Source organism: Panicum hallii, chromosome 9 (assembly GCF_002211085.1).
Source record: "Panicum hallii strain FIL2 chromosome 9, PHallii_v3.1, whole genome shotgun sequence".
In the NCBI taxonomy this organism is placed as follows: domain Eukaryota; kingdom Viridiplantae; phylum Streptophyta; class Magnoliopsida; order Poales; family Poaceae; genus Panicum; species Panicum hallii.
The window spans coordinates 61915954-61986325 of NC_038050.1; the positions used below are offsets into that span (position 1 = coordinate 61915954).

A 70372-nucleotide genomic window follows, 5' to 3' on the forward strand; every position below is an offset into this window, starting at 1 on the left:
CTGCTCGGAGCGGACCACTACAACCTTCCGGTCGTTGAGCAGCTCCTTGGCAATGATTGAGGAAAGGCGGCCGAGCATATGGTGGCGCGTGTCCACCACGATGCGCTTGGCGCACACGTCGGAGCAGGACACCATCGCAGGAGGTATCCCTGTCCGTATGTACCGACAGTCATGTTGTTGTCGAAGTTAGATGAGATAGATGCATCCCGTCCAGTTTCCATTGTGGCTGCTGCTGACGAATCCTTTTTCTCTCCCACTAGTTTTAACGTCACAATTTCATTTCAAAAGCTTCGTACGTATAACCATTACATCTGGGGAAAAGCTCTCGCGGCTCTATTTCTTCCGGGGAACGTGTTTCATGCATTTTCACTAACGAAGTTCTCCTTTTCCTTTTTTTGAAAAATGAAATGCCACTGGCCTCTGCGCAACCGTACACAACCCAAATAATATGTGGTTTGTAATCAAGCTCACGTAACATTATGTAAGATTGATAACAAACCACATGTCCATACATCGCATACAAACCACAAATCCATACATCGCATTTGCCATGTGAGCTTGATTACAAACCACATATCCATACATCGCATACAAACCACAAGTCAAGGCACCTCACCTGCATAGTTATCTGAATTGTAAGAACTTCTCGTCTATGATTCTTGTCCTGGTTGCACATTGGACAGTAGGGGGGCTTTCTTCTCATTGCAATAATCTCATTCAATGAGCAATTTGATGATGAATGGCTGCAAAAATAGTGAGTAGAAGTGGTGGCCTCGGGTAAAAGGAGCAGAGGAGGAGGGATATATACTTTACCATTTTCACCGCCGGACCGTGCCTAGCACCAGGCGGCGATAGTCTATTTTCACCACCGGTTTTTGAACCGGTGGTGACAGTATCCATTTTCACTGCCGGCGTCTGAACCGGCGGTGAAAATAGGTTTAGGGCTGGCGGTGAATTCAATCTATAGTGGTGCTTAGAAACATATATGGATACAATGCATCTACGTACTTTGTACTTACATCATTTTTGTCATCATTTATCAGAGAGCACAGACTTTCCTATTTGCCTTCTCTTCCTTAACGAATGATACAGATAAGAGAAGGCACATATTATAGCAGAAGGTCTCATCCGTTGCTATGGAATAGAAACGGGGCTGAACCTGGTTTAAAGGAAAAAAATATTTTGTGGTGGAAAGGGCTAATAAATGAACTTGAACTATCAATATCATTTTATATGTCGAAATTAAACCGTTAAGAATGACGGGAGTATAGTAGTAAAAAAACGTTAATCAACGTGAACCGAGCATATAGCTCGGTTAGGAACCAACCAATCCAGTTCAAAGTCCTAAACTTAGTACGAATGGTCATGTTTTTCCAAATTTATTTTACAAATTAATGGTGCACTCATGTCATGGCGACTTCGTTCTTTTTGTGATAGCCGGGGAGCATATACATATATATGTGTGTATATATATATATGTGTGTGTGTATACATATATATGTATATATACATACATACATACATACATACATATATATATATATATATATATATATATATATATATATATATATATATATATATATATATATATATATATATATATGCTCGCACCAGACCGGGAAGATCAGGAGAGCAAGGGAGCCAAATCAGAGCTCCATTCGGCTGCAGCTGCGAAAGAAAGAGGCAGGCAACCATGGCGGGCACGGCATCACCGGCCGCGGGTTACGGCTCCGACGGCGTGTATCGTTCACCGCGCCCGGCGGCACACGACGCCTCCGACCCAGCGCTTTCCCTCTCCGACCTCGTCCTCCACCGCGCCGCCGCGTGCCCCTCCGCGCTCGCGCTCGTGGACGCCGCGACGGGCCGCGCGCTCACCTTCGAGGCCCTCCGCTCCGCGGTGCTCGCCACGGCCGCTGCGCTGTCCTCCCGCGCGCGCGTCCGCCGCGGCGACGTCGTGCTCCTCCTCGCGCCCAACTGCGTGCTCTACCCGGTCTGCTTCCTCGCCGTCACCGCGCTCGGCGCCGTCGCCACAACGGCCAACCCGCTCTATACCCTGCGGGAGATCGCCAAGCAGGTGGCCGACGCCCGCGCCAAGCTCGTCGTCACCGTCTCCGACCTCCTGCCCAAGATCGCCGACCTCCGCCTCCCCGCCATCCTCCTGGACGGCGATGGCGCCTCCGCGCCTTCGAACTACGCCAGCAACGTCATCTTCTACTCGGACCTCGTCGCCGGGGTGCAGGAGATGGAGTACCGCCGGCCGCCGACCAGGCAGAGCGACACGGCGGCGCTGTTCTACTCGTCGGGCACGACGGGGGTGAGCAAGGGCGTCGTGCTTAGCCACGGCAACTTCATCGCGGCGGTGACGGCGGCGACGTCGGACCAGGACGAGCTCGGGGAGGAGCGCAACGTATTCCTCTGCTTCCTGCCCATGTTCCGCATCTACGGCATGTCCATTGTCACGCTCGGGCAGCTGCAGCGCGGCAACACCGTGGTCGTGATGGCTCGGTTTGACCTGGACGCCGTGCTGGCCGCCGTGGAGCGCCACCGCGTCACCTACCTCTTCTGCGCGCCGCCGGTGATGATCGCGCTCGCCAGGCACGGGAGGGGGGGCAGGTACGACCTCAGCTCGCTCAGGTGCATCAGCTCCGGCGGCGCGCCGCTCGGCAAGGACGTGATGGAGGCCGTGGCCAACAAATTCTCCGGCGCCGAGATTATCCAGGTGAGTGAGCATTTTCGAGATTCCGCAGTTCCATCATAGCTGCTCTTCCCTTTTTTTTTACCAAGAACACTTTTATATATACAATATACGCTATATATGGCATCTAATGTTAGAAAATACGTCCGTCTAGAAATCCGATAGTATGGCTTATCAGGATAACGGAGTGAATTAAAACAATTTAAATCATTAGCTTATGACTTGCACTTGAACATACTCAAGATAAATCTAAACATACTTCGTGCGACTAAGATTTATTTCGTGTCTACACCCACAAAAAAAAGGTTAGCAAGAACTACTCTATGAAATTATAGATATACATGCTGCAAGTAATAAATATGAAAACATAAAGAGATAAGTAACAAGGTGCAAACTCAGTACGAGGATTTATTCTAGGGTATCGACGATAAATGTCACCTCTAGCCTATCCTAAGCTTCACTAAAGATATACTCCTGATGACCAAGTCTCTCTGTAAAGATCTTCGATTCGCCGCAAAGACTCCATGTAAGTTCGATAAGTTGATAGCCATAAAAGTAAGTTTCACTATAATCTCTCTTCGATCATCTCAATGACATCTCCAATACGGAGCTTCTCTGTTAATGGAAGGCGTTCCCTGCAAATGGCCACCGCCACTGTTGCTTGATACTTACCGGAGGATCGAGAAGCTTGCCGGCAAGCTACAAAGATTTCAAAGTGCTAGTGCACCAAGTTTGTAAGGGCAGTTCACACTTTAGACCAGCCACAAAGCAGCAACATATTACAATCACTTATCGTTGGTTTAGTTTAGCACTAATCACTTTAACTATATGCTAATTGTCTTAAATAATCAATTTAGTTTGAATTTATTCTTAACACGGCGCGGTCTGTACTATACGCTTCAAGTTTAATGGCCTGGGGTGCTCCTCTTGCAGGGTTATGGTATGACTGAAATCTGTGGGATGATATCGCTGGAGTACCCACAAAAGGGATGTGCCCGTGAGTTTGGTTCAACTGGAGCACTTGTCAGTGGAGTGGATGCAAAGATTGTCGATGCAAAGATAATGAAGCATCTGCCTCCTAATCAGCTAGGAGAAATCTGTGTTCGTGGACCAAGCGTAATGCGAGGTAAATTCAGATTGCGGTGGGTGTTGCTTTAAATTGTTCTATATGCATTTTATGATCTGGAGGGGAGCTTTATTCGCTAAATAAAGATGCCAATTTCTTGATCAACTACACACTACCAAGCTCACTCAAATGATATTGCAACGGAACTGCAGAAATATTAAAAAAATGTTTCTGGCATTGCAGCTGTTCATTGATAAAGAACGATTTATCCATGGCTAGTGATTGGCATAATTAAGAAGGAAAAGACAGCTAGCATTTATATCAAGAAACTATGCCTACAAATTTCCCTGTCATAATTCTATATTGCTGTTCACAGACTATGGGACAAAAAAACTGGTAAGAATTTCTCCTTACTTATTTGGGCCAATGTATAGGATATTTCAACAATGTGCAAGCTACTGAGTTGATAATCAAGCAAGGGTGGTTGCATACTGGTGACCTTGGATACTTTGATGAAAGAGGCCAGCTTTATGTTGTCGATAGACTTAAAGAGCTGATTAAGTACAAAGGTTTCCAGGTAAAGAATTTCAGTTTTTTTTTAAAAAAATATAGTTTTTAATTTAAGCAGGCCTTCTCATATAACTATGTGAGGGAAAATTAGACCTTTTTCATAATGGGAAAATTAGACTTTTCCCTTGTACCAAATTGGGGCCCATTTCTGTTTATGTCTGTTCTACTAATAGCGTGTGTTTGTTGTAACCTGTAAGCATTGTTGAAATATCATACACAGTAATACATTCACTCAAGATCTATACCGTAGCTCGATATCAAGATCTATCAATATTTTGTTATTCTAGTGGTCAAAGTATCAAGAGTTTGATTACACATTAACATATGTATGACATCCTTCTGCAAATAAAGAGGCTAGTACTTTAGGTATATTTGTAACTAAATGGAAATTTCAAGTGAAAGAGAATGTCTGTAGGTGCAATCTTTCAGTAGAACCATGAATGAAAGAGAAGCTTTTTACCAAAATGAGCATTGAGTAACCTCATGCGCGGTAAGCTGGAGACAATTCAAATAAGATTACAGAAAGGTCACAATAATCCACAAACGACTTGAGAAGCTCTCACTATTAATTGTAAGAATTTTAAATGTATGAGGTACACTTGGTCAAAGTACCTCATACATTCAGACTTCTTATTATCTTTTGTATCATACTTTATTATTATTTAAGGAAGTTTTGAATATTTCTTTATTTAGCAGATTGCTCCTGCTGAGCTTGAAGGATTGCTTCTGTCTCATCCAGAAATTCTCGATGCTGTTGTCATCCCGTAAGCTGAGTAATTTAGATTATACTTCCTCCATCCCAAATTACAATTTGTTTTGGCTTTTTTAGATACATAATTTTTGCTATGAATCTAGACATAATGTTCATCTAGGTGCATAGCAAAATATATGTATCCAGAAAAAACAAAACGAATTGTAATTTGGGATTGAGGGAGTAGTGTTTAGAGCTTCTTGTAATTGCAATATATATATATATATATAGAAACTTCAATTCTGTTGTTTTCTTGTCTCTTATTTTGGAAGTCTATCTACTTTTTGCAAGGTATCCTGATCCTGAGGCAGGTGAAGTTCCCATTGCCTATGTTGTACGATCACCTAACAGTTCACTGTCTGAAGTTGATGTCCAGAAATTTATTGAAAAGCAGGTGAGGTTGGCTACAAGCCTTGGCTTAATTATGACCAACAACTAGTTTAGCTCAAATAAATAAAATATAGTATCTCTCACCAGAATGAAACATATTTGATTCCTGAATGGACGATGTCCTGTACCCTCCTCCATTAACAGAATGTTCTGTACTCCCATGTCAACTGAAATATGACCCTTCTAACATCGTAATGACTTTTTTGTGAACATTTCAGGTCACGTACTACAAGAGATTGAGGAAAGTTACGTTTGTGGACAGTGTACCGAAATCTGCTTCAGGAAAAATTTTGAGAAGAGTGCTCATCGCCCAAGTCAGATCATCCAAGCTGTAGCAAATTAATCTTCTGAATTTCAGAAGAGCGCTTGTCTCTAGGTTCTGCTAGATGCATGATTGAATAATGGTTTGCCTGTTCCAATCCCCAAAATCCATCAAAACAACTATGATCTGGACACGATTTTATTTAGTTTATATTTTGGAATCTTGATTTTACTAAGTACCATTGCTGTAAATGGGATTATTGAGAGCGAATAAAGAAAAGAAGAGAATGGGTCTTAGACTGAGAGTGTTTGAAGTCCTGAATGAAGCAAAGAACGTCTATTTATAAATATTAGGTGACTAACATTTTTCATACCAACCAAATCTTACCTCCTAAAGAAATATTCCTTCTATCTCAAAATATAGCTACGTTTAGGTCTGTCTTAAGTTAAAAAAATTTAACTTTAACTATAAATAGAAAAAATGTTATAAAAACTGTTAACATAAGAATTATATTAGTATATTTATTATGAAACCAACAATCATAACATATATTTTTTCTATTTGAAGTAAATTGAAAATCAAATAATGACACTTGCGAGTAGAAACAAAAATAAAAACAAATTTTATGAGATCATGCCATACTCTACACCACTATAGCTTTTGGAAATTTTACATGACCATTTGCACAATGTTTGAATCCTTCAGGCACCGCAGTGTGACCGCAACCTTAATTCCATTCTGGTCACTCTTGGAGTGTACTGGTAAGCTCCCCAGTTGGAGGACACCAACAAGAATTCAAATTCTGGTGGCACCCCAAAAAAAATCCCCTTGTTTGCAACCTAAAAATAGTGACAAGACGCCAGCCTGAGGTATTTGTGGTTGGTTTGGACCTATACCTACTTGGGGTAGTTGCAACAGCTTTCAACCCAGTTGGTCGTGATTGGCTTATAGTGCAGCCCTACAGGGTGAAGTCGGGGTTTGTAGATTTTCTCAACCGAGCCGCGTAACGTCTCACTTGGATACTTGTAATACCACGGGGACAGGGAGTTTTCTTTTCCACTCCGGTAAGTATGTCGCATGCCCTTACTGAAATATCAATTTCAGTCCATTACAACATCACAGTATACAGAAATGTTTCTTGCTACAAACATCATATTACACAACAAAAGTACTCCGCAACAATCGCCCTTGATCAACAGTCTACAATATACAGCACAACGCTTTAGTTTTTCTTTTCAGTGTTAGTTTATCAAGTCGTGCAGATATATACAATACATGGCAGGATCTTTTAGACTGAGCTACAGCGGATCGCGAGGTGCAGCAGTTGTTCTCAAGGAGACATTAGAATCTTCCTCAACTCATGGCTGCCTTCCTGGATGCACCCTGAACCAGCCAGCGAGTTTATCCACACATCATCCGTTCTCACTGGTTCTTCGTCATCGTTCCTGTGCCAGGTCCAGTGGGCATGGGTGGAGTTCATGATCTTTAGCTCACCATGACCAAAGCTCGCTTCCCTGAAGACTGACCAAGCTGGCTTTGGATTACGATACCTGAACACACCAAGAAGCAATTAACGATGCCTCTATTGATGCTGAAATGGCTAAAATTCATAGGCATATATACAGTGATAGTCAGGTGGTACCTGTGGGCCAAGCCTTCGCGGTTTCCGCCGTCCCCAATAGTTATGTGAACAGCACCACAAGGATCAAGTCTACCATTGTAGACTCGCTCCTGCACAAAATAACATCATATGGATTTTCCATTCAGCTCATCTAAATGGTCACAGTGGCTCAAATTTGAACAGTCACGCAGACTGCAGTTCAGGGATTTATGGGGAGTCATACCGCACGTTCGTAAGCATGCACATGACCTGCTATTACCATATCCACATGAGCAGCATAAAGCAAAGGCTCCATCGCGGCCATCATACTGTCACCTTCACCCTGATGAGCCCAATTGCTATTATACCATGGGGCATGCAACAATACAATGAGCCATGGCGTTTTCTTCCTATCGACCTTGGCAAGATCAGCCTGAAAAGCAGAGAAGTTGACACAAAAAATCTTATGTATTGTCAACAAGAATGACTGAGTAGGGATTTCGAAGTTCAAGACATCCTCTTCAATACACAAACAAAATATCTATGGACCATAAATAACCACCAACTAATACTCTGTCTCAACATATAGCTACTTTTAGGGCTGTCCTAAGTTAAACTATCTCAGGTTTCACCAAGTTTAAAGAAAAAATTATTCACATCTATGGAACCAAATAAGTATACCATGAAAATATGTCATGATTGATTGCATGGTACTAATTGGTGCTATAGATGTTGATATATTTTCATATAAATTCGGTCAAATCCAAGATATTTGACTTAGGATAACTAAAAGTAGCTATATTTTGGGATGGAAAGAGTAATTAAAATAAAAGATGACTGGTACACTGTGTAATCCTAGTAAACATAACATTAGTGAAACCTTCATTCCTTTAATTGGAGAAGGGATTTTCATAATGAAGTTTCATACCTTGAGCCAAGCATACTGATCTGAGCTCTCATCATAATCTGTGTAGGAACCTAGCATTATAATGTGTGCCCCTGCAATCTCAAAAGAGTAGTACAAATTTGATGTAGATCCACTCTCTTCATAAGGCATTTTCCATCGTGCATTATATGACTGAAATCCTGACTCAAGAAACAGAATGTGCTCCTTCTCATGGTTTCCTTCTGTCACCATCCAAGGCCGTGTGCTAGCAAGTGGCTCAACCAATGTACCAAAGGAATCCCACAAATGTTGCATAAAATCAGCGTAAGAGAGATCACCAGGGAGTAAAAGCATATCATGCTCACACTGCTTAATGTGATCTAGAGTTGATTTTGTCCAACTAGTCTGCCCAAGATCACCAACAACAGCCAATGACAACGGAAATTGGGATGGAGGGGTCTTAAATTGGAATTCCGGACCTTGCCCTCCACATCGGTAGTAATAAATAGTATTGTCCTCAAGAGGTCCGATAACTACGTGATGAATTTTTCCTGAGCTATACAATAAGTAGCTGTAGGATGTGCTTTCTCCTTGAGATGTCATTGTGTATGTTCCTTCTTTGGTTCCATAGTCCACCACAGAGGGGGCAGAGTTATCATTGGTAATCCATGTTATTCTCATGAGCTTTTCTCCCGCTAGCGATATGTGCACCTGTAGAACATGTGATTCCATACATTTGAGCTGTTCATGACCATTTTTACGAGCACATTGTATTGAGAATAAAACGAAGAGCACAAACAGGATTACAGACTAAATGCTCATGAAATGCACAAGGGCCTTCTGCAACGAATTTCAGCTTTAGGGATCAGATACATTAATGCAGTTAAATACTTCCTGAAATCTCAAATTATGATACTCTTGCTTAACATGGAGAATATTCTGGTAAGTTTCTAAGAAACGACAACGAAGATAGGGTAACCATCAAGAAAATGGGAAAAATCCAAAAAAGAAGGCCTAAGCCATCAGTATGGCACATTAACAGATTACCCATGAATAATAATAATCCAAGTCTATAACATGAGAGTTATCACCTAATTGTTTTTATGTGTCAAATAAGTAAATTTGTTATCAACAGGCCTCGTGAAATTTACACTCACTCAACTTCATACTATAAGGTCAAACTACACTTGTATCACAGTTTAAGAAATGGTGATATTTAAGTGACAAGTCTACTCGTATCATATGTGCAGCTAGAAACCCAATATACTCCTATAATTAGGAAAATATTGATGAAATGAACCTTGAATATAGGAGAGGTCTCATGAAATGAACAGAGGAGCCAATGAAATTCAAGTATTCAACTGATGATGCCAAGTTACAAATCTTATAGAAGATACACAAATCCAAGTTATTTTTCAAACTAAAGAATAATGCTGAGAGATCTGTGGTGGGTATTATATTCAACATAAAGACATCATTGTGCATGGAGTAAAAATAATATTTGGGCGCAAAGCCATCAAAACTAGCAGAGAGGCCTTATCAGGGAGTATGGCCATACAAAAGAAAGGTAACGATACAGAATCAGTATATATTACAAAAAGGACGATCATAACTGTGTGCCAAGTTGGAAAATGTTACTAAGGTCTATTGAGTCATAAATAGGGAATTGTTGTTGCATTCAATGATATAGAATTTCTTGGCCATTCCCACAATTCTGGGCCCCACCCAGCAGAGCTCAATTCTTTGGCCTAATATGGGATGCTGTCCTGTCCGGCTAATCAGTTCTTGGCCATATACTAGAACTGACAAGTAATCATATAATCTAGAAACGCACAGTGCTACATCTGTACCGGTGGGATGACCTCACTCACCAGAGACCTAGAATGGGGGGAGTGAATATTCAAAGGATTAGATGAGCGGGGAGCTTAGGAGCTATTTCTGAATAGGCAAAATAGGTATTTTGGTCCCTCAACTTTATCCCTAGTGTCAAGTTCGTCCCTCAACTTTCAAATTGGCCAATATAGTCCCTCAAAACTTTTGTTTTGAGGGTAAACTCATCCTGTACTGATATTACACTCCATAATAATATGCGATAAATGCAAAAAGTCTTTTTTACCCTTAGTTTTTCCCCTCCTCAATTTCCACCGTTTTGTGTCACTATTTCGCTCAACTTCCCGCAACATTTTATACGGCGGTATGTAGTTATGCAATAAGTAGCTTTAATTTTACTCTCCATGCGTCTGCAGTATAATACGATGCATGGATAAATAAAATTCTATATTCTCTTAAATGAATTTAGAAGGGAATGAGCTAAGGGTAAAGAGGATTTTTTGCATAAATTTTATATTATTATGGAGTATAATATCAGCATAAGCATGAGTTTGACCCAAAACAAAAGTTGAGGGACTATATTGGCCAATCTGAAAAATTGAGGGATGAACTTAACCTCTGCTCAAAATTGAAGGACTAAAACGTAAAACGTCTATTTGCTTCTGAATATGGGAAACCGAGACAGAACAACTCAACATACAGTAAATCAGTTATACCCTTTTTTGAATTTGACTTAATTGCAGCCAACAGGGGAAATGTCGATAGATGGCCACAAACAGCACCAAATCGATAACCCCGATCCAAACGGAGCTATCCAGATCAAGAACCAACCAAGAAACTCCCTGATGGCTCTCGGTTGCCGCCTAATCAAGAAAGGCCCTTTCTTGGACCGATCCCATCCCCCAAACACACCCCCGAATCGATCGCAACCCATCAATTCGACAACAACCGGACCCCAGGCGACGGAACCAGCGGCGAACGAATCCGGCTGGAGGGAGCAACCTCACCTGCTGCGGGTCGGAGGCGGAGGCCTTCTTCTTGCTCCAGGGGAAGATGCTCAGGAGCGCCTTGCGGTGGGGCCGCGCCGGCGGCGGCCGGACGTAGTCCTCCCCCACCACGCGAGCCCCGGCCGCGGTGGCGGCGGCGGCGCAGGAGAAGGATACGGCGAGCAGGAGCAGTAGGAGGAGGGCGGCGCGGCCATGGGGGCAGGAAGGGGAGGGCTCGTGCTGGCTCTGGCAGCTCGGGTCCCCATCGTCCTCTGCTCTTCCGCCTCTGTGGCGCGGGCGCAGCGCGGTATGCTTGTACGGCGGTCGGCGGGCTACCTCGTTCAGTTTGAGGTCAGGCCATTTCTGGTAGAGCGAGAGGCCGAGAGCACGGTGGAGGCAAACGCTGTAACCGTCTCTGCCCTCCGCCGGGTCAATGCACTGATTTTTCGGGAAGGTCTCGTTGCATCCTGTGGCAACGGATTATTTTCAGGGTGCATTGAGTCGTGCGACTAAATTTCAAAGCGTGTTTGGGAGAGATCCGCTTTACAAACTTTACGAAATATTCTACTGAGCTTCACCAACTTTACGAAACATTCTATTAAATACGTGTAGATCCAGAAATTTTAGATTTAGAAAAAACGTGAATCTAAGGTTAGATCCAGGTTTTTCCTAAAGTACCTAAAACGATGCTCCAAAAATACCGATTTCATACCTCCTCATAGAGTTAGGAGTTATTTACCCACTATTACCACTGGTTACACAACTTACCGAAGAATGCATTGCCAGAGAGATCCGAGACGCATGAGCGACGGTAGCACGGCGAAAGGAAGGGCGGTAGGGGCCCGGCCAAGGAGTTATAGGAGAGGTCGAGGTGGACGAGGGAGCGCAGGGAGCAGAGCAGGTGCCGGAACGCGCCGGTTAGGGAGAGGTTGGAGAGGAGCGAGGCAACGGCCGGGGCATCGGAGGCGGAGCGGTGGGAGGAGTAGAGGAGGTGCGGCCAGCGGCACCGGAATAGGGAGAGGTGCGCGTCCCAGCCGGTGAGCGCTGAGGCGGGGTCCGAGAGGTTGGACTTGGCAGCGAGGAGCGCGGCGAAATCGGCCGGAAGCGCGGCGGGGAAGCATAGGAGGCTAAAATAGACTATTCACAACAAGTTATCATCTTTTTGGAGTTGGAGCCCTGCAATCAGCCAAACATGTACAACAACTCCATACTTTCGTGGAGTTGGTGGAGTGGAGCCGAAAAAAAATGGAATTGGTGGAGTAGAGCTATTTTTTTGAGTTGGAGTGCTCCAAACAGTCACATCAGCTATTTAGATACCAATTATGGAACTAAATATGACTTAACTGTAAAACTAATTGAATAAATGAAGATTAATTCACGAGACAAATCTATTAAGCCTAATTAATCCATATACTGTACCACAATATTATCAAATCATGGATAATATTATCAAATCATGGACTAGTTAGTTAGGTTCAATGCATTAGTCTTGCGAATTAGCCTCCATTTACGTAATGGATTTTATAATTAGACTATTTAATATTTCTAATTGGTTTCCAAACATTCGATGTGACGGGAGTAAAGTTTACTTCCGATGAGCAAACAAACCCTCAGAAAAGCCTTTTTTTTTTGCGATGCAGAAAAGCCTAGATCTTGGTTAAACGACGGAATAGATCTCTCTCTATATATCTTCTAAATAAATATTGATCGGTTTTTTGGAACATTGTTGCAACCGGGTCGCCTAATTATTTTTTGAAACGCAATTATGGTAGAACATAGTAGAGATCTCGCACTCAAAAGAGTTAACCACGAGGACAGCGCGCCGCCAATGAAAACTACAGAGTAAATCTCAGACGACCAGGCAGAACAATTACGGAAGATAATGGGAAAGTAATTAGGAAAAAAAGAGAAGGTGCCATCTAGAAGTTGCCAGACAGTCTCCACGCCCACGAAACATGCGTTGCAAGCAACATTGCTCAAAAAAGCATCACGCACCACCAGAGAGAGCGCCCATGGATATTAAGTGAAACGCACACCATCACATGTCGCGGCCACACCACACCACACCACACCAGTTCACCTTTTTGGCTTTGCACCATTTCACAACCAGAGTGACCGACCTTCATGATTGCAGAGGAAATGGGATGCATCACCAGCGGAAAGCCGACAAATAAGTATATAATAATAATACACATTCATAAACATTTGCTTAACTTATACATGGTCCATAGCCGCCGCAATGATGATGTGTTAAGATTCAACAGGTGCCCAGTTGTGAGAGTAGACAGAGTTCCAAGATGGCTCATCACGAGGAGAGAAGGTAACACGTTTGAAGTTCTCATAACTTAATTGTTTTTCCCTTCCATTGACCATGGTCGCTTCGCAGCGGCGTCGCAAGCTTCACACCCTCCTGAACGCATGGAGCGACCTGTAGAAACAAAACAATTCATCACCGGCATGTAAACAACTTGACTCCCTGAGAATACGGAGAATGGTATCAGCAGATGGGGCCAGGAAAATACTTGCATTGCGTTTCGCTGGACCGCTCAGACACCACCAGGGACAACTCTTAAGAACTTCTCTTCCCACGTACATATTCAGGTACCCCTGCAAGACGAGCAATATATGTTACATTAAATGGTGTTACGTTAAATAGTTCGCAGCGGTAGAACGTTGCATAAATGGTGAACAGGACGAGGATTGATGGTCCACCTGAACAAGCCTCTCTATATTTTTAGCTTCGTCGGACAGGATCCTTGAGATTGCCGGTTCTGTCGAGGGAGCATTCGAGGCCCAAGCGCCAGCCACTTTTTCCACAGCCTTCTTCACTACGATCTTGTGGACTTCCCGGGAAACAAGCCCGTTTTCCCACAGAGGCTTTAAGAAATTTTTGACAAACTCATACAGGGCACACATGAATGCATCTGTTGGCACGCTGCTCTCTTCGACTGCGCTTCGCTGTGGACGCCCGTTATTAGATTCAGAGATCTCCAACTGAGCGACCACTTCAGAGGTGCCCTCCTTTTTGCAGACATCACTGATGATTTGAGTTGCCTCAGGTTGCCTACACTGCTGTTCCTTTGCTTGCTCATACTGTTGTTCCTTTACAATTGGTCCAGTCAACAAAGCTGAAGGACTCTTGGTAACATCCTGAGGTTCGAAACCGCCTGCAGTTACCTGGCAAACCGGTTCCTCAGGTGCCACAAAATCTTCATCGCTGAGCATACTAGGCGAGTAATTTAAGTCTGGTATACAAGAACGTGGGATCCAATCACCCTGTTTAGCAGCACCAGAATGTGTTGTGTTAGAAGTACAATCCTCAGTGGTTATCTGTCGATTTGATGTATTCTCAACACCAAGAGCTTGAGGTTCACAGTCCTTTGTATCATTCTCGTTCAACTCATTTTCAGGGCCTGCCAGCACTGAACATACTTGCTTCTTTCTCAAAAGATTACGATCCATGGCTTCCTGTTGGTTATCTATATGATCATTTCCATCTAACCAATTTTTGAAATATCTACAGTAACTTCCACTGGACCTATTGACTTGCTTCTTTTGGCATATGTTTGCAGTTCTTCCATCCAGTATATGACCATGCAATGGAGTACTTCCACTCTCATGATTTGGAGTCTCTAGTGCATTTACCTTCAAATTTCCATGCATTGAGCAACGAGCAATAGTCTCTTGGTCCAGCAATGTAGGCTCAGTATACAAACTAGTAGATTGTTGAGCCCATTTGACACCATGGCCTTCTGCTCTCTTTTCACATTTTACACCTAGTTTCTCTTTCCTTCTGTCACCATTATTTGTCTCCTGATGAGAAATATTCTGATGTGCACGATTGTCACAATGAGAAACAGCAGCTTCATCCACCATACTAGTGTCAGAACAACCATTCAAACCACCATGCACAATGGCATCTGGATGATCAGTCGATAATTGCCTCCTGTTAAGAATTTTTTCCTTTTCTTTCTGCTGCGCAAGTTCAAGAGGATTTGCTTCTGGCGGAAGCTTGAGACTACACTCCAGTCCTTTCTCAGCAGTTGCGTTTTGAGGGATTTTGTTGCATTTACTGTTACTAGGGAATTTGAGGGGCCTCTCTAACTTTTTGTTAGCTCTTCCATCACCACACTTTTGTAGCCCATCAGATGATGTTGCACTACTAAATTGATCAGAACACCCCAATGCACTGTCATCTTCATTATCACTTTCTGAGGTAGCAAAAGCAGCAGGTCTTCCATTGCTCACTCTTCTGCCAGTTGACACCTTTCTTCTTTGTCCAGCTTGTCGTTGATCTGCTTTTACAATTTTGTCAGCCTTAGCAGCATTAGCCTTTCTTAATTGTCTTGCTCTCCAAAGGATCAAACAATCTTGGTGTAGTGACTCAGACTGAGAAAGATTATCTGATTCTTTCAGTTCCACATTCCTCTCTGTATGGGTGACTGGAAGATGCTGTAGTATACCTCTTTCAGTGCAACCATCGACATCAGACTGCTTGTCAGATTCTAGATCCATGTCACTACTTCCTTCACTCAGTTTCGGTGTGTTCAGTGAAGCGACAGTTTTGCTGCACTTGGGACTTAACATGTTTGCGTTCTCATCACACTTTGTTGAGCCAATCGCAGCAGCAGCTGTAGCATCCTGCTTTGGATTGCAATTCCCTTTTCCTCCGTCTCGACCCACAAACTTGGTTATTACAGCGTTTCCCTCCAGACTACCATTTCTCCTCTTGTCAGTCTCAACCTGTTGTTTCTGGTCCTTTTCACTGGGCCAGCGAAGTCTTTTAGATTTATCCTCATAAGCCACATTATTCCTAGCTTTCTTTCCACCCAAATGACCTGCCTTCCTTTTCTGGCTACTGTTTCTCTCATATTTACTAGCACCAGCACCGTTGTAAGTGCTTTCATGGAAACCCTGTTTTATAAATTTCCTTTTTACCATCTTGCCATTATAAGCATTTCTGAAATACCGATGGCTATCCAAGCATTCATGAAATTTTTCATTGGGAGCGAGCTCAAGTTGCTCATGGTGAAGGGAACGAAATTCATTAACTTGTCTCTTCGGGTGAGATCTTTCTTCTTCATCTCTTTGACACGATCGACCATGTGAGGTGTGAACAGGAATATTTAATGTAGCATCCTTCCAAGAGTGTCCCTTATGATTACTAGGAGAGTGAAATCTGTGCATATAAGAGCGATGCATTTCTGCATCTATCTCAGAAAAATGACCATCCAGGAAGTCATGTTTACTTGGAAGATATCTATCATCACGATAGTGTCTATTCTGACTGCTACTTCCCTGGTTAGCAGAAAAATTCTTCCTACAACTTCTTGCTTGACATATTTGTCTGTGAGCTCCTTTTGCACCATGATGACCATGACCAAAGGAAGGGCTTCTGTTGGTCCTAGATTAGAAACAAACCATTTAACTAGCCAGAAATAAATAGTATGAAAAGTTGTCATAAATGCATAACAACAAATATTTAGGGCCTTTTTGGTAGGGCTTCAACCGGCTCTAGCTCCGGCTCATCCGGAGGAGCCCTACCAAACGTTTTGTATGAGGAGCCATTTTTTAGTGGAAAACAGATAAGCCGGAGCCGTTTGGGAGGAGCCACAAATTGTGGCTCCTCCAAAATGGCTGCGGCTCCTCCAGAGGAGCCCTCAGGAGGAGTCCTGCCAAACACCCTCTTAATATCAGAACGAGAGATTACCGGTAAGATCTGATGGGATCAAGTGCAGTTGCAATGCTGCACCTAGCCTGTTTCGATGTATTGCTGACACAAGCATGATCTTTACCATGGCATCCACCATAAGAACAAGAAGATAGGTGGCATTGTCCACTTACTCCATTTCCTGGGCCATGAATCTCAGAACGTCCATGACCATGTGATGTAGTATATTCCCCCAACCTGCATGCCAAAACATCTTAGTTCCATAAAACTGAAATATTTGGTGCAAGTAATAATGAGCATCACAAGCTTGGCAGTGGATGCACACCTCGTTACACCACATGTATCACAGTTACAATATCTATAGTTCACAATTTCTCCCCGAGTTCTATGCAAATCATAAGAACCTCTAGGCGGATGTGAAATTTCATTAGCAGTCACAGAATCTTCTACCCTGTTTTGTACATCACAAAATTCCATCAAGATAAGATAAATCTGAACCTATAAAATTAAAAGCATGATTATATAGCATGGAATTTGAAACTTAATTTCATGCACTGATGAAGAGAATAACCGGCTAGGCATATCCAGAGGGCAGTGCAGGGTTGCATCATGATCAAGTTGCTCCCTTGCTGCTTGATCACTTTGATGAAGGGATAAGTTTTGCCAATCGTACTTCTCAGCGCATGAATAACCTCCTGATGCTTGTCCCACAGTTTGTCCATGTATTGATGACAATAATAAGCTTTTTGAACCCATCTGTTATCTGGCAGTACTTAATGAAGAGGACAGTGACAATGCCAGCTCCAATATCACAGATAAGACAGGGAAGCTGGCTTGAATCCTTTACTCCTTGGGTGAAGCTTTCACAGGCTAAAAAACAGATGGAGGTAAATCTAACTTGTCAGAACTTCCATGAAAATGTAAAACTTTAGTTTACAATAAGAAATAGGAATGTCAAGACTCTGCACACAAGGAGGCACCTACCAATCGAATATGAATGTCATCATCAGGTATTGCATCAGTTAAGATTCTGTTGCCTTCTCCCTTGTTTCGTAGCAACTATAGAGAATCATTGGATAATTCTTGCAACATGTCCCTCGATAAGAAATTTAGCAGATAAATTACCAAGTTATACCAAGGATTTCCTTTTAGTTCGTACTCCCTAAAACATCCTTCAAATACCAGCACTTGGTCGATCCACCCCTATACTTTCAGCATAGGAGAACAGTAATCGGTAGCTTGAATGGTCGAGTCTCCATAATAAACAGAACTGTATAATATGGCATCTATCTGCTAGAGAGTCCCTACATATCTTATATAAGGCATACTATTATTGGCCGTGTTAAGGAGCATGTGGAACCAAGAAAATGGTAGAGGAAAATAACTGAAGTGCTTGTGATGCTAATGTCTTAGCAAGAAGGGGGAGAATAGTTGTGTTGGTGTTTACCCAAAATGTTGAACAACATAGAGATCAATGATAGAAAATGACAACAGATATTTCAAATGGCATGGAAACCTTACATTTTGAAGCAAAATGGAAAAAACAGAAATTATACCTTATATCTTGGAACAGCTTGAATTTTATGTAAGAAACAAATAAATACAAAATTATGTAAAATCTCTTTTGTTACTGAGTACTCATTATGCATCGACAAAAACAACATGTTCATAAATCCTGCAATCATGCTTACTCCTTTAGTAATTAAAGGCATATGAACCTTACGATGGTAGATATTAAGTCCATATTTACTGCAAGCCTGCAACAGCTAACAAGCTTACCCCTTTGGCTATGAAATTAAATCAATATAAAAAGAATGTAAAACTGTAAACAGAGTCATCAAAGTCATTATGAATATATGCCAAAAATTTTAGGTCAACATTCAACGAACCTTCGTTATTTTGATTAACAAAAAGAATCACAGACAAACCATATTGAAAGATTTTTTTTTTCAATAAAAAGAACTTCTGTGGCGCATGATGAGATTGAATGTGAAAAATTATTGAGCAACAGGTGAATCAAAGGACTTCCGTAACATTGCTTAGAGATTATTTTTCTTATTTGTTACCTTAACCAAAGAGATATATGAGAGGACCCAGGAATAATTGGCCACAGATACCACAGTACATATCATATACAAAGTAATCTGCATGCCAATAAAAAAAGCAAACAGTTCAGCTACATCTATAACTCTTCTTCCATTCTACAGAAGATGACGAATATAACCGGACTAATAGAAAACACCGTTTTCCAATATTAGAAATTTACCATTAACCATCTTCACTATTCTAACTAGCCTGCATGTAACACATTTAAGTTTTAACAATTAATTTTCACCCACGAGGCAATCTCTCCATGTTTGTGTATACAATTCTCAGTTGTCAATCCAATCCCAGATTTGTAAAAGGTTGCAATCGAATACTACCATCATTTCTGGATAATAAATTAACAGCTAGGCTGGTACGGCATTGCCTGTTGCATAAAAGCACAGCGTGATTTTGGATTAAAAATTCTATAATATTTAATTCCACGTGTTTCAATTGGTTATTATCTTATAAATGTTAATCTCGTGGTGAAAAGCATGTTACTTTCACATTTAAAGTTAGAAAATCTATCTGTGTGTTTGCTGATAATAATAGCACAAAAAAAGCCAAAAGCATGTCCTTCGAAATATATAACTATTGAAAAATGTGACACTACAAAATCAAGCCTCTGTGCTACTGAATTCTCGAACTCTAAACTTGCCTTACACATTGGACAACAAAAGAAAGCCTAGCATAGCATCAGTCAGGCCTGGCCCATGCCTTTGTTCTCCCCCAGGTAGAAACAAAGGGGGGCCCAAACTGGTTAGTTGAGCAACAGAAAAGTGCACTCTTGGCAACCGAACAGCACCGCAGCCCGCACAACGCCCAATCCTTCAATCTTTATAAAACAAGAACGAAATTTATGATTGGTCCCAAACAGGAAAAATGCCCAATTTATGATAGAGGTACTGAGACCGGTAGGTAGAGAGCGACGTAGATGCCAGTGGAGTGGATCAATGCCGAAGCGGAACAGAACTAGGAATAGTCAATACATGATTCGTGCTTCATGCATGAGGCCACGGAGAGAAGAGTGATACCTTGTCCCCGCAGCCGATTTCTGTTTGAAATTCGCCTTGGCCTCAAGTCGTCAGCGTCACAACTCACAAGTTAACCTGAGATCCATAGAACATCACACAACGATTATAATAGGGGATGCGATTCGCGTGACACCAAATCAAACCCCCGCAAAGGACTCATACATGAGGAGCACAACTCGAAGTATACCGATGATGCAAAATAAACTAATAAACATCAACAGAGGGAAAGTAAATAAAATGCAAGGGCGGCGATTTTACAAGGAAGGAAAAGGAAGCCGGCAAAAAAGGAACTCGATTTCGACATGGAGAAGCATAATCAATGCAAAGAACTCTCGCATCTTCCCTAAAGAAGTGCTAGTGTTCTCGAGAGTTTTAAAGAAGATGCAAACAAAAAAAACAAAGATTCAAAAAACTGGAGCGAGGGAAGAATAGGATGCTAAGCCACAAGATCCCTCCTTGGAGGTTATCGGCACTTGGAAGTTAAACCCTAGCACACCCAAGAACCACCTGCGGTTGCACCGGCGGGAGAAGGGAGCGAGGAGAACGCAGCGGTCCACGACGACGAACGAACAGGACGATCGCAAGGGGGAGGGCGTTACCGGCGGCAATGCGGTATGGAAGGGAAGCCTCGGCGGCGGGCGGCGCGCCCGAGGAGTCCCGACGTCGCGAGAGCGGCGGAGGGGTGGGAGCGCAGTGAGAGGAGGGGGGAAAAGTGGAGCACGGGCGGGCGCGGAGTGGAGGCGGCGAGAGTCGTGGTCTTTTTCCCAAGTTCCCCGCTTGTGTTGTGTCCCCTCTCTCTCCCTCTCTCCACGCGATCTCTTCTTTCTTGCCTGCGCATTTACCACTTCATTGAACCGGTTTAGGGCACCTCTATTTGAGTTTAAAAAAATAGTCAGCTATTTACTCTTCCTAATTTACACTACTCAAGCAATAATTGTGCGATATAAAATGCCTTGTGACTGGATCAGTGGTGTTCCCATTAAATTGTGGTTATAGGTATACCATTAAAAATAGAGATCAGATATACTTTGAGTATAATTAGTAAATATAAAAAAGTTCCCCTTGTTAAAGTCGAAACTACATCTCATTCCTCTCTTCTCTACCAACAAGCTCTTGCACGTGCTGTATAAAATTAGCTCATATTATCTGGCGAAATTAATTGATTGTAATAATCGTCTACTTTTATATGGCGTCGTCGCCTTAATGAGCTAACGGTGACAGTGTCAAAGGCTCAAAGCTAAGATTAAGCAAAGCAAAGCTAAAGCTTGATATTGGTGTGAGAGGACATCGAGATGTGGCGTAGGATCAGAGGTTTTATGAGAATATATATATATATATATATATACAATAATAATTTTATAGGTAGCATTTTAGAAATCGCAGAAACTGTTGCGATTTCTACATCGGCCTTGAAGATACTCTAACGCAACGTTCAAAAGCGCTGGGTATATTTTTGGTCAGCACTTATATTGTACTAGAGTTGCTAATAAATAGATAAAAAGAATGAGTTGTGCATGACTCGATCTGTAATTCAAAACACGTACTACTCCCGAGTCCTGAGACTTGACGGATCGTACAGCCGTAGCTGAACCCTACCGCTACCGGATTCGCCGACGACGTAACGGGACGAACAGAAAAACGGCTAGCCTGAATTGCCCCGTTAACACCGACGAGGGCCGGAGACTTGATGAACAGGGCAGGTGCGGTCGCCTGGTCGGAGGCCGGGGGCTTCACTACATCTTCATCTTCATCCATCGATGGAGACGGCCAGAGCCAGGCGTGTTGGAAAGCAGGTTGAATCGAGTTGAATGGATACGATACGAGGACGGTGCTGCGCGGCGCGGCTGGCGGAGTCCCGTCGTGCGGCATCGTGGCTTGCATGGCGCATGGGCATGGGCGTGCTCAGCGTGGAGGCGCGCGGTGCTGTGCGGTCATGTCACGGCCGCTGCAGCGCTGCAGGCGGATCGGGTGAGATCTTTTGCTTGCTCGCGTGGTTCTCTCCTGGTTCTGCTGCCCCCCCCGCTAGCTCGGCCTGTAGCTGCAGCCTACCCTCAGGGCGAGTTGCCGTGCGTGGGAGAGCGTGCTTCTGCTCTAGTCTAGCCTCTAGGAGCCAAGGACTGGAGCACGAGGAGGAGGCGAGGGAACTTGGTGGAGGTCAGCCGCGGGCGCCGGCGGCCAAGGATGCTCCGGGCGCTGCTGCGCCTAGGAGTACTATAGGTATCTCTTTGGGAGCGCTGGCATGGCAGGGGATGGCATGCCTTGGGTACGTCGTTCCTTTAGGGCCCGTCCGTTTAGTTAGGAACGGGTGCTTCCAGCTGGAATGGCAGGAATGGCAGATTTATTGTAGTAGCAAATGATCAGCTGAATTAATTCCACGCCAGGAACGGTCTGGCCCGAAATGGAGGTAACCGAACGGGGCCTTACTGCTGCTGCACGGTGCACCGCCGCTAGCCCGCTAGTGTCATCTCTCTCGGTAGACTCGGACAAGGCCGTCGCGCGCCGTGGCCGACGGTACCAGCCGTGTCGCGCACACGTCCAGTCCAGCACGCGCTGTGGGCATGTTCGATCGGTTGCCATTGCTACCGTAGAAACAACGCCCGTGCCCCGGTGCCCGTGAGCCGTGACTTTCCTATGCCTCTAGACTGACCGGCCGGGGATCATGTGGCACAGCCTCCTGGATCCAAAAAAAGAGGATACCAGTATTCAGAAGCTGAATCCTGGCCGTTTTGCATGAAACAAACCCAAGATATAGACCACCTCATCAAACTTCAATAGAGGGATGGGACAATTATGCATCTGCATCAAGGTACTATCTGAACCGTATTGGTGCTGTTGGTATAAATAAATGTCCCAAAAAAAAATCAACTGCACTATACTTCATTCAGGAGAAGACCTTCCCATGCTGCAGCGGGGCATCTAATTCATTCCGCCAGTGGAGAACCTTCCCAAACTCGCTAGCGTACATCTGTAATGGAAATGCATTGCAAATTTCAATCAAACAGGAGTCGCTGCATGATGATCACTGCAGACTATAGAAAAATTGCCATATCTTATTTGTGAAACTTAATATTACCTTAACAGTTGTTTCTGGAATCTGGATACACATGTATAAAATCATGGACAAGCGAATCACAGTTCATCATAAATGGGAGGGGCGGGAGCTGGGACATTAGCTGCAGCAGGTCCAGGCTGGGCTTTTGCTACGATGTCCTCAGCTGATAATGAACCTGATCTGATGGCATCAGCCAGTTTCCTTTGCAACGTCAACAGACCAATACGTCTTGAAACAACATAGAGAACCGCCAAGGAGAAAAAGGTAAAGCCCACAGTCAGGATGACCCTGGGAAACAGATCTAATTAGCAATTGCCCATGACACACAGAATTGTTATTAGATAGGAAGAAAATTGTCCTGCAGGAATAAAATAGTCATGTCTGGAATGTTACTGCACTAATCCACCTCCAGACAACGATATCATGCATCCTTATTTCATGGTACAGATTCTTGGAGATGCAAAGCAGAGGTAATAAGACTTTGGATTGGAGATTTTTGATCCATTCGCGACACTTTGTGTTCCATAAGAACTTAAGAAGGCACCTCATGACCCTACTTGAAGCAGTCCACAATATATGTGCCTTTCAACCTTTAACAGGCAGGACTGCACCATTGACCAAGGATTAAGGAACATTCTCAACAAGGCCCCAGTGCTCATAGAGGAGGTAGCAATGTTTATTCAATGACAATCTGATGATTATGGTGTGCTTTGGCGTTAAACATACTTCTTGAGTTTATAAAGGCTTTTCAAGTATAAATTCACACGACTTTTGTACAGTGTCAAACTTTTGATAATATGCAAATCAAATGGTAGCATGTGTCCTGCAAGTCTCCTCTTTTTTTGCCTCATGAGCTATAATAAATCATGTATTTCCTACTTTCCTACGAAGATAGCCTAGAAAGTTGTACTGTGTTTAATATGAAAAGTGTTCTGGCTTGAATGATCCTGACAAGATAGTTAAGTACTTTCATTATAGAATTCACCACCATTTCTACAGAAGAAGCCATGGATGTGGTTCAATTTGTAGATACTAATCGTGCAAAACATGAATTGAGCTGCTAGTAGGTGTACACATTATATAAAGACATGTCTTTCAGTTAAATGGCTTGACTGTAAAACAAGAATGCGAGCTATACAACCACATTATACATTGATTTGCAGTTACGACAGTTTAGAACTGTACAAAATAGTGAGAGTACCTACCTATCAAGAACATCTTGCCGTTGCATCGTGGAGAGCAAACCACGGGTACGCATCAGCAAAGAGCGGTGTCCTTGATATTCACCTTCAGCCTTCCGGAGAACACTTGTTGATTCATCTGCATTAGTTTATAAATTAGTTTGCTTGTTGCAATTTGACTATGATGATCCTAAAAATGCAGGCAGATAAGAAAATGTTTTAACACAACCATGAAGTACATGAATGTGCTATAATAGTTCAACCATAATAGAAGCATCCTATAGTAAAATAAGAACAAAGAAAATAGGACAAAACCACAAATATAAATATACTGCATGTCAACAACCAAACAGTTTTATTTCCTCCATTGTGACCCATCACATTGTCAAGCCATTGTACAGGAGATTGTTGAAAACCGGCCAACAAAATTCAATCACTTTAGAAAGATAAAAATTATGAATAAGATATTCTGTACAGACTAAAGGCTTAATTATGAATGCATACCAAATGTTGCCAAGGTACTTGCACTTCTTTCCACTTCCTGCAAGCATTTATATCAATTGGCTTCCAATTAACAAGCAATAAGCCATTAGCATACTAGCTAATAATTGAATAAGTGGAAATGCTAACCTGAACCATCATCTGGCGAGACCGTCGGAGGCTCTCGGTGATACTTTCAGCAGCAGATGTCATCCCAGCCTTTGTCCTGCACCAAATCACATTATACAACAAAACTGGAAGTCGCTTGGACTACAAATGTAGAAGGGTGGGTCATTCATTACTGTGATGCAAGATAACTGATCCGAACATGAATAGAAAAGGACAGCCCTTTCATTAGTGCAATACATTAACACAGACACAGTAACTCTTAACTGTCATTCCACAATTCTTAGTTTAAAATATAGAACAAACTAGAGTCATAGCCCTTATCTTGTTCTTCAAATCTTAAAAACTCCTTAAATATCCCATATATTGACTTAAAGGAAAGGGGGCTTCAAGTAAATCTACTTACTGGAGATTACGCCTGCGGATGGTAGACTCTTCTCCACCCCCAAGAAGAAGCTCCCTCTAGAGAAAAGACAATTAGAACCTGATAGCATTAAGTTGTAAGGGCACCTACAATGCTCTAAAAAGGCAGCAGGGTTTCTTGCCAATTTTGCCAGAGAAGATGCAAAAGCTAAAGCAATAATAGCTTTAACGGTGCTTCTGAAATGTGGGTACATAAAAACCTAAAAGACAGATGCTTGCATACAAAGAATAGGTTCTAAAAATAGGTTATTTATTATGCGGCATCATCTTTCACTTTTAAAAATCCCTGGTATTGGTAACGATCTAAATAAGTATGTAATTCTCAGACAGCAAATCAATCGGATTTATATGATGAGATTGAGGCAAAATCACGCACCTCCTCTTGAGCAGCTTTTCTAATGTTCTCTTTCGCTTGTAAGTTAGCATTCCTCAGACTAGCACGCAGCCTGCAAACAGAATCAAAATTGTTACGAAAAGAAGCATGCTAAGTAGGACAGAAGGGAAAAATTCCAAGACTATCTTACTTCTTGTATTGTTCATCCCATGACTCTAAGGTTGCTTGGCCGGACTGCACTTCTTCAAAAGTGGGTAGCTGCTGTGCTAGAAGATCAAGCCGAAACTGCAGTGACTTGAGCAATTGCAGAGCATCCTGCGCAGAACCATTCAGCCTTGGAAGAGAATTTGCTTCCTCTGTCCCTTTCCCTGATTTTCCACATGATTTGATTGCAGCAATGCTCTCCTCAAGCTGTGAAACCGCTTGGCTCCATTCTTTCTTCAGGTTTTCAACAGCTTGTGTAACTTCATCCATCCTAATATCTAAAGGGATAAAAGTTCAGAAAACTTGCCATGCTGCCATGCGAAGAAAGACAACAGACAACTCGTAACATAAACAGAATCTAGCTTTGATACATAAATAAAGGAGCAACTCCTCAAAAACTAAGTTCCTGAGAGAAAATATCCTCACAAAAGAGGAGGCCTGATCCTTAAGCCGTGCATTAATGAATAGGCATGACATGCGGAGTACATTTCAGAGAGTGCAAAATCTGTGTATATTCTTTCCAAATAAATAAGTTGTTATAATCCAACTACACAGCATGTAGCACCACCCCAAGCCCCGATCATCAACTAATGAGCCAACACATCATAGACCGCAAAACATCAGTGTCTTACGCCTATTCCGCGATCTCTTGTGTGCACAGTTCCTTCTTAGCACCAAAACAAAAACGAACTCCCACCAAACACTGAGAAACCATGATGGTCTTTAACATTCAGCTAGCAAACATTACATTACGGAAAAGTTCCCAGCATGCACATATGTAACTACCAGCTTAAAATTTCACCACTGCACAGAAGTCAGAATAAGTTCCCTCTGAAATTATAGGTAATACTAATCAGGGGCGGACCCAGCATAGGACATGGCTGCACACATTTACACCCGATAATTTTGGCAAACAAAATCGACGCTTGTAGGTGCTAATATACTGTAACTGGGTCAGATCCAAATATGAATAGCTTATATGAGGGTTCGGGGTGCTCCGTTTCGCGTAGCAGGAAGGGAAGAGAAGGGGAGGGCATACATGCAGCGGCGGAGCTGGCAGAAATTCATGCCTAGGGCCACTAATCAAAGCACTAAAAACACTTAAACTAGTGCACATACCGATGACTACAGTAGCTATAGTCAAAAAGTGCTTAAATTGCATGATCTGGAGTATATCCCCAATTCCAAGTCTAATTGTACTACAAACTCAATAAAAATGATTTCAATGTCCTGGGCCTCATCATTGAGTAATTCTAATCTACAAAATGGGGCATAAATAATCTAATAAGCCAATTTGTTCGATTCGAGCAAAAAAACGGGGATTGCCTCGCCGGATTGGGAATCCAAACTGAGTAACTGACCTTGTGCTCCTGCTCTTGTGCTTGCAGCCTCGCAGGCGGTCCAGGACAAGCCTCCGGGGCCCCGTGCTCTGACCGCGTCGGCCTCCAGGCACGGAGGTGCCGCCGCCTGCCGGTCCGGTCTAGGGACTAGGGAGCCGAGAGATTGAGGGTGTGTTTGGTTGGGGAGCCAACTTGAATGGAATGGCTCCATTCCAATTTCTGAGAATGGAGCCGCTCCGTTCTACGTTTGTTAAGGAGAACGGAGCCGCTCCATTTTTTGTTTGGTTGGAGAGTGCACTAGAGTAGAACCGTTTCATTCTGCCTCTGGTTGGAGAGCCAAGTGAGTGTGGTTACCTCCTCCTTTGTTGGGGTGAGCTTACCACCATATTTCAGTTAAAATGCACCATAATTAACTGAGTTTCAACATGACATAATATGCAATATAATTAACTGAGTTTCAACATGACATAATATGTAGAATTAATTCTAAGTGCATTGTCCTGCCAAATTTCTCCTGCGAACTGCCAAAATTAAAAATAAAGAATCACTGAAACTGAACAGATCAAGTTCAACAAACAGATCAAGGAGCCATGCGCCGGGCTCCAGGCCGCCCCGGGAGGGGGGGGGGGGCTCCAGGCGCCGGCGGCGCCCGCGGGGGTGGGGGGGCGCGGCGGCAGATCCGGCGCCGCCCGGGGGGGGGGGTGGGGGGCGGGGCGGGGCGGCAGATTCGGCGCCCGGGGGTGGGGGGGCGGTTTCCGCCGCCGCCGGCGGGGGGGGGGGGGGGGGTGGCCGCCGCGCGGGGAGGGGGGCTGGCGCGCTCGCCGGTCGCCGGCGCGGGGGGGGGGGGGGGCACGGGTAGGAGAGCTTACTTGATGCCAAATTGCCAAGCCTGATGGTGTGCGTCTGTCAGCCATCAGAGGCCAAGCCTGTGGATGGAAGAATGGAGATTGGAGATGGGGATGCCAAAGGGGGGCCTTGAGACCTTCCAAGTTCCAATGCCAGAGGGTGGGTGGGTGGTGGGGGGGGGGGGCGGCCGGACGGGGACGGCAGAGGGGAGGGGAGAGGGGCGGTTAGTCAGCTGCGGAGAGGAGAGGGGTGGGCGGTGACGGGCACCGGTGCTTGCGCGCGCATGGGAGCCGAGCGCTCGCTTCCGCTCCTTTTTACCGACTCTTAGGGTCCGTTTGGTTGGGGAGCCAATTTGAATGGAATGGTTCCGTTCCAATTTCTGATAATAGAGCCGCTCCGTTCTACGTTTGGTAAGAAGAACGGAGCCGCTCCATTTTTTGTCTGGTTGGAGAGTACATTAGAGTAGAACCGTTCCATTCTGTGTTTGGTTGGAGAGCCAGGTGAGTGTGGTTACTCTCAATTTGTTAGGGTGAGCTTACCACCTATTTCATCATCAACGAAAACAGAGGAGCGGCTCTGCCGGGGGGCCGCCGGCGGGGAGTGTGGCGGGCCGTGGCGGCGGGACATTGAAATCATTTTTATTGAGTTTGTAGTACAATTAGACTTGGAATTGGGGATATACTCCAGATCATGCAATTTAAGCACTTTTAGACTATAGCTACTGTAGTTATCGGTATGTGCACGAGTTTAAGTGTTTTTAGTGCTTTGATTAGTGGCCTTAGGCGTGAAATTCTGCCAGCTCCGCCACTGCATGTATACCCTCCCCTTCTCTTCCCTTCCTGCTACGCAAAACGGAGCACCCCGAACCCCCTCATATAAGCTATTCATATTTGGATCTGACCCAGTTACAGTATATTAGCACCTACAAGCGTCGATTTTGTTTGCCAAAATTATCGGGTGTAAATGTGTGCAGCCATGTCCTATGCTGGGTCCGCCCCTGATTAGTATTACCTATAATTTCAGAGGGAACTTATTTTGACTTCTGTGCAGTGGTGAAATTTTAACCTGGTAGTTACATATGTGCATGCTGGGAACTTTTCCGTAATGTAATGTTGGCTAGCTGAATGTTAAAGACCATCATGGTTTCTCAGTGTTTGGTGGGAGTTCGTTTTTGTTTTGGTGCTAAGAAGGAACGGTGCACACAAGAGATCGCGGAATAGGCGTAAGACACTGATGTTTTGCGGTCTATGATGTGTTGGCTCATTAGTTGATGATCGGGGCTTGGGGTGGTGCTACATGCCGTGTAGTTGGATTATAACAACTTATTTATTTGGAAAGAATATACACAGATTTTGCACTCTCCGAAATGTACTCTGCATGTCATGCCTATTCATTAATGCATGGCTTAAGGAACAGGCCTCCTCTTCTGTGAGGATATTTTCTCTAAGGAACTTAGTTTTTGAGGAGTTGCTCCTTTATTTATGTATCAAAGCTAGATTCTGTTTATGTTACGAGTTGTCTGTTGTCTTTCTTCGCATGGCAGCATGGCAAGTTTTCTGAACATTTATCCCTTTAGATATTTATGCCCCATTTTGTAGATTAGAATTACTCAATGATGAGGCCCATAAACAGAATCTAGCTTTGATAGATGCAACAGCGTGATTGCATTGCCCCAATTGATATGGTTTTTATAACGACGTTTCCGTCAAAATTAGTATGCACGCATCTTCCGTCGATCCATGCATGTGGATAAGTAGTAGTAGGCGCTGCATGAGGTTCCTGTTTTATCTTTTTTTAACATTTTTTATGTCACTGTCCAAGTACAGAACACAAATCCAGCACTAGTTGATGGCTGACAATGACCTATGGGCTTATCAACAAATCATAGTGTTTTGGATCAGAACCACCGGAGTCCAGGGCATGCATGCATGCATGTGTGGAGAACGGCATGGTAATTGATCTAACATGCTTGGCGACAGGACAACACATCTTCTTGCCCATTGTCCAAACAACCCCACTATCATGTCACAAACAAACAAACTAGAAAATCATCTTCATTTGCTGGTGCACATGGGTTTGTAGTATGTCTAGCACTCTAGCAGTGACATGGTTTTACATCATATGTGGGCAAATGCAAACCAAGTGTGGTGTCTCATAACCAGTTTTGTATATTGACTATCACAAGAACAATGATGTTCGGAGAAGGAAAGTTGAGCCCTATATATGGTTACTGCATTGCACACCAATAACGCCTAAGTGAGCAGTGTCTCATAGCCAATTTTTGTCTATCTACTATCACAAGAACATTGATGTTAGGAGAAAGAAAGTCAAGCTGTATATATCAGTACTGCACTTTACACACCAATGAATGCCTAAGTGAGTGTACCATTTACACTAACATAACTAGTTCCTCAACAATCATGATGGTCTTGGTTTTTTTGAACTGGTTAAAGCGTCAACCTGGGTTCAAGCATGATGGTCATACAACAGAATAATACATGCATATGGTCATCCCCTTGTTTATAAGGCATTTTTTCAGAGGTAGCAAGCTAGCAATAGCAAGAGAATTAGGACTCAGTGCTTAGCACAGCAGGGTAACACAAGATATATATAGACAAGATGACAGCGACGAATTTGCTACCTCCGGTTAATTTGCTAGGGGACCGGCGACGAGGAGGACGGCGGGTCGGCGACGCAGCTGGCCTGGGTGCGGCGGGTCGGCGACGCAGCTGGGCCTAGGCGCCGCGGGTCGGCGACGAGGAGGACGGCGGGTCGGCGGCGGCGGGGCGGGGCGGATGGGGACGGGCGGGCGCCGGCGGCGGGGATGGGGACGGGCGGCCGGCCGGCGGCGGGGCGGATGGGGGCGGGCGGGCGGCTGATCCGGCGCCCGGGGGGTGGGGGCGGTTTCCGCCGCCGCCGGCGGGGGGGGGGGGGCGCCGCGCGGGGAAGCCGGTCGCGGGGGGGGGGGGGGGGGGGGGGTGGCGGCAGAGGGGAGGGGAGAGGGGGCGGTCAGTCACCTGCAGAGGGGAGAGGGGCGCGCGCGTGGGAGGCGAGCGCTCGCGTCCGCTCGTTTTTACCGACTGGTATCGTTCCGCGTCTTCGGGATATATTTCGCTGCTGCAGCCGTTCCGTCGTTCCACCGTTCTCCAACCCAACACTGCTGAAAATAAAACCGCTCCGTTCCATCTCCACAGAAATGGTTGCTGAGCGATGTTGAAAAAAGGCCCATATCCACCCCAGCCTGGTGGGTGCCCGGAGCCACATGTCCATGCTCGGCCATATGCAGCGACCAATCACGCCACGCCCATACATATGCTAAAATTCCTCGTTGTTTGCTCCCCAAAAATATCTTTCTCGGCAAGTAGTATTTGTCCATGGAGTGCACAGTGCAGGGACACATTGCTCCAGGTCCCCCGAATCCAAACCAGAAACCCACTATCCATCCGGTCTCCGCACCGCATCCTCCTCGCACTTGAGCGGCGACTCGCCAATGCTCACCTCGTCACTCCCGCCGCCCACCATCCCGGGCTCCACCAAGCCCGCCGCGGCGCCCAAGCCCCACAAGCTCAGGCCCGCCGTGCTCTCCGCCTCCGCCCCCGCCGCGGCCACGGCCGCGACACCCGCCGGCGCGGACGGGGGCGGCGGCCGCCTCTTGGCGCTCATCCGCTCGCTCTGCGCCGCGGGCCGCACCGCGGAGGCCGCGCGGGAGCTGTTCGCGGCGGGGGCCGGCGCGGGCATCGTCGCCTACAACGCCATGGTGGCGGGCTACTGCCGCGCGGGCCAGCTGTCCGCCGCGCGCCGCCTCGCCGAGGCGGTGCCCGTCCCGCCCAACGCCTACACCTTCTTCCCCGTCGTGCGGGCGCTCTGCGCGCGGGGCCGGATCGCCGACGCGCTCGCGGTGCTCGACGGGATGCCCCGCCGCGGCTGCGCGCCCATCCCGCCCATGTACCACGTCATCCTCGAGGCCGCCTGCAGGGGCGGCGGCTTCCGGAGCGCCGTCCGGGTCCTCGGGGCGCTCCACGACAGGGGCTGCGCGCTGGACGCCGGCAACTGCAACCTCGTCCTCAACGCCATCTGCGACCAGGGGTCCGTGGACGAGGCCGTGCGGCTGCTGCGGGACCTGCCGTCCTTCGGGTGTCAGCCGGACGTGGTGAACTACAACGCGGTGCTCAAGGGCCTGTGCATGGCCAAGCGGTGGGGCGACGTGGAGGACCTCATGGAGGAGATGGTAAGGGTCGACTGCCCGCCCAACATCGTCACCTTTTCAACACCCTGATTGGGTACTTGTGCCGAAACGGGTTGTTCGAGCGCGTGCACGAGGTGCTCGCGCAAATGGCGGAGCACGGGTGCACGCCGGACATCAGGATGTACGCGACCATCATCGATGGGGTCTGCAAGGAGGGGCACCTCGAGGTTGCGCATGAGATTTTGAGCAGGATGCCATCGTACGGGCTGAAGCCCAATGTCGTTTGCTACAACACCGTGCTGAAGGGCTTGTGCAGTGCCGAGCAGTGGGAGGAAGCTGAGGAGTTGCTGGCTGAGATGTTTGACGAGGATTGCCTGCTTGATGATGTCACGTTCAACATACTTGTTGATTTCTTCTGCCAGAATGGGCTGGTGGACAGGGTGATCGAACTTCTTGAGCAGATGTTGGAGCATGGATGTATGCCGGACGTCATCACATACACTACAGTGATCAATGGCTTCTGCAAAGAAGGGCTTATCGACGAAGCTGTCATGTTGTTGAAAAGTATGGCAGCCTGCGGGTGCAAGCTGAATACCATAAGCTATACTATTGTGCTGAAGGGTTTGTGCAGTGCGGAACGATGGGTGGATGCAGAGGAGCTGATGTCTCAAATGATTCGGCAAGGTTGTGCTCCAAATCCTGTTACGTTCAATACGCTCATCAATTTCTTGTGTAAAAAAGGAATGGTTGAGCAGGCCATTGAACTTCTTAAGCAGATGCTAGTGAATGGATGCAGTCCCGAGTCCCGACCTGATTAGTTACAGCACAGTGATTGATGGGCTCGGCAAGGCTGGCAAGACGGATGAAGCATTGGAGCTGTTAAATGTGATGGTCAAAAAAGGGATGAGTCCAAACACAATTATTTATTCATCAATAGCTTGCGCTCTCTCCAGAGAAGGCAGAATCAACAAGGTTATTCAGATGCTTGACAGCATCCAAGATGCGACAATAAGGTCCGATGCAGTGCTCTACAATGCAGTTATTTCTTCGCTCTGCAAAAGAGGGGAAACAGATCGTGCTATTGAATTTTTGGCTTATATGGTGTCCAGTGGATGCATGCCCAACGAATCAACTTACACTATACTTATTCGAGGCTTAGCAAGTGAGGGATTTGTAAAGGAGGCACAGGAGATGATGAGTGAGTTGTGCTCCAAAGGTGCTCTAAGAAAGCACTTGATGCAGCATTTCGGTATTGTATAAAGTATAAACCATTAGTTATTACTGCCAAATGCTGGTGTTGTCAGGAAATCAGTTTCTTGTTAGCCTGAAGGTGGTATTTGCTCCTTGACTTGAACTTCAGATTTTGGTGGTTGGGTATGATATTTATGCCATTCAAATGCAGTTCGTGATGGGTGGCCACATAAGTTAAGGCTGAAAGACTGTCTCAATGATTCCTAATTAGTAGCAGTTTGCGAAGTCATTCGAACTTTTTGGTTCCCTAGTAGAGGATTTAATCTGACATCAAATTTGACGAGAGTAGTGTTTAAGTTATTTCAGTAGATGCTGAACACACAATTAACTGTTGTATCCAGTGCCATTCTTTATGGAAAGAACTTCAAAAATACTAACGATGAGAAAAAGAGGAAATGGAAAGTAACCCCACCTCTGGATGAGTCCCTGAGTAGTTTGAAATTATATTCGCATGCTTTACTGCTTACATAACTGCAGATTGCCTCACTATCACATGGTAGAAAGACTTTGATTCTGATGAAATTACTGTTTGTATGCATCAGACCAGTAATAACGCCATTACTGTTTACGTATACCATAGTACTTCATAGGGACGGTGTGGAACGCCAAAATATCCCTACTTTTTAATAGCGACAGCGCTGTGATCTTAAATCTGATCTGACTACTACTGTTCAATTGATCATTGTAGCATCGCATTGTCTCTCTTTGCACCAATTGTTCAGATCACTGTTCAAAGTTTCAAGTTTAATCTGCAGAAGAGAACTTTGGGAAATCCTGAAGGAATCTGTGTCCAAAAAATATTGTGCAGTGAACTCTCTGTTATAGGTTGGAGATATTGATATACTTTAGGAGCACTTTAAGAAATCTTGGTTGTGGCACCTACTGTGATACGATTGTTGAGCTGAGCACGGTAAGGTTTAATCTGTTTGGCATACAAACATGCTCCAAAACTGGATTTGCAGCACCCCTCAGATAAGGGTTAACCTGTACCATGCTATATACTAGCAATTGTACAAGTTGATAATTTTGTACAGTTTCACACATACAATGTATGTTGGAGTTCAGAGTTATCTTTCCAAATGTACTTCATTTCATTTTTAAGGCCATGGGGATTAAAAATATTATAATATCAAGGAAATGGTAGACGGGAACCCTATGACAGTGTCTTGGTAATAAGAAAAATAGTTTGCAAGAATATTTACACATGGATTTTGAAAAGAGAAAAGTGCAGCTCTATGTAATCTAGCGAAAAGGTGCTGCTAAACATTATTTTCATTCAGAATGCATGTAGTAAAAATTTGAGAAGTCATGACCAATATTATGTAGTACACATCATATGTTCCATATAAGAACTATATCAATAAGATTAATTATTGTCAAGAGTTCCAATGAGCTATAAGCTTCATTATCATCAAGAGTATTCCATATGAGAAGATATTATCATCAGGAGTATTAATGTGGATAGACACCTCTATGCAACTATGCCCTGAACACGGCAAGACAAGTAAACCAAATTGGATGTAGTATTCTTGTATCATGGATGGAAACATGTAGCCTTAATGAAACCAAGCAAAATTGCCCCGTCAGGTGAGAACGAAATTGCCAGTCCTAGCAATGTCAATACTAGTGCAGACACGAAATGCAGGCAGAAACAAAGCTGTAAACTTTCTCAAAGATTTTAGCAATAAGAGCACGTAGAAAATTAAAACCGAGCCTCAGTATTCCTAAGTGGCACGAGCAACACAATAAAATCCTCATGACAAAACTTCTTGAACAGTGGAAAAATGTCTGACCCAGTTACAGCTGAAACACTAGTCACTCTAGGCCTCAGCAAAATCTCAAGTTACAACACAGGCTACGTGTACAAGGACGTTGGAGCAATATAACACAAGCATCAGTCACAAAATTTCTCATGCCAATGCACCCAAGTTGCTGCCCCAACTACTCCATTGCCAGCTTGCGAATGATGATCCTCCCGAGCCATTATTCTTACTGCACATAGAAAAGCTTATCTTAGCAGTGCAGAAACAATACAAGTCGTACGAGGACCCTGAGAAACATGCTTAACCTGTTGTGGTGGGGGCTGCTGTGGTGGCTGCTGCTGGTAATTTCCATACCCTGGATATGCTGTATAAGCATACATGGCAGGATCTTGAGGAGGCCGAGCATAACCATATGGATCGTATCCTTGGGGATACCCATAGTAGCCGCTGCTCCATTGATTCTGCTCTTGCTGAGGCTGGAACAAAAATCCAGCAAAGAACATATGATTATTTTTGTCTAATGAAGCACTAAGTAGAAGGCACGCTAATTACATGCAAAAAATACCTGCTTGTTTGCAGGGCTACGACCCCATGAGAGCCTTACGCTCTGGCCTCCTAACTGGGTTCCATTTAGCACCATTATGGCCTCCTCAGCTGATGCCCTGAACAAATAAAATTTTTAATTAAGACAAATCCATATAGAGTGTCTGCTTCAGAAAATTACAGCAGCATTTCGACTTTAAATTTCCAATCTTTTCCATGTGGTTAAAATTTTGCACAATACACCCAGGTATGTGGAATTACTATATCCAATTGGATGCCCTCTTTGGCACTAAAATATTTCCAGAGAAACGTTTTGGTATAGAACTGGGATACTCAAGACACCAAGCATTGAGGTCTGTAAATTGGTCTGTACAGTGTACTAAACCGAAATATAATGAGGCTATCAAATAACTACACGAAAAAGATACCCTTGATACCTGTTAGAATATTGGACAAATCCACAGCGCTTTCCCACAGGTATTTTGACATAGAGAAGCTCTCCATATGGACTGAAGGTTTGCCTCAGAAGCTCATCAGTCACACTCGGGTCAAGACCACCAACAAATACCTGCAAGCAATGAAACATGCCTAAAAAAATAAACATCCATTCACGATTCAACTTGAAAAGGCAAAACTATTTTTTGGATACCCACAGTAGTATTGTTTGGATCATTGTCAGAATCAGTTCCTTGTGTATTCTGGTATGTAGCTGCAGAAGAATGGAAAGAGTGAGACAATTTACATTTTGACTATAGTCATAGATTTGTATGCAAGTCATGAAAATGCAAACTGTTATCTAGTGATTCATAAACATTTGAGGTTTCAAGTTTTCAACAATCAATCATGGGTGGTAACAACACAAATATGCCACATGTCAACAGGGTCAGATCATAACAGATAATAAAAAAGTAAACAACAAAATAGTCCAACTGCAAGATGCAAAATATTGCGTTCGACATTACAACAATTCAAACAATATTCATGGTGCAAAACAAAATATTGCAACAAAAACAACAGTTCAAGCAAATTTGTTGCACAGCTGAAACAAAGAAGTAGATCCAATAACAGACATGGCAGAAGCTGTGATACTGTTCATATCTGAAAAGTCTTAAATGGTGGGCCTAATAGAGATTTTATTATTTGATTATTTCTTCCAGTACGAAGTCTGTAAAACAAAATGGTACAGAGAAATGACCACAGGTCAGTTGTTGGTTATCTGCCATCAACAAGGAAGATGACAAAAATAGGAAAGCCAAGGATTCAAATGGAGATTGGACAAAGGCACTACAGCTGCGGGGCAAGCCCAAAAGGTGGAATTGAAAATGGCTTCAGCAGTGTGATGGACATGACCATGCTATTGTGTTTGTGACAGTAACTTCAGCAGTGTGAAAATGGCTTCAGCAGTATGAAACTCAGGACCATGGGTAAGTGTCTAGGGATGTATGTTTAACTGATTTACCCAGTCAACAGGAGAATCTGAGTCTTTGAGAAGCAAGCAAACTATGTTCCTGTCCTTTTTTATCTTCCTCCCCAATGATGCGTGAATATCCTAGCTTGCGACTGATAACTCACACAACATACTAAGTCAAGCCATCTGAGGTTGTTACAGGGCATCTGATCTAATCCATATATGACATATATACAAGGAGATTCAACAATTCATCTGTCCATCTAGTTATTCAATCAATTAACTTTGTGGCTGTTCCAGATTGAAGTGCTGCCATACAGCCCATATACTAAGTGAAGCAATAAATATAGCAATATTCAAGGCCTCTCATAATGAAACATGGTGAATCGAAAGCTCAAGTAAATTAAGATAACAAAAAAAAATAGAAGCATCCCTTATCTACCACAAACCATACAAAATGAGGAAATACTTTATAATTCCATTGACAGTCAAAAACGTCCTAGCTACAAGTAAGCTCGCATACCACTTGATGGCTGTTGTTGTCCACCGGTATTCTTCTTGTTGGATGCTGGTCCAAGGCGCATGGGCCTGCTAGAACAGTATTGTCCATTCATTTCAGTCATTGCTCGTGTCTGTTCATCCAAATCTCCAAATTTAACAAAACCATAGCCTTTTGAGCGGCCGGTAGTTCTGTCAAAGACAACTTTTGCACCCTTAACTGATGGGTAACGACTCTTGAACGTATCTTGTAGAATGAAATCTGTAACATCCGAGGCTAGATCCCCAACAAATATAGTATAATCTGAACCATCATCTCCACGTTTCTCACCAGCCCCACTTGTAGCCCAATTCAATTTGAAAGGTTGGTTACCATTAGGCATCATTTGACCATTATAATTCTGGAGAACTTGTTCAGCTAAAGCATGGTTGCCAAATTCAATAAAACCATAACCCTCAGGTTGCCCAGTCTGCTTGTTCCGAATTATCTTCACTGAAATAACCTGAACATTATTCAAGTCAACAAAACATTAGACCAATATACCACAATGGAGTTTCTCATGCAGTAAACTTGATAAAGCAAGGAATGAAATCTCTGATATAAAATGAAATACATAAGTCCACATCTCCAAATGTTGAATTATTTTTATTGATGTGTCCTAAAAAGGAGGCTGTTTTTATTTTTAGTTATTTACTGGTGTGTGACACGGTATGCTGTTGTTTGTATAGAATGTATGTTGCTTCAAATAGGATGCACTTAAAACTTTCTAACTGTATGAGGATATATACATAGATTGAACAAGTGAAAGTAATTCTGACAAGTTTGTCATAAAGAATTCTTGAGCAGATGTTGGAGCATGGATGTAAATATGTGTATAACACAGCAGAGGGGTGTATTTGTGGTCAAAGCCGTAATGATGGCGGGCCCTTAGTTGTACTGCATCCCTTTTGTTGCTTTGTACAATCATGCGCAGATCAAATAAAGATTTTGCATTTTTGTTGAGAAATATTGTGCAGGACTAAGGTCTTCAATATTTAGAACACAAAGGGGTCTCATGTTATAGATCCAGTTTTGCTGTGTTATGTGTTGTAAAATTGTAAATACTAGCTTGACAGGTGATGAACTTTTCCCCCCTTTTTTTTGAAATTCAAGAAGTAGAAATAGTCTGAAAACTTCTATTTAATGAATGGTGCCTCTATCTTACGAAGAATTAGATTGTTCTCCTGCTGTTATTTGCTGGGGGGCAGAAACTAAGCATGTGGATATCATCACTGAGTTTATTATAGGATGCATATGGATGGGTCATCATAGCATGTTCTGTATTTTGTATGGTACCTTCCATATTTCTGATCGTCTTCACCTGTAGTCATGATTTTATGCTCCTTTATCTTGCACAATCACAGTAACTGATGTGACTAAAGTCTACTGATTCGCTATTTGCTTTTCCGATCTTATTCTCCATGTGAAAAGGTTGCCCATCTGTGTTAGAAAGCTCTGAAGATTTGCTGATACCTGGGACCCTTCATATAGAAGCAGAAGACTGATGGAATGGAATTCTTGAAGTGTCCTTCCATTTCCTCAAAAGCTGTCCAAACCATGGTAAGTTTTTATCCAAATTGTAATGTGCCCTTAGAATCCATTGGTGCACTGCAGGTATTTGGTGTGTTTTGCACTTTTGCTAGAAGATCTTTCCCAGTGGTACACTTCATTGTTTAAGCTGGATTGATGCTCCATCGATGACGTGATGCAGCAATGCTTTCCCTTTCAGGTACAAAACTTTGTCTAGGATAATGGCATGGGCTAAGTGCCTTTAGTCGGGGTCAAGTTAGGCTAACATATAGTCCAATATGCCTCCTTTCTTGGATTCCAAATGTGGTGTGGCAATTGGTTGAAATCTACCCAGAATGTGTTGCTTTACAGGTGTGCTTGTGACAACTTGACCCTATTGGTTGGTAAAGTCATCCAAGCAACTGTCAGTGACATTGTTGCAGGTAGTGGGGTTCCATTTCCAGGAACGAACCAGGAAGGGGGCGGGAGGAAAAATGCAGAGAACGAGGCCCAACCGAATGGGTAAGCCATCGTACAAAACCATCACAAAATTTGGGTGACAATGACACTTCTTTACAAGCAAAAATATAATGGAGAATAACCATGTCGGCTAAGCCAAAATAGCCCCAAATCCGAAATTTTAATTTACTATCGGATCCTTTCATATATATGACTCTGAAAACAATATGACTTCATTTATCCTGTCAGCATGATATAACTTCCAGTTTGGTTCGCGGTAATCTTCCGTGATGCTCATTTGTTGTTGGTGGGGGCACTCATTTGACTATCTTAAGATTTTCTTACTGGATCCACAGATTTTCTAGTTGCCAGTTCATATCATTCAAGTTGTTAGGGTACGAGATGAATCGGACTGTGTCTCCAACTGAGAGCGACGCATCTGAACCCTCCCGGGCCGGTGACCGACATCAGATGGGTAGTTGATCCCTTGGTCTCGGCGTCTGCCCTATAGGCAGGAGGGAGCATGAACATCGCTAAAAGCGACTTGAGAAAGCAGCTCCTTAAATTCCTTTTTGAAGCGCACAAGCAACTCAGCACGGTGCTTTGCTTTCGGTTGTACTGAACGCTGGTGAACAGACGCACGAGGCGTACTTTCCCCCTGCTGGGAATTCTAGAAACAGTTGATGCACAGTGCATGTCACCTGAAAGAAGATGTTTCCTTCCCCCTGGAAGCAAAATCCCTAGAGTGACAAGAATATGTTAGCTACAATATTTTAAGTACACATGCGGTGCTCATTTGATTCTTTTTAGCTCCTGTCTTGCACCACGAATGGAAAAATAACCCACCAAGTGAGGAACAAGAAACAGATACAGAGTGCACACGCTGTCAAACTTTCTGAATGAAAGAATCACAGAGCTAGGCCTGTCTATACAGTTGCAAACTTGCAATTGCCGCACGACGTATGAACAACATTGGCAGGGAGGTTAGTTCCTATGCCGCTGTCTGAGCATCTCGGTTCCATGAGGTTGCAGTTGCACGCTACATGAAGATTGAAGGAGGCGTGGCCGCTGATCCGATCTGGCCGTGCCGGAGCTTTCGGCTTTCCTCGTCAGGGGTAGCCCGACGCCAGGCACGCCTCCCAGAACTTGCGGTCCTCCTCCTGCCGCCTGGCCGCCGCCACCTTGGGGTCCTCGTCCTCGTCGCCGTCGCGGTCGCCGCCGCCGCGCGGTTCGCCCCCGGCCGCTCTGCTCCCGTTCGCCCAGAGGGAGCAGTTGCTCTCCTGACGGCGCCACCACACGACGACGCTTCCGCTCCCCTCGACCTCGTCCTCGTCGTCCTGTCCCCCACCGCCACCGCCGACGAAGCTGCCGCAGCCGCCGTCCTCCTCGCCGCTGTCGTCGTCGACCAGCACCAGCTCCAGCTCCTGATCGTCCCGCTCCGACGGGCAGCACGACTCCGCCACCCTCTCCTGCTTCCCGCCGTGCGCGACCGCCTCGGCGTCGGCGCGGCCCCTCTTGCACGGGAGCTGCGCCGCCTGCGACGGTGCCGGGACCGGCGGCGGATGCCGGCGCGGGGCTGCGTGCGGCTGCACGGCGGCCATCGACCAAACAGAGGCTAGCTTTGCTTATTCGGAGAAGCTAGATTACCCGGGCGGCCGGGCGGGAGAGGAAGCGAGGCAAGATGAGTTCCGGCTTTTGGTCGTGGAAATATATATGGAGCGTAGGATGGAGTGGGTCAGGATTCAGGAGGAGAGTTTGGCGAGGGAATGGCCGGGGGCGAGCGGCCGATGGCGACCGGTGCCCGTCGACGTGCGGAGCGAGGCAGGCTACAAATCATCTCGTTTCTGACAGATTTGCCAAGGAAGGAAGCGATCCGTTCCTGGCTGCTAGCTTCCCTAGGGGGCCATGGCGTATCGATGGCTTGCTTCGGTTTCGCACTCGTGCACTTTAGTTTTAGTACGTGGTAGCTGCTGTACTGAACGAGCGTCCAGCAGTTTATTGTAATTAAAGAACGAGCAATAACAGAAGGGCCAAAACTCAAAAGGATTTTCAAATTTCAAAGGATCTTGCCAGCAGTACTCTCTCCATCCGCAAATACTGTTGGAGTAATGGGCTTGGCCCATTCATTCTAATGCATTAAAAGAATTTAAATCCCACTATTAATGCTAGGGAATCAATGCTTAATTCCATACCGGGAATTGAGGAGGATCTCAACCGACTTAAAAAGTGGACTTCGTGTACACCGCTTGTGAAGCCGGTAAGAGGAGGACGGTGAACCGCACGCTCGCTCGCCTCGCCGAGCCGTGGCCGAGGCGCGGCCGGACGGTGCGGTGCTTGGGGAGCGTCTTGATGCGACTGCTTGCTTCCTGAACGACTCCTTCGTAAGATCTAGACTTTGAAATTTAATTACACCGCCACAAATCTTCAAATTATTTAGTTCGAAAACATGGACTTTGCAGGTACTGCTTGCATGACCGAAACACGCCAAGCGACGGAGGAGGAAGCAAAACAAACTACGAGCACCGTCGGCCTCTCGTGCATTCCCGGGCCGGGCCCCGCCGGATCAGAGGCGTGCCCCGGTGGGTCGGGGCACGAGTCGATGCGCGCATTACTTTGCTAGGTAGCACTGCCAGGTCAGCACGCATGGCCCCGTTTGTTGTAGATGGATAATTAAGCGGGGTATGCGTGCGAAATTTTTGAAGAAATCTTACTAATTTGAAATACTAAATAAAGTCTATTTACAAAACTTTTTGCATGGATGAGCTGTAAATCGCGAGACGAATCTAATGAACCTACTTAATCCATATTTTGCAACAGTGATGCTACAGTAACCATCCGCTAATTATTGCTTAATCATAGATTAATTAGCATCATTAGATTCGTCTCGCGATTTACAACCCATCTGTGCAAAAAGTTTTATAAATAGACTTCATTTAGTATTTCAAATTGGCAAAATTCTTTTGCAAAAAGTTTTCTTTTTACACCCAACTAACTAAACATACCCCAAGGCTGGCCCGGGGAGACGCAACTCGCCGTCCAATCAATCGATGGATGGATGGATCGTCCTCCATGATTGGCGTCGGGACGATGGCCCCCCGGTGGATGATAAAGCTGCCGTTTCGTTTCCAAAAAAAAAAGCTGCCGTTATCCTCTCTCAATTATGGCCATGATCGCTCTGCCGGCCCCATCGGCGCTTGCGATCGATCATGGATTTGGTAGGAAAACAACCCATCGATTGAGTGAAAATGGGGTCTCAGATCAACCCACTTGCACGTCGAGATATAGTGTTTCTAATAAACGAAAAAAGTAGTAGAAAATGAATATTTCTAATCAACTTTTGCGTCCCTAATCAATTGTGTCGCTGCATGCCTCTCCCTCGACGTTGTCGGCCTTTCTAGCGAGACCAAGGAGGCAATGACCCTCTCTTTTTCTTTCTCGGAAAAGGAGGCGAGGACCCTTGATTAAATAAAATTGTAAAGTATTTCTTTTTAAATTAAGGAATCATTTAGAGGGTTGATGGAGATGGTAAACGATGTGTTCCTCGATGGGTGAGACCAGTGGCGGAGGACGCGACAAAATCAAGTTATTGCCGAGATAACAAGCTAAGAAAATACCTGCCGCAATTTAAACTTTTCACAACAAGCAAATATAAAATGAGACTGAAATGAGAGCGAAAAAATACCTTATCAAGAGGTCATCGTGATGACGTGATCATGATAAATTAATAGCCAAATATCAATTACAATATAGCAATTAAAAATCTGCAAAAAAGATAAAAATAAGTTAATAATGATATATTTAAGTGAAGAATGTTTAAAAAGAGGAATAAAGTATACCTCTAGTTGCGCCTAGGTCTAGGAGATCTAGGCAATTGCATTTGCCTATTTTTCTTATTTTAAAATATCTTTTTTATTTGTTGAAGATCAAGTCATTTGTATATTTCTCTTTCAATGTAGCACAACATCAAGTCATTTAGCCAACCATGGGTCATCTTATTGCGCAATTCTGTCTTAATAATCTTCATAGCCGGGAAGGCTCTTTCAACTGTTGCGGTCGCCACTGGTAATAACAATACCAACTCAATAAGCCGATACACCAATGGAAACGCAATATGTCTCTCTAGATGAACCATTGTCTTTGATAGGCTCGCAAGGTCATAACAAGCTTTGAACTCTTCAACTCTTCGCATATTGTAGGATCACTGGACCAGTAAAGAGGCCTAGAAGGGGGGGGTGAATAGGCCTGCAAAAACTCAACTCCAAATTCTTGTTAGAGGAGAGTGCGGCACTGCCGTGCCGAGTGTGGCACTGCCGTGCTCAGACAGAACACAAATTACAGAATTCAAAAACTGCTGAACCAAAAGTAGATCGAGTTAATTTCTAGGCTTCCTGCAGGTGTCAGCAACACATATATGGAACTAGAACAGGGAACACCGCAGTAGATAAATAGATCGGCCTCAAACCTTGAACAAGAACGAAACTAACCAATAAAGTAAATCAGCAGGCGAGACAAGGATTTATCCCGTGGTTCGGCGTCACCACAAAGGCTGGCCTAAGTCCACGTTGTTGAGGCTGCCACAAAAGGCTTGGGCTTCACCACAAAGGTCGGCCCTTCCTCGTTCTCAAGTCAAGAGGGTGAACTCTTGAGATGAGGGGTGATTTTACTAGCTGCAAGAGAATGTTACAGACCTTCCAAGGCTGCCACACGAAGGGGCAAGCTCAAGGGCGACGCCTAGCCGGCTAGGAGCAAGCTCCAAGAGTAATAAACCCTAGATCCGCCGGCCAAACGTGAACCAAATACTCTTTTGAGTGGGGGAATCAGTAGATCCGCTCTCCAATTGAAGTTTGCTGCCTTTTCCCTCAAGATTTGGTGGTGGGATGTGGAGATCCGCTTGAGGGGAGAGTTGGGAGCAATGGAGGAGAGAGAGAGAGCACTGGTTCTGTCTTCTGCGAATATGAACGTTGGGAAGCACTGTTTTGAGGTCTGTAACCGTTGGGGAATTTATACCCCTCTGGTCCCAGCGGTACATTAAGTGCAGCACTGCCGCACCAAGGCGCGGCACTGCCGCACCCATCAAAACAACTCTGCTGAATGTGAAATTTTGCTGGCTGTTTTGGTTGAGTATGAGGATGTGGTTTTCAGGATTTGAGCATTTGGTTCAACAGTTGGACAGTTGTTCTTCGATCCCTCTTTATAGTACGGCTTTCCTTAAACTCAATATTCAAAATATAAAATAAATTAAGCCTTCATGAGTCAAGATAGCCATCAAATAGATTTGGGGGATCCTCCAACCTGTACATCATTCTCTTTTTAAATTGCCTGCATGTCATCTCGATGAATCTCATTAGTTCCCTAATTAGGTGGTCATCAACGCCAAAACCCACAAAGAGCTTGATTGCACTTACAATCTCCCCCTTTTTGGTGATTGATGACAACCCAATTAGAGCTTACAAAAATATAAACTATAACTGAGAATTTTTCGAGAAATGGATGTAGGAGCCTCCCCCTAAATATATGAGTTGGATTTGAATTCCAATTTTGACATAAAGGTCAAAGTTCATATATTTAGATGTGATTAGGGGCCTCCCCCTACATCCATGCCTGCTGTGGGGTGCTGAACACTGTGTCAAAATAATTACGTGATGCATGTGACAGTTCAGAGCATAACAGAATCTGGCTGTTACAATGGGGTGCAGCACTGCCGCACTCATTTGCATCAGTCAGATCAACATGAAAAATTCACAACAAGACATATATGAAAGATAATAACTCTAGCATAAATATGAAGTACGCTGCAGCACACAAACACATACATGTCCTTATCCGATACAAATAGAGTCATATAGGTAGTAATATTACACAAATAGAGTTTTGATCGTCTCTCAAACTCACAACCTAACATCTGCTCTCATCGGATCTGACATGAACCGCAGCTGCAGCAGGGACACGGCATCAAAAGAAAAGTTTGACCCCTCTAATTTTCTCCCCCTTTGGCATCAAGTACCAAAAAGAGAAGAGAAGATAGAGGAATCACTCATCATCATCACTGGAATGCTGTCCTGAGTCACTGCTCTGCTCTGTCCCAGAAAGATCAGGCAACTCAAACTGAGGTGGGACAGGAGCAGGTGGAAATGGTGCAAGCCCAGCACGCTCTCTGGTCCTTTTGAGTGACTCTCTGAGCTCCATCCTTGTGTCATAGGCTGTCTGAGAAGCATAAGAGCAATGTCCAAAGATAGCTCTCATCCAAGCCTTGACAGTGCTACTCAGTCCTCTGCCACTGCTCCTAGAGCGAGACCTAGAGTGAGAACTCTCGGGAATGTCCTCACGACCCCTGGAGGTGCCACCAACTATCTCTGTGGCTGCTGCATAAGACTGGGTCTTCTCAATATTATAGACGGTGTGGAAACCATCCTTAGAAAATATATAACCAGAGACCCTCTCAATCATGAACATAAGATAGGGAGCATAGGGTAGGCTCCTCCTAGCATCATCCATAGCATAAGCCAGCTGCACCCAAATAAACCTACCAACATTAAATTTCTCACCATCAGGAAAACGAGCAAGCAAGTTCCTCACAAAGCCACAAATATGTGAAGCTGCTCCATCCTTAGGATCAATGGTGTTCCTCAGAAGGTTGTTCATGACATAATAGTAGCTTTTCAGACCACTTCTCTTGCCATCTGCCTGGTTGGGGTCTCTCCAACAATGGCTAATATCACTGACCCTGAAAGGATTATCCTGGTGAATCCTGGAGTAAGTCCTGTGCATCTGCCCAAAACCAAGAATCTGACAGAAAGTGATAAAGCTAACACGGTAGTGTCTACCATCAGTCATCCAGTGGATCTCATCTGAATCCCTGTTCCAAAAGTATGTGGAATGAAACTGAGCAAGGATTTCCACATTCCAATTATACCTGAAACCCATGATGTTAGTCAACTCATATTTCTCACAAGTGTCAATTGCAGCATTGAATTCGGGCTCATTTTTATCTCTCATAGCTGCCCAGTCAATATAGTGCATCTTGCAAATCTTACTCTTCTTACAGTCAAAGATAACAGAAGCATAGAAGTTGGAATGGAACCCATCCCAAAATCTATGGTCAACAACTAGACCCTTTGGATTTGTATAAGTATTGATCTCTCTAGCATCTGCCACTTCCTTGAATTTTCTGTAATAGCTTTCAAAACGGTGATTTGCTGCATTCTTTGGAGCTGTGAGGATAAACTCTTCTGTCCTTAAGACCATGTATCCAATGTTAGCATTTGCAAGGTGAAGAGGAGTGCCTTGATCACCTTCAGGAGGGATGGTGTACCCAATCTGCTGCTGCAATTCCTCCTGATGCATGTCCTGCCTGTGAGTCTCTCTATCAACTGACTCTCGAGGGGCTGCACTGCTGCTGGATCCCCTCCCCCTGCCTCTGCGAGCAAGCTGCTTCCTAATTGGCTTCCTCTTGCCTCTCTGATCATCACCATGCTCCATCTTTTTTTTTATCAAAATCTCTGAATCACAGTCTAAAAAATTATGATATTTGCTCATGAATTTGAGAGAATAAACATGGGAAATAAAGACTTGACTTTGTAGAGAGTAAATCCAATCTATTTGGTTATCAATGATGTGGATGAAAGAGGGGTAAATTGCTGTTTGAATCAACACAGAACATTGATGTTCTGCCTTGGGCAGCACTGCCGCCCTCCCCCTTTTTCTTCCAAATCATGGAACACCAAATTGATTCAATTTAAACTATCAAAATCAATTCTAAATACCCCACATTGCATCTAGAAACAGAAATCCGAGAGCAAAAACATCTCATTGCATAGATCAGACACAAACAGATTTGGTTAGGGTTTCACCTTGACTGCCCGCGTGGAATGGAGAGGAAAGGAGAGAAGGGGTCCGGCCAGGAACCCTAGCCCTTGGGTGCTGTCGAGCAGGAGGACACCCAGGGGCGGCGCAGCACTGCTGTGGCAGGGCGCGCGGCGGCCGTCACCCCGTGTGCGCGCGAGAGGGAGAGAGAGCGCACGGTCACGGGCGACGGGGAGAAGAGAGAGAGAAAAGAGTTACTGCGGGGCCAGAGTAGATAGGGAAGAAAAAAAAATGGGCCCCCACAGAGAAAATGAGTCACGGGCGAATTTTTAATAGAAAACCGTAAGTGCCGCTCCTGCCCAGAGTGACCAGATTTAGCTACTATCTAAATGACTCTATTTATCTTAGATATGGACATATATTTTCCAAATTTCATGACCAGAAACAAATAATCAATACAAGCTATGGTCAGAAACTTTGGAGCTAGTTTTGCAATTAGTTTTGAAACCCAATATGATGTTTTATTTTAAAATTCTTTTCCTACACATGCTAGTTGATCACTCAAAAGGTGTGCAGGAGTTCAAACCACGTTACGAGAATCAAGTATATTTAGCTCACTGCGCAAAGCACAAAACCTTGACTCATCAAGAGGTTTAGTGAAGATATCGGCTAGTTGTTTTTCGGTGCTCACATGGCGAATTTCGATATCTCTTTTAAGTTCGTGGTCTCTCAAGAAGTGATGACGGATGTCAATGTGTTTGGTGCGAGAGTGTGCTACAGAATTGTTTGCAAGTTTGATAGCACTTTCATTGTCATACAAGAGTGGGATTTTTGAGTATTGACATCCGAAATCCTTTAAGGTTTGCCTCATCCAAAGTAGTTGAGCACAGCATGCACCGGCTGCAACATACTCGGCCTCGGCAGTGGAAAGGGCTACACAATTTTGCTTCTTAGAGCTCCAAGACACTAGGGACCGTCCAAGAAATTGACAAGTCCCCGAAGTACTTTTTCTATCTACTTTGCAACCGGCGTAATCGGAATCCGAATACCCAAGTAGATTGAACTTGGAGCCCTTGGGATACCACAAGCCAAGGTTAGGAGTGTGCACTAAATATCTCAAGATTCTCTTAACAGCCGTTAGATGGCACTCTTTCGGGTTAGCTTGAAATCTAGCACACATGCACACACTAAGCATAATGTCGGGCCTAGATGCACAAAGATAAAGTAAAGAGCCTATCATGGAACGATATACCTTAGTCTCCACGGGTGCTCCTTCTTCATCAAGATCAAGATGTCCATTGCTTGGCATGGGAGTTTTGATAGGCTTTGCATTCACCATGTCAAATTTCTTTAACATATCTTGGGTGTACTTGGTTTGGCATATGAATGTCCGTTCCTTCATTTGCTTGATTTGAAATCCAACAAAGAACTTGAGTTCACCCATCATGGACATCTCAAATCTCTTTGTCATGGTCCTACTAAACTCTTCAACATACACATGATTAGTACTACCAAATATTATGTCATCGACATATATTTGGCACACAAATAAATCATTACCAACTTTATGTGTAAAGAGTGTAGGATCGGCTTTGCCTATTTCAAAGCCTTGTTTGAGTAAGAAATCTTTAAGGCATTCATACCATGCTCTTGGAGCTTGCTTAAGCCCATAGAGCGCCTTATGGAGCTTGAAGACTTGGTCGGGGAACTTGGGATCTTCAAATCCTGGTGGCTGCCTCACATAGACCAATTCTTGAATTGGGCCATTTAGAAATGCACTTTTAACATCCATTTGGTATAACTTGAAGTCATGATGAGCAGCAAAGGCTAAAAGTATCCGGATTGCTTCAAGCCTTGCCACCGGTGCGTATGTCTCGTCAAAGTCCAAGCCCTCAACTTGAGTGAAGCCTTGAGCCACCAATCTTGCCTTGTTTCTTGTCACCACACCATTCTCATCTTGCTTGTTGTGGAAAACCCACTTGGTGCCTATGATGTTGGTCTTGGGTCTTTCCACCAAGCTCCACACTTGATTTCTCTCAAAGTTGTTGAGCTCTTCTTGCATTGCCAAGACCCAATCGGGATCCTTGAGAGCATCTTCAATCTTGGTTGGTTCCTTGGGTGACACAAAAGAGTAGTGTTGGCAGAAACTTGCCAAATGTGATCTTGTTGTCACTCCCCTTCGGATGCTTCCAATGATGTTGTCAATAGGGTGATCCCGTTGAATGGTTTGGCGTAGTTTAGGATGCTCAACACCTTCTTCTTCTTCTTCACCTTCAGGTTCTTCTTCTTCAAATATGGGATCAAGATTGACCCCCTGAATTGGTGGTGCAGGAATTGGTGAAGCTGTTGCCGAGGTAGAGGGAGCAGCACTGCCGCTCCTAAGTGCGGCACTGCCGCTCTGCTGATTTCCAGCAGGAGTGTGCTGCACTTGGTCATCGAGTACGTCAGCGGAATCTTGTGCAGCAACAGCTTGTGGATCCTCCTCATCTGTGGCCTGAACTTCTTGTGGCCTAATATCACCGATGGCCAATTGTTTGATTGCCTCACATGGTGGATCCTCCTTTCCTACAACACTTGAATTAACTTGCTCTATTTGAGAGCCGTTAGATTCATCAAATGTCACATCTATTGTGACTTCAACTCTACCCAAGGTTTTGTTGAAGACACGATAGGCATGCTCATTTGATCCATAACCAAGAAGAATGCCTTCATCAACTTTAGGTGCAAACTTAGAGGTTCGGGGCCTTTTGTTAAGAATGAAGCATTTGCACCCAAACACTCTAAAGTATGATACCTTTGGTTTGTTACCGGTGAGAAGTTCATATGAAGTCTTCTTAAGTTTCTTGTGTAAGTAGAGGCGGTTGATGGCATGACAAGCGGTGTTGACTGCTTCACACCAAAAAATATCCGACGTCTTATACTCATTAAGCATCGTCCTTGCCACGTCAATGAGTGTCCTATTCTTCCTCTCTACTACACCATTTTGTTGAGGGGTATATGGGGTTGATAACTCATGCTTGATGCCCTCATCATCAAGAAATTCTTCAACTTGGGTGTTTCTAAATTCGGTCCCATTGTCGCTTCTCACTTTCTTGATTGGGAGACCGAATTCCTTTTGTGCCCTTCTTACAAATGTCTTCACCTTGTCTTGTACCTGGCACTTATCAAAGACAAAGAATACCCAAGTGAAACGGGAATAATCATCAACAATAACTAATCCATATTTGTTACCCCCGATGCTAAGGTAGGCAACCGGTCCAAAGAGATCCATATGAATCAACTCTAGAGGTTGAGTGGTGGTCATGATGCTCTTTGGTGGGTGAGGTACGCCTACTTGCTTTCCGGCTTGGCAAGCGCTACAAATCCTGTCTTTGTCAAAATTAACATTGGTTAGTCCAAGAATGTGGTTGTCCTTTTGTAGTTTGGCCAAGTTCCTCATCCCAACATGAGCTAGTCGGCGATGCCATAACCATCCCATGCTAGATTTTGCCACTAAACAGGTCTCAAGCGTAGGCTCACTTTTGTTGAAATCAACTAAGTAGAGCTTGTTCTTGAGGTGGCCTGTGAAGACAATAGAGGAATCCTCCCTACTAAGGACTTCCACACCTTTATCCGTAAAGAGACAATTGAAACCTTTTTCACAAAGTTGTGAAACTGACAACAAATTGTAACTCAACGAATCAACATGTAAAACATCAGAAATTGAATGCTCAAGTGTAATAGCAACATTACCAAGACCAATCACATCCCCCTTTGAGTTATCACCAAAAATAATATTCTCACTAGAATCTGTAATTGGGGAATATGATGAGAACATACTCCTTTCTCCGGTCATATGATTTGTACATCCGCTGTCAAGCACCCAACTTGATCCACCGGAGGAGTATGCCTTCTCACCCTTTGCCATAAGACAAATGTGAGAGGAGTGGTAGTCATCATCATCGGACATGTTGTTGAAGAGTCTTGGTGTAGAGGATGGTTTTTGGATGGCTACGGTTGCAATCTTCACATCCTCTTCACTTGACTCCTTACTCGAATCCCATTCATGCCCAATGTGTGCCTCTCCCATAGGCTTCTTCTTTCTCTTATAAACTTGTTTGTGCTCATGCTTGCCTTCATGATTGTCCTTCTTGTAGTTCTTGTTTTTCTTCTCATAAGGACAATTTGCTATGAAGTTGTAAGCATCTAGGCCCTCAAGGTATATTTCGGTGATTAATGACAACCATTATTGTGACTAATGAGTTTGTGCAGCGTTATAGATCATTATCGCTCATTTGGTTATATGTTAAAAGAGGCCCCTAATTTTCATTATTCAAAAAGGCGATCTCGGCATTCAACTCAATAATATGTCAAGACTAAGGATCTTTCTAGTCCTAAGTGTCATAAGGTTGAGAAGGACACTTAGGTTAGTATAGGTTTTATAGTTTTGTAGTGATCGCACTATTAAGAGGGGTTTAGGCTTAGTAACTTGAGCATGGACATGGTCATTTGAAAATGGATGCACACAATGGTCACTCAGGTTTCTAGAAGCTCAAATAAGTGGTTCTTAACTTATATCTCAAGAAATATTTGGATTTCATTCAAGACTCAAGTCAGAAAAGGCAAAATCAAAAAAATCCTTATCACCGGATTAACCGACGCCTCAAGTTTTCTATACGTCGGTTAAACATGGTCTACAGGTCAGGACAAGTCAATACACCGGTTAAACCGACATTATTTGAAATTGGACGTCGGTGCAGTTGTCCAGAGACTCGGTTTTCAGTTGATCAGTGGACAACTACACTCACCGGTTAAACCGACGCTATTTGAAATTGGACGTCGGTGCAGTTGTCCAGTGACTTGGTATTTCAGTTGATCAATGGATGACTACACTCACCGGTTAAACTGATGTAACGACGGTTAATCTGCCCAAGCTGTAACGGCTAGTTTTCAGAAGGGGCAGTTTACATTCACCGGTTAAACCGACAATGACTATTGGAGGGACGTCGGATTAACCGGCGCTACGCAGTTTTTTTGGCAGCTTTTTCTCCAACGGCTCTATTCGTGTGAGCTGCCTACATATACCCCTCCAATGGGTCATTCTATTACTCTTGACACCAGAAAACATCAAAACACACATACGATAGTCAAGAGCCACCTTGAACTTCAACGTTTCATACACTTGTTCATTCAATCATTCAAGAGGCAAGATTAAGGACTTGAGTAGAGAGAAGCTTGTGTGCATCCTTTCTTGGTGATTGGTTCTTGCTCAAGTGAAGGCCTTAGCTTGTTACTCTTGGTGATTGGCATCACCTAGGCGATCTTGGTGATCGAGGTGATTCTTGCGGAGCTTGCCAAGGATTGTGGAAGCCCGGAGAAGAGATTTGTACGTGGCTTGATCTCCACCACACCGGGATGGTAAACGGAGACTCTTAGTGAGCGCCCTCGTCTTGGTGACTTGGGAGGTGACAATACTCTTTGTGAGTGTCACAACGTGGATTAGGGGTGTGTGCCAACACATCGATACCACGGGAAAAATCCGGTTGTCCCTTGTCCACTTTACTTATTCAAGCATTATCTTTCAAGCAATTCATTCATGTGCTTGATTTAGGGATCACTAGTTAGCTCTACCTTGCTAGGCTTTATCTCCTTTTATCTTATCTAGCTTGTGTAGCTTGTTTAGTTATCCGGTTGGTGAATTGGTGCCTTTCTAGTTTTGCATAGGTTAAGGTTGCTTTATCTTGTTTTAGAAATTGAAAAAGGCCCAATTCACCCCCCCTCTTGGTCCATCGATCCTTTCAATTGGTATCAGAGCCTCGTTGCTCTTTTGGATCATTAGGCTTCACCGCCTAGAGCTATGCCCAAGATGGGTGGTTCACCGCCTCACTTCGAGGGCAAGAACTTTGCCTATTGGAAAGTTCACATGGCCGCATACCTTGATGCGATTGCCCCCGAAGTATGGTTGGCAACTAAAGTCGGGTTCACCAGAGATCCCACCCCCGATCAATTAAAATGGAATGCTAGAGCTAGAAATGCAATTTTCGAAGCTATTAGTGAGGAGGTCTTTGCTAGAGTAAATGGCATGGACCTAGCAAGTGATATTTGGAAGGAGCTCATTGAAATACATGAAGGTTCCACCAAAGTTCGTGAGCAAAAATATCACTTGTTTAGAGCTAAGTATGATTCCTTCAAAATGCTAGCTCATGAAAATTGCAATGATATGTATTCACGCTTGAATGTCATTGTCAAGGACATTAATGCACTTGAAATATCCAAAATTGACAGTGCATCCATCAACCGCAAGATCCTCATGCTCCTCCCGAAGCCCAAGTATAACATTATCAATGCTATGCTTCAAAAGGAGGATCTCGCCACAATGGAAGTAGGAGAACTTGTGGGCGAAATTCGCGCTCATGAAATGAGCATTCTTGGTATGACCGAAGAGCCAACATCAAGCAAGTCAATTGCTCTAAAGACCAAGACAAACAAATCCCGCAAGCTCAAGATGGTCAAACAAGACTCAAGCTCAAGCAATGAAGAAGATGACCACCATGAGAGCTCATCCGATGTTGAAGATGATGGAGAACTTGCTCTCATGATGAGAAAGTTCACACGCTTGAATGAGAAGATCAATAAGAAGGGCTTCAACTTTGACTCCAAGAAGGGAATGTTCCGGCCAATGGATGTCAAGAACAAGATTTGCTACAATTGTGGCGAAAAAGGACACATCCGTCCAAATTGCCCCAAGCCGGACAAAAGAAGCAAGGACAACAAGAGTAAGCATCGCCATGATTCAAGCGATGATGAAGAAGAGGAGAGGAAGAACAAAAACAAGAGATTTGGGAAGAAGAAGACCCATGACAAGAAGACCAAGCTCTTCCCAAAGAAGAAAGGGCATACCAAGAAAAGTTTCTTGGTGGAGAAACAAGAGTGGGTGACCAATGTCTCATCAAGCGAAGACTCAAGTGATGAAGAAGACATTGTCACCATCGCCCTCACTAATGAAGAACCATCTCTACCACCGTCTCCTATGTGCCTCATGGCAAAAGGTAACACCAAGGTATGTGAGGTGGATAGTGAAGATGATAGTGATGAAGAGCTTGATCCTAATGAATTCACTAACCTCATCAATGAGTATACATCCGTCATCAAGAGGGAAAAAGGCAAAGTCAAAATTCTTGGGAGCACTCATGCCAAGTTAGAGCTTGCCCACTCCGACTTACTTAGTAAGTACAATGACTTGCTCAAAAAGCACAATGAGTCACTTGTACTTGCTAAGCAAGTTGAAGAGAGCCACAAAAAGCTCAAACAAGAGCATAGGGAGTTGGCTCACAAGTATCAAGAACTTGAATTTGCTTATGAAGTAATTGACCCAAGTCTTGAGAAAGTCGTTCATGAAAAGGTCAATGCTTCTACTTCATGTGATGACCTACTCATTGATGCATATGCCACTAATGTTGTGCCCAAGCTTGCCTCTTCTAGAGAAAAGGAATTGATGGATCAAGTGGCAAGCCTCAAGAGTAGTGTGGAGAAACTCTTAAGGGGAGAATACATCCACAAGGAGATTCTCTTTAACAATGCCCGTGACTATGGTTAGAGAGGTCTTGGTTCATTTCCGGAGCCAAACATGGCTACAACTCCTTCTCCGGAGATCAAGACAAGCTTCATCAAGGAAGCTGGCTCATATTGCCAACATTGCCAAGTCACCGGGCACCACACTAGGGAGTGCACTTTACCATCACGTCCTCTTCCTAAATTACCCAAGAATTACTCATCAATGTTCCAAAATAATCATTTTCTCTTGAGTAAAGTGAAGGGCAAGGTGAAGGCCAAGTTCATTGGCAAAATTGCTAAGGAATCGAAGAAGAAGCTCCCCAAGCAACTTTGGGTCCCAAAAGCTCTTGTCACACATGTGCAAGGCCCAAAGCTTGTTTGGGTTCCGAAAACTCAAAAATAAATTCTCATGTGTGTAGGTGAACTACAAAGCCGGTGGAAAACATTGGGTACCTGATAGCGGTTGCTCTCAACATATGACCGGCAATGATAGCATGTTCACCTCACTTGAAGACCCCGGCGATCATGAACATGTCACCTATGGTGATAACTCAAAGGGGAAAGTCTTAGGTTTGGGTAGAATTGCAATTTCAAAAGATTTATCCATTTCAAATGTTTTGTTTGTAGAAGCACTTAGTTTTAATCTCATCTCTATTGCACAACTATGTGATCTTGGACTAACGTGTGCCTTTGACAAGAATGGTGTTGTAGTGACTCATGAAAAAGACAAGTCATTGGTATTCACGGGGTTTAGGCATGGCAATATCTATTTAGTGGATTTCTCTTCAAAGCAAACAAGCACCATGACATGCCTCTTCACCAAGTCGTCTCTTGGGTGGCTTTGGCATAGAAGAATTGCTCATATTGGCATGAGCAACCTCAAGAAAGCCCACAAGAAAGGAATGATCACCGGCTTGAAGGACGTCACTTTTGACAAAAACAAGTTGTGCAAAGCATGTCAAGCCGGGAAGCAAGTTGCAACACATCATCCCATCAAGACGATGTTGTCTACCTCCAAGCCGCTCGAGCTACTACACATGGATCTCTTTGGTCCAACTACATACAAGAGCATTGGTGGTAACCTCTATTGCCTAGTAATAGTTGATGATTTTTCACGCTACACTTGGGTCATGTTTCTAGGCGATAAGAGTGAGACTCCGGAGATCTTCAAGACATTTGCAAGAAAAGTTCAAAGGGAGTACAACTCCCCAATTGTGAAGATCCGAAGTGACAACGGCACCGAGTTCAAAAATATGAAGATTGAAGAATGGTGCGATGAAGAAGGAGTCAAACATGAGTTTTCCGCCACCTACACGCCTCAACAAAATGGAGTGGTGGAAAGAAAGAACAAGACACTCATCACCCTAGCAAGAGCAATGTTGGATGATTATAGCATGTCCGAGAAGTTTTGGGCAGAAGCAATCAACACGGCGTGTCATGCATCCAACCGAGTGTATCCTCACCGACTCCTCAAGAAAACTCCATATGAGCTCATCACCGGGAGGAAACCAAATATATCATACTTTCGAGTCTTTGGTTGCAAATGCTTCATTTATAAGAAGAAAAGGCTCGGTAAGTTTAAAAGTAGATGTGATGAAGGTTTCTTTCTTGGTTATGCATCAAACTCCAAAGCATATAGAGTATTCAATCAAACCTCCGGGTTAGTTGAAGAAACATGTGATGTGGAGTTTGATGAATCTAATGGCTCCCAAGAGGAGGTTGTTGGCTATGAAAATGTAGGTGATGAAGAGATTGAAGAAGCTTTGAAAAATATGTCCATTGGGGATATCAAGCCGGAAGAGGTGCATGAAGGCAATGATCAAGGGGGAGGACCTTCCTCATCTACACCAAGCACCTCCACGGCACCCCAAGTGGATGAAGATCAAGAATAACATGATCCACTACCTCAAGAAAATGTGTCAACTCCGACACCCCAAGTCCAAGAACAAGAAGAGCAAAATGTTCCACCACAAACACAAGTCACCCATGATCCACCCCATCAAGCATCCACGCAAGCACCGCTAGTAAAGCATGGTCGCATCTCCAAGGATCATCCAATTGGTCAAATCATTGGTAGTCCCTCCAAAGGAGTAAGGACTCGTTCTAAACATGCTTCATTTTGCGAACATCACTCGTTTGTTTCTTATATTGAACCCACTAGCATAGAGGAAGCGCTTGAGGACTCCGATTGGGTGATGGCCATGCAAGAACAATTGAACAATTTCACCCGCAATGAAGTTTGGGTCCTCGAAGCTCCTCCGAAAGATAAGAACATCATCGGCACAAAGTGGGTCTTTCGAAACAAGCAAGATGAACATGGGGTGGTGGTACGCAACAAAGCAAGACTTGTGGCAAAAGGGTTTTCTCAAGTTGAAGGTTTGGATTTTGGCGAAACTTTTGCTCCGGTCGCAAGACTTGAAGCTATCCGCATTCTTCTTGCTTACTCTTCACATCATAACATTAAGTTATATCAAATGGATGTGAAAAGTGCATTCTTAAATGGCTTTATTAATGAACTTGTTTATGTTGAGCAACCTCCCGGGTTTGAAGATCCGAGAAATCCTAACCATGTTTATAGGTTGCACAAGGCACTCTACGGGCTCAAACAAGCTCCAAGGGCTTGGTATGAGAGGCTTCGTGACTTCCTAATCATGCAAGATTTCAAGATCGGGAGGGTGGACACCACTTTGTTCACAAAAGACGTCAACGGGGACCTTTTCATTTGTCAAATATATGTTGACGATATTATCTTTGGCTCAACTAATGATTTACTAAGCCATGAGTTTGCTACCATGATGTCTAGGGAATTCGAGATGTCCATGATTGGTGAATTGACTTTCTTCCTTGGTTTTCAAGTCAAACAAATGAAGGAAGGGACATTCATCTATCAAGAAAAATATACTAGAGATATCTTGAAGAAGTTCAAGATGGATGAATGTAAGCCAATTAAGACTCCTATGGCTACAAATGGGCATCTCGACTTGGATGTGGACGGTAAACCTGTTGATCAATCCCTCTATCGTTCAATGATAGGGTCTTTGCTTTACCTTACCGCATCTAGGCCCGATATAATGTTTAGCGTGTGCTTGTGTGCCCGTTTTCAAGCTAACCCTAAGGAATCACATCTTTCGGCTGTGAATAGGATCCTTCGGTATCTCAAGCACACCCCTAGCATAGGCTTGTGGTACCCCAAAGGCGCTAGCTTAGATCTCTTGGGATACTCGGATTCGGATTTTGCCGGAAGCCGTGTCGATCGCAAGAGTACCTCCGGGGGTTGCCACTTGCTTGGGCGTTCTCTAGTTTCTTGGTCGAGTAAGAAGCAAAATTCCGTGGCTTTGTCCACCGCGGAAGCGGAATATATAGCTGCCGGTGCATGTTGTGCCCAAATTCTATATATGAAGCAAACCCTTTTGGACTTTGGTGTGAAACTAGGAAGAATACCACTCCTTTGTGACAATGAAAGTGCCGTAAAAATTGCCAAGAATCCGGTTCAACACTCTCGCACAAAGCACATTGATATTCGCCATCACTTTTTGCGTGATCACGAAGCTAAGGGGGACATTTCCCTTCAAGGTGTGAGATCCGAGGAGCAATTGGCGGATATTTTCACAAAACCTTTAGACGAGAGTACCTTTGTTAGGCTAAGAAATGAGCTTAATGTATTAGATGCGGCAAACGTCATGTAAGTTGCCATGTCATATAGAAAAATGCATACATATAGGACACTTGTCTAACCATGGTAAGATAGTGATGAGCAAGGGTTTAGCTAGAGGTGGTGGTCCACTTGTTTTCCTCTAGGCTTGTAGAAAGGCTCATCATGATGAAGCTTTCCGTGGGATCAAACTTGTCAAGTAGATTTTAAATTCTCGCTATGCATTTCTTGTCATATAGTTGTGAACTTCATGTTTACCTTTCCTTCGCATGTGGTTGTAGTTTGCATTATCATTGCATGCGTAAGGGTCACAAAGGAGATCACTTGATGAAGATGAGACTTGTTTTACGTGCAAGATCTTAATTCATGAGAAGTGAAAAGAGTAAAGTGTTAGGTGCGTTATTGCCTAGTGAGCAATGTCATGGTGAGTTTGAAGCCTTCCTCCTTCAATATTCCTATGACATGGCTCATACATTTTAATTTGGAGCTTTGTCTCTCTTGCGATTTTCTCTTGATTTTGAAAAAAAAACCTATTTAAGTTATTAAACTATCCTATTTACTTTGAGGGGTAAGGTCGCCTATGCAAGTCCATTAACTTGAGTTTAGTTGAATCTTATAAGTTCATTGGACTTAGCATAGAAAAGTGAGCTTAGAGAGGGTTTTTGGGTTCATCGGTTAAACCGACGTTCAATGGATCTATACCCATCGGTTTAACCGGCGTTACTAAGTGTCACTTTCAGCTCAGTCATTTCAGGCGTTCAACCGGTGTATACAAAGTTTGCAGCATCGGATCAACCGGTGAACAGATCACAAATTTGACCTGAAAATCAACTGTTATTTGCATCGTTCAACCGACGAGTTCATCTGTGGAAGCATCGGTTCAACCGGCGTACAGATGCAGATTTGGCAGTGTTTCTGGTAAACTACACCGACGTAATCAACCGGTGCTCAAAACCTAAGCGTCGGATCAACCGGCGATGAGAAAAACCATGGGGTCCACATGTCATATAACTTTCTTGCCCCCGCGCCGCCGCTCGTTTCACCGTCTGTTCATCTCCCGCTTCCCACACGCCACCTCGCCGCCCGCGCGCCTTGCACCGCCCGTCGCGCCGCCGGCCGTCGCTCCGCCGCCTGTGCGCCGCCAGCACTACAGCCGCGCCGCCGTCCACCGCCTTGCGCCGCCTGTACGCACCGCCGTCCACCATCTGCGCCGCCTCACACCTCCACTCGCGCCGCCGTCTGCACCCGCGCGCCTGCACTCGCGCCGCCGTCGCCCTCGCCCTGCGCCGCCCGCGCGCAGCCGCATTCTGCACCCGCGCACCTTTCGCGCCGTCCGCCGCCCGCGCCGCCGCCGTTCGCCGCTCGTGCGCCACCGCGCCAGCATCCTCTGCGCCACCGCGTCCTCTGCGCCGCACACGCGCAACCGCATTACACCACCACCGCTCGTACGCGCCGCCGCATTGCACCGCCACCGCCGCAGCGCCGCTCACACGTCACTGCGTCGCCCGCACGCCACCGCGTCGCCGCGTTCTTGATACTCCCAGTGATCAAAATGGGTCGTGACAAGAGAAAGGGAAAGGAGATCGTGGTCGAGGAGCCCGCTCGCAAGCGAACTCGCGCAGCGAGAGAGGCCGAGAGGGCCGAGTTGGTGGCTAAGGCCGCCGAGGAGCAGGCATCAGGCCGTGCTCGTCAGTTTGCTATCAGGGACACGCCAGCCAGGGGCAGAGGCAGAGGCAGAGGGATGGGCAGAGTCCGAGGTGCCAGGGCCACCAGAGCCGCAGCAGCAGCAGCAGAGTCAGAGCAGTCACCTTCAGCGGCAGAGTCCGATTCAGATTCAGAGACAGAGCAGTCCGAGCAGTCTCAGGGGCAGGATACACAGCAGTCACCAGCTCTACGACGTTCTGGCCGCACTCGGCAGACGTCCCCCGCAGAGGACACTTCACCAGCGACCGAGCGTCGCACTGGACCGAGGACGCGAGGAGGTCACCAGTCACAGGAGCCTCGCAGGTCCACAGCAGCAGCAGCAGCAGCTCGTCGAGCCGAGGCCCTAGCGGCCGAGCGCGCAGTGTTCCGCATGGACACTATCGTGCGTCTGGAGCCAGGTGTGCTGCTCCAGAACTTGACCAAGGCCAATGCGGCAAAGGTCAAGAGGCTCAGGTGGAGTGTACAGGAGGAGGAGTGGTTTCCCGTGACACGAGACAGCCGGGTCGATCGCAGATTCTGGACACTTCTTCAGGCCAGTTTCTACGAGACCTACCAGAGGCGGGGCCACAAGATATTTCTGCACAGGGTTCTTGACTGGGTTTCTTTGAGGACAGCTGCAGGGGGAGCAGATGTCAGAGAGCACTTTGCTCACTTCAGGGGTCTGCCCAGGTTGCTCTCGATTGAGAGGAACAGATATATTGAGGATTGGGTCAGGGTTTTCTACACCACAGCTTGGATAGCCCCAGAGCGCAGAGCTGTTCACTTTATGTTTGGAGGGCAGGTATTTGGTTTGTCCAGAGCGACACTTGCAGGGATTCTAGGAGTTGATTTGGTTGACGTCTCCCTGCACGAGATGGTATATGGTGATGCAGATCCACCGCGCAGAGCCATGATTGGCGGAATTGCACCTTCTCACGAGGCAATCTCACAGTGCTTCCGCCAGCCCTTCCCGGCTTCTTACGCCAGAGTCCCCAGTCTGCTGACCCCCGAGGCGTACGCAGTTCACATGGCACTCCGGAGGACGTTGCTCCCGAGGAGTGGCTACCCAGAGGGGTTCACAGGTCTGCAGCAGCTTCTACTTCTTCACATCCTCACTCACGAGCCCTTTGATATTGTCGACTTCATCTTAGCTGAGATCGAGGATGTTATCACTGACGGGATGGGCGTAGTACGACAGTTTCCTTATGCTCACTGGATCAGTTTCATTTGCTCTATGATAGTGCCAGCTGAGTCACCCGTCAGTGCAGTCTACCGACAGGACGAGACTCCCTGGTTCCCAGTTTACCGTCCTACAGCACCTTCGGACCGGAGGAGAGGCAGGCAGGCTGATAGAGCTGCCATGGCACGATTGTCACCCGAGGTACAGGCCCGAGTGGCCCAGGAGGATGAGGCACTGCTCGCCGCTGAGGCACAGCTTCCCGGAGGAGATGATGAGATACATTGGTCAGACCTTGAGTCAGACTCCTCCGAGGACGAGGAGTACTTCCCTGCACCTGCTCCAGCGAGTCATGATCATGAGGCAGGGGGATCCGGAGAGCCAGCTCCAGTGACAGCTGCTGCCGCTACAGTCTCAGAGTCACAGGTGTCTCAGCCGTCTGAGCTCACCGCACTTCTGCAGCAGCTGGTCACACAGCAGAGAGAGGACCGCCGTGCACAGGAGGAGGCCAGGAGAGCCCATGAGGCTCAGCTTGCAGAGATACAGAGAGAGGCCGCCCGAGAGCGTGCTGCTACAGAGGAGCGTTTTGTCGGCCTCATCGACAGAGTATCTCAGAGGACAGACGCTCAGTTTCAGCAGATGCAGCAGGGCATGATGGCCATGTTCGGGATGATTTCACAGCTATATTCTCACACCGGACTCGCCCCACAGCAGCCAGGACAGACAGGCCTTCAGAGTGCTGGAGCACCACCACTTGCAGTTACACCAGCTCCAGCCTCCACTGCTCCAGCTTCTTCCGCGACCCCAGAGATCACGTTCTCATTGTCAGCACTACTTGGGTCTGCGAGTCGTCCTCTCTTCTCTCCACTGCCTGCGACCTCCCTCTTCCAGGAGTCACCCTCAGCAGTGCAGTCTGCCGGCCTCCCCGTCGTACCACAGTCACTACCTTCAGGGGGAGGAGGAGAGGTCTCTTTGGCTCAGCAGTCGTCACAGCCGGCAGCATCAGCACTCACTACTTCAGATGTTGACACATCTTCAGCTGAGCCGGCTACTACTTCTACGGACCTTCCTCCAGGCAGCGCTAGCACACGTGCCTCCACGACAGCTACTCCTCCAGTCAGCTCAGCGCCAGCCGGCAGTTCAGATCAGCAGCTCCCCTCCGTCACTGAGGATCCACCATCCGATGACGACGATGATGATGACCCGGATCGCTTCCTCGCCGTCCCGCGGCACCCGGATCAGTAGCTAGCCTTTTTGTGCTTTGATGCCAAAGGGGGAGAGGGAGTGAGAGTCAGGGGGAGGGTAGCATTAGAGAGAGCTCGTGATCAGGACCTTTATGCTTCTTATTGTACTATATTTGGTATTAGTTCATGGATATGTACATTTGTCATTTGAGCATGCTGACCTTTTTGCGACATATCTATGGATTTCGTTTGAGCCATTGAGTTCTTTGATTCTCTCTTTTCGAGTTTGCTTGTGTTTATTCATGCCTTATCTTTATCGCTCTCTCGTTATCTATGTTTATGTTGTCATCAATCACCAAAAAGGGGGAGATTGTAAGCATCTAGGCCCTCAAGGTATGTTTCGGTGATTAATGACAACCATTATTGTGACTAATGAGTTTGTGCAGCGTTATAGATCATTATCGCTCATTTGGTTATATGTTAAAAGAGGCCCCTAATTTTCATTATTCAAAAAGGCGATCTCGGCATTCAACTCAATAATATGTCAAGACTAAGGATCTTTCTAGTCCTAAGTGTCATAAGGTTGAGAAGGACACTTAGGTTAGTATAGGTTTTATAGTTTTGTAGTGATCGCACTATTAAGAGGGGTTTAGGCTTAGTAACTTGAGCATGGACATGGTCATTTGAAAATGGATGCACACAATGGTCACTCAGGTTTCTAGAAGCTCAAATAAGTGGTTCTTAACTTATATCTCAAGAAATATTTGGATTTCATTCAAGACTCAAGTCAGAAAAGGCAAAATCAAAAAAATCCTTATCACCGGATTAACCGACGCCTCAAGTTTTCTATACGTCGGTTAAACATGGTCTACAGGTCAGGACAAGTCAATACACCGGTTAAACCGACGTTATTTGAAATTGGACGTCGGTGCAGTTGTCCAGAGACTCGGTTTTCAGTTGATCAGTGGACAACTACACTCACCGGTTAAACCGACGCTATTTGAAATTGAACGTCGGTGCAGTTTTCCAGTGACTTGGTATTTCAGTTGATCAATGGATGACTACACTCACCGGTTAAACCGATGTAACGACGGTTAATCTGCCCAAGCTGTAACGGCTAGTTTTCAGAAGGGGCAGTTTACATTCACCGGTTAAACCGACGATGACTATTGGAGGGACGTCGGATTAACCGGCGCTACGCAGTTTTTTTGGCAGCTTTTTCTCCAACGGCTCTATTCGTGTGAGCTGCCTACATATACCCCTCCAATGGGTCATTCTATTACTCTTGACACCAGGAAACATCAAAACACACATACGATAGTCAAGAGCCACCTTGAACTTCAACGTTTCATACACTTGTTCATTCAATCATTCAAGAGGCAAGATTAAGGACTTGAGTAGAGAGAAGCTTGTGTGCATCCTTTCTTGGTGATTGGTTCTTGCTCAAGTGAAGGCCTTAGCTTGTTACTCTTGGTGATTGGCATCACCTAGGCGATCTTGGTGATCGAGGTGATTCTTGCGGAGCTTGCCAAGGATTGTGGAAGCCCGGAGAAGAGATTTGTACGTGGTTTGATCTCCACCACACCGGGATGGTAAACGGAGACTCTTAGTGAGCGCCCTCGTCTTGGTGACTTGGGAGGTGACAATACTCTTTGTGAGTGTCACAACGTGGATTAGGGGTGTGTGCCAACACATCGATACACGGGAAAAATCCGGTTGTCCCTTGTCCACTTTACTTATTCAAGCATTATCTTTCAAGCAATTCATTCATGTGCTTGATTTAGGGATCACTAGTTAGCTCTACCTTGCTAGGCTTTATCTCCTTTTATCTTATCTAGCTTGTGTAGGTTGTTTAGTTATCCGGTTGGTGAATTGGTGCCTTTCTAGTTTTGCATAGGTTAAGGTTGCTTTATCTTGTTTTAGAAATTGAAAAGGCCCAATTCACCCCCTTGCCAAGATTCAGTCTGCCAAATGCAATTTCTTCTGTTTGGGAACCTTCTTTGCACAAGCTTGTACCCATTTGATTTCAGCCCTTTGTGATACTTCTTGATGAATAGTGCCATATCATCTATCTTCTTGAAATCTGCCCCATGGTCTTCTTCTTCGCTTGAGGAGGAAGTTGGATCATCATTTTGTTGCATTTCCTTCTCTTTCTTGGGCTGAGAAGTAGAAGTTTGCTTGCTGCCCTTTGCCTTGCTTGAACAGCCTTGTTTGCTTGATTTGTTGGCCTTGAGAGCTACATCTTTGATTTTCATGCCATCCAACCTTGCTTGCAGCTCACCAAGCTTTCTTCTCTCATTTGCTTCTTCTCTTTGCATATCAAATGTCAAAAGTCTTCCAAGCACATCATTGGGAGTGAAGTGCTCAAACTTCTTCTTGTCTCTAATCAAGGTGACTACTGTCTCATTTCTCGTTGAGTAAGCTTCTAACATAATCTTCACTACCTTGTGGTCATCAAGCTCATCACCACCATAGCCTCTAATCTTGTGAAGCGTCCCCCCCATCAGGGAAGACTTAAAAGTGTCACTTTATCAGTCCCAGGAGGCTGATAACACTTTTATTACATCAGTTGGTACATCACCGTACAACTCTTCGCGGTAATGGGCAGTGAAGCGCCACTATCGCGAGGATTACAACAAAAACCCATACTACTACGCTAACTACGAACAAGGGATCATCAGAGTCTTGCGCCATGCGGAGCTCCAACGGTGGCCTCACCCACAGGCAAGACTGGGTGCAGGACGGGACCCTACTCGTCGTTCTCGGGGATGTAGTCGGGATCCTCCACTGTAAAGTAAGAACGGGGTGAGTACAAACGTACTCAGCAAGTCCAATCACACCCACGGGGGGGGGTTATAACAGAATTAAATGCACAGGATAATCCAAGGATAAAGTTACGGTTCTTTTGCGGAAACACAATTATATGCAAGGGTTCGTTTTAAAAGCATTTTTCAAAACCAGTTTTCAAGTGTCTAAGAATACACGATGTCGATCCTTACGGAGCCAAGTTTCAAGCCGCTACCGAACTTCCCGTCCGTCGTAGCACACAGCACCATTGCCGGATACTTTTCAAACAACTCACACCAGTTCAACCATTTCCCAGAGATAAACACTAGTTATGTGACCACACCGTAACTTGCCCAGTACCGTGGGCACGGCTATTCGAATAGATTTCAACTCTGCAGAGGTGTGCAACTTTACCCACAGGTGGGGTACCACAGCACGAACACCTGAGTGCCGGTGCAGATCCCATCGAAGCCCTTACCCACCGTAGCTAGACCTGACTAGCCACCACGGGATCTTTCAAGGGGTCATTCGACCTAACACCGAGGTTTAACCGGGGCATAAGTCACACAGAGCTTATCCCGTCTCCTTGATCACCCGTTGCTCCCAGCTCTCCTGATGGCTATCAGACTAACTAGTGGGGTTAGGCCAAGCCGTTGCCCATACAACGGTCAAGTGGTTCGCACTACGAGAAGCTAGGTGAGATGTCACATCAACTCGGTCCTTAGGGGTGACAAGATGGATATCTCCCATCCACGCTCAACCACACAGGTACGAGCACACCAGCGGCAATTCACACGGAAATGCCATCCATCTCATCTAACTCGCTTTTCAAAACCACATTTTATCCCTTCCCACACACACGCATTTTCTTTATAAATCAGGCAGTCAAAGTATGGTTATTTCAAACAAGGGTGGCTATCCTACCGGGTTTCCAGCACGCAAAACAATGCAATTTTATAAAACAGGCCATTGGGTCGTGTTTATAAAAACTAGGACAGAAATATGCATCAAAGGGCGGAATTGAACTTGCCATCGTCAAACCCTTGCGGGAAGTCCTGATCGAAGCACTGTCCTTCGGGTTCGGGGTCGCAGTACTGGTCCTCAGTTGCTTGGTCGCGGTCGGGAACCTCGTCGTTTACTCCGTGTCCTACGACGCAAACAAACAGACACACAATCAAGCGAAGGAACTAAAAGCTTTTACCGATAGGCTTGAATCGGAAATAATTCGGTTACGGAGTTAGGGGTAATATCTCTGGGTGGTTTCTTAATGGCATAGCTAAAACTATACTAGAAGCGGAGTGGTAAAGTTTCGGGTCAATCGGAGGTCGTTTCGCACATAAAATGACGCGCTAAAGGTGGTTTTCAGGGCTTAAACGGGGGTCCAGGGGCTCATTCGCGATTATCTGAAATAGGTAGGGGTCTAATTGCAAATACTAGAAATATTCAGGCATACTAACGGGTGTCGAGTGTAATTAGGTTTACGTGGTGAGGGGGGCTTGGTTTGAAATATTAAAAATAGCGGGTTCCTTTTGTAAAGAGGGGTGGATATGTGTGTTAGAGTGAAGGGGGGGGGGGTTTTCTTTGGAAAAACAGGAAAGGGGGAGGGGGTTTTGGGCAATTAACCCCTTTCTTCCTCCTTCCTCCCGCATAGAGCAGAGGAGGGGATGGGGGGGGCTCGGCGCCGGCCTATTCCGGCGGTCAAGGCCCCGGGCTGCTCGGGTGAGAGGGGGAAAAGAGGGAGGGGGGCGCGGGGAACCCATCCCCGGCCTCACCTTGGCTCGGGCTGCAGCAAGGGGGGCTGCCCACGGGAGCTTGCGGCGGCGGGCAGAGGTGCCCGTGGGGGCGGCGCTAGAGCGGTGGAGGCGAGGAGCCAGGTGGCGGGGCAGGGTGTGGGGGTGCCGAGGCGCGGGAGGGGGCATTTATAGGCGGCCGCGATGGGGGGAGCGGTGGAGACCGGTGGGGAGGGCCGGCGAGCGGCGCGGGGTGCCTTCAATGGCGCTCGGCCGCTTGCGGTTGTCGCGGAGCGGAGCACGGGCGGCGGGTGGATGGGACAGCTCGGCCAGCGGTGGGAACGGGGCGGCGCTGTGCGGCCAGGGCGACGACGCGCGCGACGGGGTGCGGCAGAGGGCAGCGTCGGGCGGCGCGGCCGACGACGGGCGGCGCGTGCGCGTGCGCGGGCGGCGCGGCGTGGCGCGGGCCAGGGGCGACGGGCGCCGCGGCGCGCGGCGCGTGGGCACGCGGGGCATGCGGGGCGCGCGGGCGGGCGCGTGCGCTTGGCCACGGCAAGCGCGCGGCGTGGGGTGCTCGGGAGCAGAGGCAGGGAAAGAGAGGAGGGAGAAGGAGGAAGGGAAGAAAGAAAAAAAAAGGGAAAAGAAAAAGGGAAGAAAGGGAAGGAAAGAAAGAGAGAGAGATTAGAAAAAGAAAAGAAAAGGAAGAAATGGGAGGGAGAAGAAGAAAAAGGAGAGAGAGGGGGGGGGCGCGTCGGCGCCGGTCGCGGCGGCGACCGCAGCCGGTCGGCCACGCGCGCGCGGGGATCCGCGCGCGGCACGAGGAGCGCCGGCGCTAATTGCGGCAGCGGTCGCGGCCGGTCGGCCACGCGCGCGCGGGGATTCGCGCGAAGGGAGTCGCGTCAGCGTTAATTACGGCGGACGGTCGCGCGTGGGCGGGCGATGCGGAACGGAACAGCTCTTCGGTTAGGGTTAGGGTTTTGACGTCGAACAGTTTTTTTTTTTTTTTTACGAATTACTCAGGCGCATGATTTAAGTAAATTTTCAGGGCGTCACAAACCTACCCCACTTAAATGAATCTCGTCCTCGAGATTCGGCTGGCTCCTAAACAGGTGGGGAAATTCTTTCTTTAGGGCCTCCTCGCGTTCCCAGGTGGCTTCCTCTTCTCCGTGTCTGCTCCACTGAACTCTACATATCCGTACTTCGGAGTTTCGTGTCCTCCTAGTGACAGTGTCCAGGATTTTGACCGGTACTTCCTGGTATCGCAGATCCGGCTGTAGATCGATTGTTTCCGCAGGCACATGTTCTCCCTCGGGTACTCTTAAACACCTCCTTAATTGCGAGACATGAAATACTGGGTGTATATCTGACATTTCTTCTGGTAACTTCAGTCGGTATGCTACTGCCCCAACTCTCTTTAGAACCCGATACGGTCCAATGTACCGAGGGGCTAACTTTCCTTGTACTTGAAACCTTCGCGTTCCCCGAATGGGTGAGACTTTGAGATAGGCGAAATCTCCCGGATTGAAACTTATTTCCCGCCTCTTCTTGTCTGCATAGCTCTTTTGTCGGGACTGAGCTGCTTTCAATTTCTCGCGGATTTCCGCTACCTTTTCTTCTGCTTCTTTTATAAGTGCGGGCCCTACTAGCGCACGTTCTCCAACTTCCGACCACATTAAGGGAGTTTTGCACTTTCTCCCATAGAGAGCTTCGAATGGCGACATGCCCAGGCTGGCTTGGTAACTATTGTTGTACGAGAATTCTGCATAGGGCAGACTCTGTTCCCAATCATTTCCATAGGTCAGGACACATGCTCTCAGCATATCTTCCATGATCTGATTCACCCTCTCGGTTTGACCATCCGTCTGTGGGTGGTATGCGGAGCTAAAATCTAACTTAGTGCCCATGGCTTTATGTAGGCTTTTCCAAAACCTAGATGTAAATTGGGTCCCTCTATCCGAGACGATTCTGCTGGGCACTCCATGTAACTTCACTATATTTTCCACGTAAAGTTTTGCCAGCTTTTCTCCGCCATAAGTGGTCCTTACGGGTATGAAATGTGCCGATTTAGTGAGTCGATCCACAATTACCCATATGGAATCGTGTCCCTTCTGTGTTCGAGGTAGTCCCACTACAAAGTCCATTCCTATCTCATCCCATTTCCAAACCGGAATAGGCAAGGGTTGCAATAATCCCGCCGGTTTCTGATGCTCGGCCTTGATCCTTTGGCAAGTATCACAATGAGCCACAAATTTTGCAATATCCGCCTTCATTCCGTTCCACCAATATTTTTGCTTTATGTCCATATACATTTTGGTGGATCCTGGGTGGATAGAGTAGGCCGAGTTATGGGCTTCGTCCATGATCATCTGCCGGAAGCCTCCATTCTGGGGCACACAAATCCTATCCTCGTACCATAATGTTCCCTTATCGTCCACTCTGAAGCCCGGCGCTTTGTTTTCTCCAGTTTGCTTGCAGATCTTTACTAACTCCTGATCCGAGCTTTGAGCCTCTCTAATCCTATCCTCTAGGGTTGATTGGACGCTTAACACATGGCTGGAACCTCGAGGAACAATGTGCACATTTAATCGTGCCATTTCCTCGCGCAGGTTGTCATCCTTGGGCCCATAGGACTTCCGGCTTAAGGCGTCGGCTACTACATTCGCCTTTCCGGGGTGATACTGAATTTCCAAATTATAGTCCTTGACCAACTCCAACCATCTTCTCTGCCTCAAATTTAAATCCGGCTGGGTAAAGATATACTTCAGACTCTTGTGGTCGGTGTAAACCTCACACTTATTCCCGATCAGGTAATGTCTCCAAATCTTAAGGGCATGCACTACGGCTGCTAGTTCCAAATCATGGGTCGGATAGTTCTGCTCATGAGTCTTGAGCTGGCGGGAGGCATATGCAACGACTTTCCCGTCTTGCATCAGTACGCACCCAAATCCTTGTCGGGATGCGTCACAATAGATGACAAAGTCCCGATGAATGTCCGGTAGGGTCAGCACTGGGGCGGTTGTCAGTCTTCGCTTCAATTCTTGAAAACTCCTCTCACAGGATTCTGTCCAAGCGAACTTTTTCTCCTTCTTAAGAAGTTCCGTCATGGGTCGGGCTATCTTAGAGAACCCTTCAATAAATCTCCGATAGTATCCGGCTAATCCAAGAAAACTTCTGATCTCACTAACGTTAGTCGGTTGCTGCCAATTGGATACGGCTTCAACCTTCTCTGGGTCCACTGCTACTCCTTCCGCGGTTAGAATGTGACCAAGGAAAGCTACTCTCTCCAACCAGAATTCGCATTTGCTAAATTTTGCATATAGTCTGTGTATCCTTAATTTTTCCAACACTACC

At 45.5% G+C, this 70372-nt stretch overlaps 6 protein-coding genes and 1 pseudogene across 10 annotated transcripts; 2 read left to right on the top strand and 5 right to left on the bottom strand.

The window, feature by feature from the left end:
• The first annotated feature begins 1634 nt into the window (after nt 1-1634).
• Nucleotides 1635-5947, top strand: LOC112875974 (4-coumarate--CoA ligase-like 1). 2 transcript variants are annotated; one of them, XM_025939988.1, is made up of 6 exons: nt 1635-2722; nt 3632-3824; nt 4199-4341; nt 5028-5098; nt 5377-5479; nt 5694-5947. In XM_025939988.1, the coding sequence occupies exons 1-6, from the start codon at nt 1697-1699 to the stop codon at nt 5808-5810; spliced, it is 1653 nt and encodes a 550-aa protein (XP_025795773.1). In that variant the 5' UTR covers nt 1635-1696; the 3' UTR covers nt 5811-5947. The 2 variants fall into 2 exon arrangements, with proteins under 2 accessions (XP_025795773.1, XP_025795774.1); XM_025939989.1 differs by having other exon boundaries at nt 5031-5098.
• Nucleotides 5948-6789: 842 nt separating this feature from the next.
• LOC112872627 (purple acid phosphatase 18-like) lies at nt 6790-11456 on the bottom strand. The gene is given in 6 exon segments (XM_025935688.1): nt 6790-7287; nt 7380-7468; nt 7582-7770; nt 8266-8934; nt 11061-11239; nt 11242-11456. Coding segments are annotated over 6 exon segments (1410 nt in total). The 5' UTR covers nt 11306-11456; the 3' UTR covers nt 6790-7067.
• A 1754-nt stretch (nt 11457-13210) lies between these two features.
• LOC112872625 lies at nt 13211-20547 on the bottom strand. Of its 2 annotated transcripts, none has more exons than XM_025935686.1 (9): nt 20429-20547; nt 19830-19904; nt 17695-18022; nt 17282-17580; nt 17036-17161; nt 16750-16947; nt 13752-16443; nt 13566-13646; nt 13211-13467 (listed from the first exon to the last, which is right to left on the bottom strand). In XM_025935686.1, exons 4-9 carry the CDS (start codon nt 17464-17466, stop codon nt 13378-13380), a joined length of 3372 nt encoding a protein of 1123 aa, XP_025791471.1. In that variant the 5' UTR covers nt 17467-17580; nt 17695-18022; nt 19830-19904; nt 20429-20547; the 3' UTR covers nt 13211-13377. The 2 variants fall into 2 exon arrangements, with proteins under 2 accessions (XP_025791471.1, XP_025791472.1); XM_025935687.1 differs by having other exon boundaries at nt 13562-13646.
• A 2031-nt stretch (nt 20548-22578) lies between these two features.
• On the bottom strand, nt 22579-30671 carry LOC112872628. 3 transcript variants are annotated; one of them, XM_025935690.1, is made up of 9 exons: nt 30457-30671; nt 25616-25907; nt 25468-25537; nt 25075-25130; nt 24693-24768; nt 24567-24603; nt 24087-24201; nt 22903-23169; nt 22579-22794 (listed from the first exon to the last, which is right to left on the bottom strand). In XM_025935690.1, the coding sequence occupies exons 2-8, from the start codon at nt 25897-25899 to the stop codon at nt 22959-22961; spliced, it is 849 nt and encodes a 282-aa protein (XP_025791475.1). In that variant the 5' UTR covers nt 25900-25907; nt 30457-30671; the 3' UTR covers nt 22579-22794; nt 22903-22958. The 3 variants fall into 3 exon arrangements, with proteins under 3 accessions (XP_025791475.1, XP_025791474.1, XP_025791477.1); XM_025935689.1 differs by lacking the exon at nt 30457-30671 and adding an exon at nt 26991-27579; XM_025935692.1 differs by lacking the exons at nt 22579-22794; nt 22903-23169; nt 30457-30671 and adding exons at nt 23184-23486; nt 26991-27606.
• Nucleotides 30672-31204: 533 nt separating this feature from the next.
• Nucleotides 31205-33605, top strand: LOC112877803 (annotated as a pseudogene).
• A 1389-nt stretch (nt 33606-34994) lies between these two features.
• LOC112873299 (polyadenylate-binding protein RBP45-like) lies at nt 34995-37991 on the bottom strand (the record flags this gene model as incomplete). Its single annotated transcript, XM_025936290.1, has 6 exons — nt 34995-35244; nt 35321-35491; nt 35581-35677; nt 35996-36126; nt 36212-36267; nt 37490-37991. Coding segments are annotated over 6 exons (960 nt in total), but the record flags the coding sequence as incomplete, so codon positions are not given.
• A 2178-nt stretch (nt 37992-40169) lies between these two features.
• LOC112876478 lies at nt 40170-41405 on the bottom strand. The gene has a single exon (XM_025940596.1). It carries the CDS (start codon nt 41071-41073, stop codon nt 40582-40584), a length of 492 nt encoding a protein of 163 aa, XP_025796381.1. The 5' UTR covers nt 41074-41405; the 3' UTR covers nt 40170-40581.
• Nucleotides 41406-70372: the final 28967 nt, after the last annotated feature.

Coding starts and splice junctions, on each gene's coding strand:
- LOC112875974 (XM_025939988.1), top strand. CDS start 1,697: ATGGCGGGCACGGCATCACCGGCCGCGGGTTACGGCTCCGACGGCGTG. Junction 2,723..3,631: donor CCGGCGCCGAGATTATCCAG/GTGAGTGAGCAT, acceptor CTCCTCTTGCAG/GGTTATGGTATGACTGAAAT. Junction 5,480..5,693: donor AGAAATTTATTGAAAAGCAG/GTGAGGTTGGCT, acceptor TGAACATTTCAG/GTCACGTACTACAAGAGATT.
- LOC112872625 (XM_025935686.1), bottom strand. CDS start 17,466: ATGGGTTCAAAAAGCTTATTATTGTCATCAATACATGGACAAACTGTG. Junction 17,162..17,281: donor CCTCTGGATATGCCTAGCCG/GTTATTCTCTTC, acceptor TGTACAAAACAG/GGTAGAAGATTCTGTGACTG. Junction 13,647..13,751: donor ATATAGAGAGGCTTGTTCAG/GTGGACCATCAA, acceptor CTCGTCTTGCAG/GGGTACCTGAATATGTACGT.
- LOC112872628 (XM_025935689.1), bottom strand. CDS start 27,180: ATGGAGCCATTCCATTCAAGTTGGCTCCCCAACCAAACACACCCTCAA. Junction 25,908..26,990: donor CACAAGAGCAGGAGCACAAG/GTCAGTTACTCA, acceptor TTATCCCTTTAG/ATATTAGGATGGATGAAGTT. Junction 25,131..25,467: donor GAAAAGCTGCTCAAGAGGAG/GTGCGTGATTTT, acceptor TCTTTTCTCTAG/AGGGAGCTTCTTCTTGGGGG.
- LOC112876478 (XM_025940596.1), bottom strand. CDS start 41,073: ATGGCCGCCGTGCAGCCGCACGCAGCCCCGCGCCGGCATCCGCCGCCG.